This window comes from Bidens hawaiensis, unplaced genomic scaffold, assembly GCF_021521415.1.
Source record: "Bidens hawaiensis isolate Kalapana, Puna unplaced genomic scaffold, B.hawaiensis_p1.1 tig00044621_1, whole genome shotgun sequence".
NCBI lineage: Eukaryota > Viridiplantae > Streptophyta > Magnoliopsida > Asterales > Asteraceae > Bidens > Bidens hawaiensis.
Window position 1 is genome coordinate 1 of NW_027497913.1, and position 72089 is coordinate 72089.

General features: G+C 33.3%; 1 protein-coding gene across 1 annotated transcript; it reads left to right on the top strand.

Annotated features, from left to right (window-relative positions):
- The first annotated feature begins 1003 nt into the window (after positions 1-1003).
- Positions 1004-3373, top strand: LOC143595070 (glycolate oxidase 2-like). Its single transcript, XM_077074208.1, has 6 exons — positions 1004-1133; positions 1630-1821; positions 1899-1961; positions 2509-2578; positions 2661-2866; positions 3008-3373. The coding sequence occupies exons 2-6, from the start codon at positions 1813-1815 to the stop codon at positions 3197-3199; spliced, it is 540 nt and encodes a 179-aa protein (XP_076930323.1). The 5' UTR covers positions 1004-1133; positions 1630-1812; the 3' UTR covers positions 3200-3373.
- The last annotated feature ends 68716 nt before the right edge of the window (positions 3374-72089 follow it).

Consider the following 72089-nt stretch of genomic DNA (forward strand, 5'->3'; position numbering starts at 1 on the left):
GATTTTTAGTTGAAAACAACTATTGTTATTAAAAACTAGATTTTCATCCCGGCGCGTTGCGCCGGGGCAGCTGTCAAAACCCATACGTTGAAACCCGGGCGTTGGTAAAACCTGAACGTTACGACGATGAGTCGACACGAGTTTGGTCAGTACCGGCTGCGCTCGTATAAAAAAACAAAATTTTTAAGATGATGTTTAGTTGGTTGGCAAACCCAGGAGGTGGTAAACCAAAGCGTTGTTGGTCCCGAGCATTGAGGCGGTAACTTACACGAACTTGGTCGGTTTTTGATTACGTACATTACGGTACCGGAACTAAAAAACGAAAAAAATAAAAAATTTGAGGTGGACCAACGGCAAATTTTTTATTTTTTGGGGGGGGGGGGGGGGGGGTCGGTCGGTAGCGTTGTCGGTCATGGGCTTTAAATAAAGCCGCGAGTATGCGCAAACTCGGCCTGTTTCTTTCAGATTTGTTATGGTACCGGAACTAAAAAAATTGACGTTTGATCAGTTTACATTACGTTTATTGTGGTAACTAAACTAAAAAAGTACAAAATTCACCGACCAATACGGTGCCGCCAAGTGACCCATTAAATAAAGCCACGAGTCTGCGCGAACTCGGCCGGTTTCTTTCAGATTTGTTATGGTACCGAAACTAAAAAAATTAATGCTTGATCAGTTTCTATTACGTTTATTGTGGTAACTAAACTAAAAAAAATACAAAATTAACCGACTAATCGGTGCCGCCAAGTGGCCCGATAAGCCACTTGCGGCACCAAACTTTGAAATTATATATAGTTATAATAAGCTGATTTTGGATAAGATTTAAATATTTAATAATATGCTAAGTTGACTGGGCATTTTGGATCGGGCATAACCCGTTCTACAACTTGGTTTGGGCCTGCTTTTGATCAAATAATAAGACGGACATAATATTATTGGGCTCAAGACACATAAAGGCAAGGCTTGGGCCTCGCTGGACCATTTAGGCTACTCTATTTTAAGTTTTACAACTGGGAAGCATACGTGCATGTGCTAATTCTTTGTCCACTTTTTAGACTTTGTCTTCATGGGCAACATCAAGTGTTGAGGAGGTTGCTTCAACTGGACCTGGAATCCGTTTCTTCCAGCTTTATGTGAGTATAAGTATAACTACTATTTCTAGCACAAAAATCAAATAACCGAAAAAATCGAATCAAAATTACTAACAGATTAATAAACTCGTGGTTCAGTTATGATCATTTTGATAATCGACTTTTATGGTTCGGTTTTGAAAAATGACATTAAAACCAAAATTTATATTTTTAACTTTTTTATAAACAATATATGTAGAAAAGGTTTTGTATAATTTTTATAAATGGCATAGTGATTTTCCCTTATTTTTTTTATAAATTAAAAAGATTTACTAATATTTTATGTCACGATATAATATTCGATTTATTAACCGAACCATCTTTTCTAATAACTGAAATAATGTAGCCGTTTTTAACTGAAATAGATCGGTTAGTTAAGTCTATACATATTCGGTTTTATCCCATAAACAAACCAACCAACTCGTTTATGCTCACCCTAAATTTTCACCATTTTTTTAGGTCCTAGTATACAACTTAACTTGGTTGATCCTGATATCAGGTCTACAGGGACAGGAATGTGGTTGCACAACTTGTGCAAAGAGCCGAAAGAGCTGGTTTCAAGGCTATTGCTCTTACTGTTGATACACCTAGGCTCGGGCGCCGTGAAGCTGACATCAAAAACAGGTTCACATTACCACCATTCTTGGCTTTGAAGAACTTTGAGGGTTTGGACCTTGGCAAGATGGATGAAGTAAGTCCAAACTACATATTATGAGACTCTTATATGTTAATCATGTTTCATTCATAATTTGTTACTTTTCAATGCAGGCTAATGATTCTGGGTTAGCTTCTTATGTTGCTGGTCAGATCGACCGCACCTTGAGCTGGAAGGTATATTTTTACGAACGTTTTATTCTTGATCTCACTAGGATGTCCACCAGCCAAGCTGAGCCTGAGATTGCCTAGCTAGGCTTGAGCTCAGCTCGTTTAAACTTATAAGATCTCAAGCTTGACTAGCGAGTAATTTATGAACCTCAGCTTGATTATTTGTTAATTAGTTTTTTTATAAATAAATATAATTATACGAGTAACTTTTATGTATAACATAATACATATATCCTTTAGTAACAATTTAATATACATAATAATAACAATTTAATATATATAAGAATAAGTATTATGTAAATGTGTGTTAATGTATACTCCGTATTTATTAACACACATATTAATTCACTTGAGCTTGAGTTTGATAAGTGAAGCATGTACTTAGACTCAATTAGTAAACGAGCTTATTTTTAGGCTTGAGCTCGGGCTTGTTTAAGCTCAGCTAGATATGAGCTTTTAGTGAGCCGATCTCGAGTGGTATACGCGTGACTTGTCTCGTTTACACCCCTAACGCCTTAAGTTAGTAACTTTTGTAGCTCGTGTGTGCTTGCAGGATGTGAAGTGGCTACAAACCATTACCTCAATGCCAATCCTCGTTAAGGGTGTGATCACTGCTGAGGACAGTAAGAACAATCATAACCCATGTAATTCTGTTTTATATGATATTTCGTTAAACTAATGCTTAGAATGCTGATCAATGTACAGCAAGGCTTGCTATTCAAGCTGGAGCAGCGGGTATTATTGTCTCGAACCATGGAGCCCGCCAGCTGGATTACGTTCCGGCTACGATCAGTGCTTTGGAAGAGGTCGTGAAAGCCGCACAAGGCCGTGTACCGGTGTTCCTGGACGGTGGTGTTCGCCGTGGAACTGATGTTTTCAAGGCGCTTGCTCTTGGAGCTTCTGGCATATTTGTAAGTAACTAAACATATCAAGTATTGTTTTGGCCCTCAAGTAAGCAACTTTAGTCAAATGATATGTCAAAGTGAATATATCTAAAAACTTCTAAATCATCTTGCAATCTTTAGTCTCTAACGATATTGTGCAATTTTCAGATCGGGCGACCTGTGGTGTTTTCACTGGCGGCTGAAGGTGAAGCTGGAGTGAGAAAAGTACTCCAGATGTTACGTGATGAATTCGAGCTAACCATGGCACTAAGCGGTTGCACCTCACTCAGAGAGATTACTCGTGACCACATTGTGACCGAGTGGGACAAGCCCCGAGCTCTCCCTGGACCACGTTTATGAGCAAAAACATGATACCGTTGCAAATAACTCGTCTTTTAATGGCAAAATATAAGGTATAGTCCTTGTGTTACGGTTGCAAAACTCATATTGTTTCCTTGTATAATGTTCGTTTCTGAACCGAATGCTAAGCTGTATGGATGTATAATTCTTAAATATTGTCCATTGCTTTATTTACATATATATGGTTAATTAGATACGTTCTATAGGTATCTAAAAGGTGTCATAAGTGAAGTTACACAAACTTATTCAAAACGCAAGAAATATGGGGATAGCCATTTAGGGTGTCTGCATATGGTAATTGAGAACCTTTCTTAGCCCTGCAAATGTAAATAGGGAGAACCTTTCACCACCCTACTACACGTTAGATGAACTTTATCTAGTCATGCTTAAATCTGAGCGTGACTTGCATTTTATAGCAAGAACCTGGAAAGTTTGCCAATAAGGATTTTGGTAATCTAAATTAGGAGTTTATATGGTTTTTAGACTTGGTTGTCAATCGGTTAGATTCAGAAGCTAGTTAGATGATAGAGCATACCAAATATGTAGTGGAAATGTGTTCGCCATGAAATGGGAACTATGTCATTCAAAGACAAACATTTTAACTAGATCTGAGTTGAAACTTGAGGTTATAGTCTTAGAGACAATAAGCAAAGTTAACTTATGAGTTAACTAAAAAACAAATCATGACAACCTTTCTCGTTGTAAGTTATCTTAATTGACTCAACAGTGTCAAAAACATGTTATGGAACCGATAACATGAGGGTTGATAAGAGATAAAGTCGTGTTTTTGTTATTGAAATTAAAGGCGGTTATTTTATTAAAAGAAAACGACAAGCAAGAAACTAACCGGAAAAAAATTGCAATTACAAATACATTAGAGGGAATTGTAACCACTTGATGCAATTCTGATTAATTTGTTTCCTCCTATTAACAATCCACAAGAAAGAGTAAAAGATAATGTCTTCAAAAAGCATATTCAGTGTTAGGCCTAAACAAAGTCTCACTCATAAACCACCATATCATCGACCAAGTAGTAAACAACACCTTTCTTTTGACTCTTCCTATGAACCCCATCCAACCCATATTAGCTGGAAGGTTTCTTAGAAACTGGAGACAAGATATTTCATCTAGAATCAACCGAAATCTATAGCATATCCGAACCACTTCATGATCACCAAGTAAATGCTCCATAGTCTCCAAATGGATAAATGCTCCATATATAGTCTCCATACATCTTTATTCAAGATTAACTTGAGTAGGTAACCGATACATTGATATCGTACACCCTAGTTTTTCATGCCTGAGCGTGCGACTTTAAATGCAACCGGAATAGTAGGAAAAAACTTAACAGTTGGATTTAAAGTATGATTTCATATTATAGGCAATACCCAAATAGTTTAATTACAAAACAAGATTTAACATCTTGAAAATACATCATGTTTCTTCAAAAACTCGTACAAGGGTTTATTTAAATATCGAGGGTCATGATATGTAGAAGTCTATGTCCATTCAATATATGTCCATTTATTCTTGAGCTTTATGACTCCATCATTCTAACCTTCTATACAATCACCTAAAAAATGCTTTTAAAAGAATGCGTCAGCATAAGTGTTGATGAATACTTATAATGATCATGATTGTTGGTGAATACAAATAATCGACACATTTTCATAATAGTATTTCATATCATATAATAATCAAAAACCTCTTGATCTTTATATGAAAAGTTTACAGATTGAGTAGACATATAATATGTATATACATATATCGAACCGAAAACCCTGAATAGACGCAACTCTCTTATAGTCATATGACATGTCCTGTTATATGTCATTGCATTCTATGATTCTAACCACAATAGCTCTCCTTCACCAAACTCTCTTAACTAAAAGTCCATGTTAAAAAGAAAGATAGCCTCTTCTTGAATGAAAGTATATCTTCAATGCCACCAATGAAACAAATGGGTAACACTATAAGCATTTGTTACACTCCGATCCCCTATGAATAATAAACATATGATTTAAGTTTATAATTACTATTATAATTATACAGTTAAATATAAAATTACAAATAATAACAACATGAACGTCTTTATCTTTCTCTATGAATGTTATCATTCCATCCAATAATATTAATGTGACGTTCTTAACCCTGTAGTGTGAGTGATCATAGATTCTTTACCAACTCTAGTGGTTTTATTCTCCACCTAGCTCATAAACGGTTGTAACATATCCAATATCGTAACAATAAACATGCTATCAAGTTGTTTATTGTAGTAAACGTGTGTATCTAACATATTTATACTTTCATTATATACATATATTCAAATGCCAAAATTAAGCATAGGTTGGGTACTATCAAGCACTAGACGGGTGCCCGCGCGATGCAGCCGGTGTTTGAACTTGTTAATCACGTACAAATATAAGTGTTTATGATTCGGTTAAAACCTTGAAATCGTTTAAATCGGTCATTGGTTTGACTTCTTTTTTTCTTTTTCTTTTTTACTTTCGGTTTGTTGGTTGGTTTCAAAATTTTCAAAACGTAGTGAACGGTTGGTTCGCGGTTTATATCGGCAACCTGCCATATGAAACCAGAAAAGACTGTAAATTAACCTAATTGCAATATGATTCATTTTGTAATCTTTGTTGTTTTTATTTCGCGTCCTAGATCTTCCATTAATATTTACCATTTATGTGGCTAAAATTATCATTTTTTTATTTATGATCATCTCAAGTATCATATTATGTTGGTTTTTAGTTAAAATTGATGGTACATTTAAATTATTAATTATAATAACTCAATTTATTATTAAAGTTTAAACTGTGAAACTAAACTGCAACCAGGCCGTTAGTAACGATTCGGTTTCAACTTTCAATGATTGAGTTTGGTTTTGGACGACAAAAAATCAGTATTAATGGTTGGACTCACAAGTTTAACTTAAAAACCATCAAAACCAACACTGAACACCCCTACTTAACATATGAATTTATTTAAATTGAAAAAAAAAATTACAACAATATCATATCCATATTAAAGATAATAAAATACCCATTTTTATGTTGCAATTTATTTATAAAAATATTAACATATGAAAAGGCTATAGTCGTTTAAAAATCATGGGTGAGAAGTTGGTTTACAAGTTAAATTAAAAACATAATATGGTTAAAGATAAGGGGCCAAACTTGTAAGTTGAATGGATTGTGTTTAAAATACATGTTTACTCTTACTAACACATGTACCTCATGCTTTAAGTGTTGTAAATTACTTAAAAATAAGTGTCTTAATTTGCCCTTGTTTGGTGTATTATATATAGTATAGATAAATACAAATATAAATGGGTTATCTTTGTTGAATTACAAAAACAACATTGCTAGAAAACATATTGAATGCACTATTCAAAAACTTCAAAGACATATATAGTATACTAAATTTGAGAACCTTCGTTGCATATATATAGATAAAAGTTTTATAAGAAACGTAGGAAGATGGAAAACGATATGGTGCTCATACGTTTGTATGGCATTTACATCAATTTGAAGTGAATTTAATAATTAAATATATATAATACATATTTTGAATTTAATGATTAAAACACCTTTACAAATTATATTGTTAGGCCATGAGCAGCGCTGTCAGAGAGCTCGATGATCATCGTGAACCCTGCAAGAGTTATAAAAATAGGTCTAAAAAATTTAACATAATTAATTAATTTGTTAATTATTTATTAAAGAAAGTACAGATAAGTTTGAATAGGTTAGTTTTGATATTGGGCGTGGTTTCACACTTTTATTTAATGAAGTTTAACCCAAAATTTAGCCACTTTTAATAAAAAAATTTGAAAGATAAGTGTAAAAAGGACTCAAGCCTGAGCGCTGCAGCTTTCATACTCACGTCTTACCACTACACCAAGTAGATTTTATATATGTCTTTACTAGTTTGAGGCCCGTGTATTACACGAGTAATTGTTGAAAATTTTAAACTTTGATTATTAAATGAAATACAGTCAACAAATTGATCATATATTGTTAATACAATTACAATTAAATTAAAATTACAGAAATTACATAACTAATATTACACATATATGTTACAAATAGGTAAAAACTTCCTTTTACACTACATTTGTGATTGTATTAGCAAGTATACATTTTTTTTTATCAAAAATCAAAATATTTAGTTTATGTTTGCTTGTAACTATTAATAAAGTAACATATAGATCTGCTTATAACTCTTGATATAACAATATATAGTTGTCCGTATAACAAAAAAAGGTCCTCCAAGTACTTACAACTCTAGATAAATGATAATATATATTCATGATACTAATAAAAAAATATTGATACACATAAAATGGGGAAGGTTCTTGTACATTTTGATCTTAACATGAGTACGTAGGAAATAATGCCAATTTATTTAAAAATACGAACGTAAGAAACAATACCAACTACAATACCAATCTACATAAACAATAACTTATAATAACAAAGAAAAGAACCTAAAAACTACAACAAAAGAATCAAAATCAAGAACAAAATAATAACAGCATATACCAGCAAATACTTATAACAGCAAAAGAAAGCATCTAACAATAACAACAAAATATAAATAAACAAATACTTATAACGTCTCATAATCGAAAATTAGCAAATACGAACAAAAAATAGCAGCAAACACCTATAAAAATAAACCTAATCATAACAACAAATTGGTTCTCACCGTTTTCATGTTAAGAATAAAATGTATTTGATCCTGTTTCCACATAAAATATCATAGCTTTTAATCAATTAATATGGTGTCATTTGAGAACATCTGCTCATGTTTATATAAAAACATGATTATCCCAAAAACAATATACGTGAACTTTGATGATATAATCATCCTTAGTATCTTTACAATTTGAAATTGATTGATTATGATAAATTTGTTGTTGTTATTAATATTCTGTGTATGACAAATTTTTAATTAACTTTATATTTTACAATTAAAAATTGTATAATCAACCAACATAACAACCGAAAATTTAAATATAACAAAATGATTTGTTTATTTCATATGAATGTAATTGCCAGGAAAATGAAAAATACATGTTTTTTAATTGCCAAAAACCATATACCTGAACTTTGATGGTATAATTATCCTTAATATCTTTACAATTTAAAAATGATTGATCATGATAAATTTATTGTCATTAATATTCTGTTTATAACAAATTTTTAATTGAGTTTATATTTTACAATTAAAAATTGTATAATCAAGCAACATAACAACCGAAAACTTAAATATAACAAAATGATTTGTTTATTTTATATGAATGTAATTGCCAGGAAAATAAAAAATACATACTAATATTAAAACCATGTTCAAATAATAGTGATTATTCTGAGTTAGAAGAATATTAGAAGTATTAGAAGATTTAAAGTTACATAAAGTGAAGGTAGTGATTCTTACTTATAATCGTTGAAAGTAGGGCCGTCACTTTTACCTATAACATGAAACCCAACCCAAGAAAAACCCGTGCCTGAACCAATCTAACCCGACCCGAGAAACTCGAACCCAATAAAATACTAACCAGAACATGAACCGAAGTAATTCGGGTTGCTTCTTGGGTCCGAATTCTAGGTTTCGGGTTAACTCGAAAATTTTTAGTTTTAAAATCATATGTATTTTTAGGTATCAAAGGCCTTAGCCACTGACGTTATCAGGATTTAGTCAAAGTCGATTGTTTCCACATATTATGAATCGAATGTTTATTGTTTATTATTTTGAATATAAACCATAATAAGCACTTTAATTAACACTAATCGTCTCTTGTCAATACATATGGAGATTACTTATTATATGTAGTAATGAATTTAGTTGGAATAAACCTAATTTTAATGCCATATATTGAAATGACTTAAAAGATATGAACCATATATGAAAATTGGTTGGAAAAAAAAGATGAAGAAGGCTATGGTATTGATAAGTAGCAAAAATGGTAGTTTTTTATTATAATAGATAGATAACACATACCCGAAAAATAAGTTAAGCAGATTAAAATTAATTTTAGATATTGATTAAAATTAAGTGATGACATTTATAATTTAAAATCACTTAAAAAAAGTATATTGAAAGTCACTTAAAATGATAGAAGGTTTGAATAACAAATAAGTGGGTGGGTAATGACCCATGTAGTATCCATATTTAAAAAAAATGGGTTAAAAAGTATGAGAATGGATGAGAGTGTGACAAGTGGCATATAGTAGTAGTTATGTATTAGAATAGTAAGATGTTGTTTTATAAATATATGTAATATATGCTTTATTGAAAAGATATACATATGAGCCTCTTGAGATTGTGAGCCTTACACGGTGGTCTACCTTGCACATGCTTTGGGTTAGGCTTGATCATGAAGTATACTCTAACCGCTCTTAAATTCACCTCCGTATCACTCATTTTCTCTCTTTTACTCCACAAGTCCAAATCACCCTAAAGAAATTATTTAACTTTCTTAACGCCCACCTCACCCACTTTCTTTAATAATAATATTAGACATTTAATTTAAAAAACAATGATAAATAATAAATAATAATATTAATATTTCATTAATCTCTCACGTTAAATAAAAGTTGATAATAAAATAAAATAAACACATAAAAAGACTTAAAATTTAAAGGAAATACAAATAAAATGCAACAGTGAATAGTATACATTTAATTTAAATTAAAACAAATGGTAAGATAAAAAGAATACAATTGTTTAACCTCCATCATCTCTCGTTAACCCCTTAAACCCATTTGCATTTTTAATGCCTTTTAACATCGTGGAGGAGTGGTCTAAAGTCCACTAACAATGTCCACATCAACTTAAAGTTTTGCAACGTGAAAGCACACCGAACAGCCAGTAACTTTAGCAGTTGAAAAAGTAAAGTAACTCAAGTTCTTAACAAATTTAGATATGAAGAATCAATTTGAATAAATATATCGGCTTAAGAAAGATAAGGAAATTTTACATGATTTGTAACAAACTAACAAATACCAATTAATTAAATAAGATACCAAACTTACAAAAGATGAAAAAAAAAAAAAACATGAGACGTGGCCAATTTAGGAATTAGAATGCCTCGTGTCTAGAATTCGAAGGAATCATCGTTTCTTTAAATAGAAATATGAGTGAACGAATAATAGACACTTCCATCATAGAAATAAACAATAACATTCAATAACTCTATATCTATCTATATCAATCTATAATAATATATATAAACGAAAACATAAAAATTCTACGTGTCGCGATGTGGTCGCTCTCCCCTTTTTTGGAGTCACCAGATTTGCTTGATTTTCAAATGGAGGCTTCTCATGCATTTGACCCGAATTCATGGTATGGGTCTTACCAAACCCAGATATACCTTAAACGAGTTATAACATCTAATTAAATTAAAAATTATTCTCACCAAATTATTGATGTAAAAATCCTATAAAATATGATATACTAAAAATTAATATCTTATTTGTGTTAAAAAAGATATATATATATATATATTATTTAAATTAAAAAACCAATTTTATAGTAAAAAAAATAAATGAGTCTTGGGTCTCATCAAACCATAAGTATATTATTAACTTTCATAAATATTATTTATAATTAAAAAACCAATTTTATAGTAAAAAAATAAAACGGGTCTTGGGTCTCATCAAGACCATATAACTTTTAAACCGGGTTATAACATCTCATTTGTTTGTGAAACAACTTATCATCAAACCATAAGTATATTATTAACTTTCATACAATAAAAAAAATATAAATTCAAAAAATAAATAAATATTATAACAAACAATATAAAACAACCCCCTTAATACGGGGGATAAAAACTAGTAATATATATAAACGAAAACATAAATATCCTATGTGTTGCGATGTAGTCGCTCCCCCTTTTTTGAAGTCACCAGATTTGCTTGATTTTTAAATGGAGGCTTCTCATGCATTTGACCCGAATTCACGGGTATGAGTCTTACCAAACCCAGATATTCCTTAAAAGGGTTATAACATCTCATTAAATTAAAAATTATTCTCACCAAATTATTGATGTGAAAATCCTATAAAATAGGATATACTAAAAATTATTATATGATTTTTTTTAAAATATTATTTATAATTAAGAAACAATTTTATAGTAAAAAAAACTAAGCGGGCCTTGGGTCTCACCAAACCAAGATAACTTTTAAACCGGGTTATAACATCTTAGTTATTTGTGAAACCCTTTTATCATATATTGCATTTCCTTACAATAAATAAAATTAAACTCTAAAAAAATATATAAATATTAAAAACGAATAATGTAAAACAGTCCCCGTAATACGATGGATAAAAACTAGTATTTCATATTTATTCTAATCGCCGGCTTTACTCTTTCAACTTGGTTGTACGTTGATTTCACAAAGAAATTGATGTCATCTGTTCGATAACTAGAGGTTTCATAGTATTAGAAGATATATATTTTTTATTCATCGTTATATCTATAGAAATCGGTGTCACCCGTTCAGTTTTAGAGGTTTCGAATCTAAAAACGTTGGTAATTTCGTACTTCGAGTCATAAGTCGGTGAACTTGAGGGATCAATATTAATAAGTAGTTCATATTTGGTTATGTTTTTAATTAAAATATGTTTCCTAATTGATTTGTAATTATAATCGGTATGTTTTGTTTTTGGAGTCACCAGATTTGCTTGATTTTTAAATGGAGGCTTCTCATGCATTTGACCCAAATTCACGGGCATGGGTCTTATCAAACCTATATATTTCTTAAACGTGTTATAAATCTCATTAAATTAAAAAATAATCTCACCATATATTTGATTTTAAAAATCCTATAAATAAAAATGTTGGTAATTTCGTACTTCGAGTTATAAGTTGGTGAACTTGAGGGATCAATATTAACAAGTAGTTCATAGTTGGTTATGTTTTTAATTAAAATATGTTTCCTAATTGATTTGTAATTATAATAGGTATGTTTTGGCTAGCAAGTTAAACCGAGATAAAGTTAGAAATTATAGAACACATAAAATGCAACCGAGTTAAGGTTTATCAAGAAAAACACGAGTTATGTGTAATAGGATATTTTGAATTAAATTTCCTCTATAATATATTAAGAGTTATTCAATATTTACTTCGTATGTGTTTACGATTTGGTGAGTCAAGTCGTCCTTGACACACATGACACATATTTCATTTATTCACATTCCTACTTTATAAAAACAAAACTAGTAATCGTACCCGCGCGTTGCGGCGAGCCAAGTTGATGCCATTTTAACGGTTTATTAGACACGTCCCTTGTTCTCGGTGTCGTACATACGCGTTTGAAGAAAACGTGACGTCTCGTTTAAAGGCTGGTAAAGGTTGCCAATCCAATGATGCATCCAGCCCTCAACTTTGAATACAACCATTATTTATGAAATCATCAACCTTACACCAAAAGCTTTAAACATCATCCCAAATATACAAATTACAAATTATATAAAAGATATGAATACCAATAGTTATGGGGTTGCGACGGATCAAATCATAGTTAACAAAGATATATAGTTAAATGCCATAATCTAAATTTTGACCAAGAGCCAATATTAATCAGTGAATCAATTTTTTCAATATGATTATCAGTTTACTTTAATAATCAGTTAACAACAAAGATATATAATCGTTTAATAGAATTTTTTCAATGGAATTTCCAGCTTCGTTTATAATTCGAAGTTTTTTAACACATAGAAATAATTAATTTACCCCTAAACATGTGATCAACGCTAAAACTATAAGGGTAAATTAGGTGACTGAATCACCAGATTATCATACAGTTATCAGAATTAACCCCAAACTTCAGGTTACTCCCAATACTAATGTTGACTATGTAAATGTTAAATATAGCCAAATGATCAAACATGCCAAAACCACTACCAGAATGTAACCTTATCTTTTTATTATTATCCTATTTATATGACCTTGCCTCTATTCCACCACCTGTACCACAACAACAGTCACAACTACAACCACAAAGGTAATCAGTTTAAAAATGAAGTTAAAATCCATATTCACAACTACACATAAAAAGAAAGTACCTTTAAATGCCAAGTTGGATGCTTAAATATCATAACTTCAACATGCAGAGTAAATGTATAAACACCTGACATAAGTATATAACAGTTAAGTATGTAACAAATGGTATAAAATGACTAAAATATCACAGATTAATATGTATAGTTCGCTTGACTCAAGTCAAAGTATACAACGAAGGCTTGTGTCCTTTGAACAAAAAATGGTCTAGCTGACTAAATTATCCCTAAAGCATATGTTTTTAGTCAAACTGAAAGTACACAACGTACAGGCCGAGGCTGACTCGTGTTTCATTTAACTAAAAATAGTCAAAAATGACTAAATTACCCTTTATTTGTATATTGTTGAACACGCTCGATTGGGGGCAGACGACTCTGAAGTCTGAATCGATTTCATCTTCAATTCCTTTTTCCCCCCGTCATTTCTCTCTGTGAAGTAAACCGACATCTGGTAGAACAACTGATTTAGGGTTTCAGGATTTGACTTACGTGAGTGCGGGAAATCATACGATCTTTAGTAGAATCTAAATCGATTCAGGTTTCAAAATTGCTATTACCTATGTGACATTCTGATGAAAATCTAGTGGCTTCGTCAACAATTACATAGTATCCACATGTTTTCTATAGCGTGTACAGTGAAAGAAACAGAACGCAAAACATATATGTATAGGTGTATGTATATGTGTGCATTGGAATTTAGTACACAAAGCATTATCACTTGTAAAAAAAATGAATAGTGACACATGTGAGAGCACCGACTTTTGCATTTTAAATATATATATATAATTTCACTCACCCCTTGGAGCTTCAAGATGTTTCGTTGCATACATACCTTAGGTAAACCCCACATAATTATGGACAAACTCAAAAGGAATGCCTACCTTTAATATCATCAACACATTTGTTATAGAGTACAACTCTAAATGGAAGTGTTTAAATTAGAGTAATCCATAATTAGTGTCATCTGAAAATTCCTTACATCAACAAGTAAATATGTGATCTCACTTGGTTTATTCCAACGATATATAACACCGGCCTTAATTAAATAGAAATATGACTTATATGATGAGCCAACAAGTAATAATTGAATTGAGTACGCAATATAGATATCCTACGGCTCATATTTGAAGCTTAGATGCCATAATTAAATAGAAATATGACTTATATGATGAGTAGCCTCTAATATGCTAAATATTGATTTTGAAGATCAAGTGAGCACATTCGCTAGATTTCATTTCTGATATGCCCCACCTCCTAAATCCTAACTTAAAAGCAAGTCTACACTATCAATTCTTTATTCTATCTCAAAACTATTTTTTTAACAAAGTCATACACCCTTTAAGTTTAAACTTTAAACCTTATCACTTGGGATTAACATTTTCCCACATGCTTAATTTGATAGCGTTGTACTACAAGCACTTCGATCCCAAAACCAATTGATTTTGAAGTTAGGCATGTTTTTCGATGGAATCAATATCTAAGACTAAAATAAGTAAAAAGCAAACACTACCACCACCCTCCCTTCAAACTTTATTGTTTTACTTTCTAATACTCCACTTAGTAAAAGAAATCATTTTCTATATATGAGTAAACATGTTACATCAAAATACGGATATATGGTCACGAAATATTAAACTCTATTCATGTGTTTTTTTTAAGTATTGAGTATAGCCTTCTTTAATACCGGCAAAAGCTACAAGGCATGTCAACTTATTTCGTGCATCAACTTTAGATTCGCGAGATATAGAAGACGTATTATATAGATATGAAATTATAAAGATGCAAACATTTAAGTGTCTTAACTTATGATGAAATATATGGTATATAATGCTTGATAGTTCCCATTTCAAAGTTATGTTTTGTAGTTTTCATATTTTAACATTGTATCGTTTTATAGTGTTGGGTTTCTATGGATAATTTATACCTAGTTAACCATTTAACTAGTCACAATTAAGGCGGAAGCGTGATATTTACAAAATAAACATATCTATCCATATATATATATATATATTACAAGATTATATGATATGTGTTCATGAACAACCTAGTTTATTCATGTCATAAGATTACCAATAATCTATATATTAGAAACCCGAGGCAAGGATCAAGTAATACGGAAAAACTAAACTATCAAAGCTTGTAAAACTTACATTCTTAAACCTTTAAGAGATGTAGTTGATGGTTGAAGAAGATGATGATGTTGATGCTAGACTTTCAAAGGAAAATCCTCAAACGGAATATACCCCGAGCCTCCAACACACACCGAGCTATGTTAGGGAGCTTGAACACCAAAAACCGAGACCCGAGCCTCTTCCTTTGTCTTGGCCGAAAACAAGAAGAAAGGAAAAGAGTTGTTTGGTTTTTTTTTTTTTTTTTGGTTACTTGAAAGTATTTGATGATCTTTATCTTTATATCAACATTCAATCACATCCAACATGGTGTTAGGTGTTTTGGTCAAGTAACCCATTACCAAACCATACCAAATCCATGACAAGATATTGACCAAAATCATGGGGTGTGGGGCCCACCCAAAACCGGCCCCAAATATATTTATATATATTTTTTTTTATTTTTATTTATTTTATACTTTATACTTTATAAAATATATAAACACCCCATCTTTTATAAACCATTTTATAAAAGAACACATAGTTAAATAATCATTCCAATAATAATTATTTGAATAAATAAATTAACCAATTAATTTATTTAACACTTTCAAGTAAGTATTCAGAAACCTGATTTTCTGAATGTATCGTGTTCTGTATTTGTCTCATAGATCTTATCTTAACAAATACATAATTGGTGTGTGTCTAACTCGTTATTGGGTATGACCCGACTTGGATCAAACACAACTAGCCACATTAACCTAATTATGTGTCTCGGGCATATGGTATTCCAACAATCTCCCACTTGCACGTGACTCATAAGAAGTTAATGCTAATGGTGAATACCGCCTAACAACAGGTCACCACCCCTAGTGTGTTTGACTAAGTGCCATTCAATAACATCATCCCCTTCAAGTCCATACTTGATATGATATAGGTAAGTCTTATCATTATATCCCTTTGTTACTAGATGTCCTGTTAAATCGAAGAGACACAGAGTGATCATTCTCTCAATGATTTAACTTAACAGGCCTTAGACATCTAAACTCTCAACACATAAGAGGAACAAATTCCATCTTGACCGCATACATCCTCGTTGACATCTCATATGATATCTGAGCTCTTTCTTACACGTCATCGTGTTACTGAAATAACAAAGAAGAGAGTCAAGATATCAGACTTGATGAAAAACCAGATCCGATATGCATCTCAGGTCAAAGGACACAATGATACTCGCCTTTACTCAAGGATTACTTATGATCAGTTGCACTAACTCCATGCAGTGATCCTTGAGAGCGGATCATGTCCAATATTTGTATCCCACAAATATCTATGAACCTTGGTGGCAAACCTATGCCCTATATTCATCACATGAATATCAACCAATCCGGGTTCATAATAGTCTTACCTTCATACTTGTTCCCACAAGTATGATCGACTACGGACGTTTAGAACAACATAAGTCATTCATGGATTAAACATGCAAATATAGAACATAACTCATTGAATAATTAAAACATAATTAATTTTCATGAGATACCCATTACATTCGTTCTTATACAAACACTAAATACAGATTAAATCCACTCACTAGAATACCGAAGTCCTAATGCACAAACATGACCCTCATGCTTTGGCCTATCGAGGAGCTTCTTGAGTGGGTCCGCAATATTTTGATCGGTATGAACTTTATGAATACATATCTTTCTCTTTTCAACTTCATCCCTTATGTAGTTGAATCTGCGCTCAATGTGCCTCGTTTTCTGATGAGCACGAGGCTCCTTGATCTGTGCAATAGCACCTTCATTGTCACAGAATATTTCTAGGGGCTCCTGAATGGTAGAGATAATCCCTAGATCCATGATGAACTTTTTCATCCATGCAGCCTCTTGGGCTGCCATTGAAGCGGCGATGTACTCAGATTCTGTAGTGGATAACGCGACAACATCCTGCTTCGAACTCTTCCAAGAGACAGCGCCTCCATTCAAAATGAAGACATATCCCGACTGTGACCGAGAATCATCTCGGTCAGTTTGGAAACTCGCATCCACGTAACCCTTTACGACGAGTTCTTCCTCACCAGACCCATATATTAAAAACATATCCTTAGTCCTTCTAAGGTATTTTAATATATTCTTGACAGCCATCCAATGACTGTCACCTGGGTTGTGCTGGTATCTACTCGTTATGCTTAAAGCATACGAGACGTCCGGTCTAGTGCACATCATTGCATACATAATAGATCCTATTGCCGAAGCATAAGGAACATGCTTCATCCTATCCTGCTCTTCCTTAGAGCTAGGACTTTGGGATGAGCTTAACACGGTTCCTCTAGGAATAGGTACCAAACCTTTCTTAGAGTTTTCCATCCTGAACCTTTTCAGGATTTTATCAATGTATGCACTTTGATTGAGTCCGATCAATTTCCTTTGTCTATCCCTATAGACCTTTATTCCCAAGATATATGTCGCTTCTCCAAGATCCTTAATTGAGAAACGACTACTTAACCACGCTTTAACGTTTTCCATACTTGGTATATCATTTCCAAATAAAAGTATATCATCGACATACAAAATAAGGAACATGACTATACTCCCACTAGCCCATTTATACACACACGCCTCATCACCGTTTTGGACGAAACCAAACGCTTTGATTTCTTCATTAAAACGATGATTCCACATCCGTGATGCTTGTTTCAACCCGTAGATTGATTTCCTTAACTTACATACTTTGTCAGGATTAGATGGATCGACAAAACCTTCAGGCTGAACCATATGGACATCTTCCTCAAGATATCCATTAAGAAAAGCGGTCTTGACATCCATCTGCCATATCTCATAATCAAAATGAGCTGCAATGGCAAATAATATCCTGATCGACTTAAGCATCGCGACCGGCGAGAAGGTTTCATCATAATCAATCCCTTGAGTTTGTGTGAAACCTTTTGCTACAAGTCGTGCTTTGTAAGTATCTAGATTTCCATGCATATCGGTCTTCTTCTTGAAGACCCACTTACATCCAACCAGTTTGGAGTTAAGTGGACGATCAACCAATTCCCAAACTTGGTTATCGTGCATGGATTGCATCTCGGCGCTCATGGCTTCAAGCCACTTGTCACAATCAGGTTGTGACATAGCATCTTTGTAGGAGATCGGTTCATCCGAATCGACCAAGTAGCAATCATCCACGAGAAATCCATATTTCTTGGGAGGTCGACTAATCCTACTAGATCTGCGAGCAACGTGTGTATGATCAACCATTTGATCACCTTCAACATCCTCGTGTTGAAAACTAGTATCGACCAACTGTGTATCATCCAGTGATTCTTGAACCTCTTCAAGTTCCACTCTCTTTTCACTAGGTCCTTCCATAAGGAACTTAGTTTCTAAGAAGTATCCTTTGCGTGAAACAAACACCTTTTGTTCACTAGGATCATAGAATATATATCCTATATTATCCTTTGGGTATCCTATGAAGATACACCTGATGGATCGAGCCTCAAGCTTATTTGGGGTGTCACGTTTAACATAAACTATGCATCCCCATACCCTTAAATATGAAAAGGATGGAACCTTTCCATGCCACACTTCATAGGGTATTCGATCCACCTTTTTGGTCGGGGCCATATTCAAAATACGAGCCGCTGTAAGTAGCGCATATCCCCAAAATGATGGTGGTAGTGAGCTTCTTGCCATCATTGATCGAACCATGTCCAACAGTGTTCGATTCCTCCTCTCGGATACTCCGTTATGTTGAGGAGTACCAGGAGGAGTGAGCTGTGAAATAATTCCACAATCTCTAAGATGACTTTGAAAAGCATCACTTAGGTATTCGCCTCCTCTATCGGAGCGGAGTACCTTGATTGTTCGGTCGAGCTGATTTTGTACTTCATTTTGAAATTCCTTGAACATTTCAAAGGCTTCATGTTTGTGTTTCATTAGATACACATACCCATATCGACTAAAATCGTCGGTAAAGGTAATGAAGTACCTTTCACTATTCCTACTAGTGGGCTTGAGAGGTCCGCATACATCCGTATGTATGATACCTAACAAGTCCTTAGCCCTTTCATTTGTACCTTTAAAAGGTTCTTTGGTCATCTTGCCTTGAATACAAGATTCACACTCATCAAACGAACCTAACTCATTTGTTTTCAAAAGACCATTCTTTTGGAGAGTATTTACACGATTCTTGTTTATGTGTCCAAGACGACAATGCCAAATGTAGGAATCACTCAAATCCTTTTTGAGTCTTTTAGTGGAAGTTTGATATAATGAGCTATTTAAGGTATTGTCATGAACCAATTCATAAATACCGTTGTTTGGTACAGCTTTAAAATAAAAGATACCATTAGATGATACATGCATTTCTGATTTTACAAATTTAAAGTCAAAGTTACATTGTCTAAGAAGGTGCACAGAAATAATGTTCCTAGTCAAACTAGGAGCATACAAAACATTTCTCAAAACAACTTCCAAACCACTTGGAAGCGATAAAGTGAAGTCTCCTCTAGCGACCACGTGCACCCTTGCACCGTTGCCCATGAAAAGACTCACTTCGCCCTTCTTTAAGTCTTCATTCCTTTTGAACCCCTGCAACCAATTGCAAATATGAGTTCCACATCTGGTATCCAATACCCATGTGTTAGAAGAAATAAGATTTAGCTCAATATTAATCATAAAGACATTACCCGAGGCATGCCCCGCATTCCTCTTGTCTCTTAGCTCTTTTAGGTAGACCGGGCAATTGCGTTTCCAGTGTCCGGTCTCCCCACAACCAAAACAAGGATCATCCTTATGACCCCTCGGTTCCACAACCTTTTGTTTCTTTGCCATAACCGGTGATTTGCCCTTACCCTTAAGATGCACAGGAGGATCCTTTCTTTTTGCTACCTTAGCCTTAGGATTGGGTTGAGATCGATTCTTGGATCTACCTTCATTGATCGCAAACACGGGTAAAACTCTTTTACCCATGCTCGCCTCGGCTATTTTAAGCATTGAGTGAAGTTCTCCAATGTTTTTGTCCCACCCGTTCATGTTATAATTTAACACGAAAGTGTCGAACCTTTTCGACAAAGAGTTAAGGATCAAATCCGTTGCTAACTCTTTTGAGATGGGACAATTGAGCTTGGCGAGGCGATCAATGTAACTTTTCATTTTAAGTACATAAGTTGAAACTGGTTGATTATCATCCATTCTACATGCATGCAAGGCTCGAACCGTTTCGAACCTTTCAACTCTTGATTGCTTAAGGAACATTTCCTTAAGTTGAGTAATCATGTCGTACGCATTATGGTTTTCGAAATCCTTTTGGATTTCGGGAACCATAGTCGCCAACATGAGGCATGACACTTGAATGGAATCTTCCGTGTGTTGGACCCAATTCATATATTCGACCTCACTTCCCTCTTCCGGTTCATTGGGGATAGGTGTTTCCAAAACATGATATAATTTTTCTTGTTTTAGAACAATCCTTAAATTTCGGAACCAATCCGAAAAGTTATTGTGGTTAAGACGGTCTTTAGCGAGAATAGATCGGAGAGATACATTTTGGACGTTAGGGATTATGTTGTCGTCGACGTGTGCGGCCATCTGCAGAATTTTAATTAAGTTCATTTTAGTGTTTTACCTTTTTAATTATTAATACCCTTTTATATATACCAAATATAATTAATAATTAAAATCTAGAATCCAACGATAAACCCGACTCCGGTTAGGTGACCTTTTTCCCATTGTCGGTTTATCAAGGTAGTTATTCATAACAATTGCAAACCCTTTTGCAACTTCTAGAGTTTATGGGACCGGTTCGAAATCATATTTCGTGTCGGCATGTTTATCCCATCAACACCTATTAGACCCCATGCTTGGGTGACCCTCTTCACATGGTTCTAATTTAAGTCGTCCTACTTGTATCAACTTGTAATATTAACATACAAACGGTTAGGTGACCTTTTTCCCATTTATATGCCAATATTACCTCAACATATTAATTTACTCTAAGCGGTTAGGTGACCTTTTTCCCACTAAGAGCTTACTAATATGTTAAGCGTTAATACAAAAGGATGGTGTTTAACTTGTTTTCCTTAATTTTAAAAGGGATTTTTAGTTTTAATAATTCTAGTTATAAAACTTTAAATCATGTTCTAACATGCATTTAGTAACATGATTATTTTGAAACCATTTTCAAAATTCTAATTTATAATAAAACCATTTTATTATGGGCGTGAGACGGCTAGTTAATAAATCCATTTTATTAAACTACGTGTCACGTAATTACCGATAATTATGAGAACCCGTTTTATGCTTTGTTAATTAATTCTATGTGACGAAGTTGATATCCTAATATCTAGCAACCACATAATCAAACAATCAATTAACAAGCATACACAATTATACTAGACACGAGCCACTAAGTTAGACCACACTTGTTAGCCGAAACAAGTGTGTGTCTTAGGTCCGATCCTAAGGGACACATGACACATGGATGTTGTAGCTCCCACTCGATCCCGCATCCAAATGCGTCAAGCATCTTCTTCAACCCCGTTGTGATCCATAGGGCTTGAACTTGGGCCTTAGCTTCCATAAGCTTCCATTTGGGCTTAATTGGTGGGCTTAGGTCCTTTTGGGCTTGAATCCCCTTAATGGGCTTGTGAGACCCATTATCACCATACCCGGCCCAATAAGGCCCAAACTTCCAATTTTGCAATCTTCTTTAAATTTACATAACAAATGTCCTAATACATTTTTCTATAAAATAAAGATATTACAAATAAACTATTTATTACACACCCATATGAATAAATAATTACAAAATTGCCCTTAATTAATTATTACAAACCGAAACTTTGAATAATTAATAACAATCACAACAAACATCCATTTGGTCTACGGCTCGGTCTAGTTTTAACAAACATAACCCGTTATGTCTTAGGAACCCGTTCCAAAACCCCTTGACCTTATCGGGCCTAGCCCAACCCATTTGGGCTTGACCCAATAACTTGATTATGGGCTTCGGCCCACATGTGCAAAACACATGGGCTTCGGCCCAATAAAAGTCTAATGGGCTTCGGCCCATTTAACCAAAATGGGCTTCGGCCCATTTAACTTTCTTCCCTCCTTTATTTTTCTTCTCGGTTAACCCATTAACCTAATGAAGTGGGCTTCGGCCCAATCACATCCGAATTGGGCTTCGGCCCATGAACTCGGTTTTATATATTTTTTTTTTTTTTTTGAACAAAGCCAAAAATAATAACAAGATTAAATACAAAAAAATCATGCATGTTTATTTTTGTATAAAATCTTTCAAAGGGAAAAATATAAAACCGAAAACCCGAAGCTTAGTTTCCCGTATCCCGGCTCTGATACCATTTGTTGGGTTTCTATGGATAATTTATACCTAGTTAACCATTTAACTAGTCACAATTAAGGCGGAAGCGTGATATTTACAAAATAAACATATCTATCCATATATATATATATATATATATATATATATATATATATTACAAGATTATATGATATGTGTTCATGAACAACCTAGTTTATTCATGTCATAAGATTACCAATAATCTATATATTAGAAACCCGAGGCAAGGATCAAGTAATACGGAAAAACTAAACTATCAAAGCTTGTAAAACTTACATTCTTAAACCTTTAAGAGATGTAGTTGATGGTTGAAGAAGATGATGATGTTGATGCTAGACTTTCAAAGGAAAATCCTCAAACGGAATATACCCCGAGCCTCCAACACACACCGAGCTATGTTAGGGAGCTTGAACACCAAAAACCGAGACCCGAGCCTCTTCCTTTGTCTTGGCCGAAAACAAGAAGAAAGGAAAAGAGTTGTTTGGTTTTTTTTTTTTTTTTTGGTTACTTGAAAGTATTTGATGATCTTTATCTTTATATCATCATTCAATCACATCCAACATGGTGTTAGGTGTTTTGGTCAAGTAACCCATTACCAAACCATACCAAATCCATGACAAGATATTGACCAAAATCATGGGGTGTGGGGCCCACCCAAAACCGGCCCCAAATATATTTATATATATATATATATATATATTTTTTATTTTTATTTATTTTATACTTTATACTTTATAAAATATATAAACACCCCATCTTTTATAAACCATTTTATAAAAGAACACATAGTTAAATAATCATTCCAATAATAATTATTTGAATAAATAAATTAACCAATTAATTTATTTAACACTTTCAAGTAAGTATTCAGAAACCTGATTTTCTGAATGTATCGTGTTCTGTATTTGTCTCATAGATCTTATCTTAACAAATACATAATTGGTGTGTGTCTAACTCGTTATTGGGTATGACCCGACTTGGATCAAACACAACTAGCCACATTAACCTAATTATGTGTCTCGGGCATATGGTATTCCAACATATAGTTCTCATATCCTAGCTTCAACATTATATCAAACCTATCGTCAACATTATATTGCTTTCTTCCAACTTCCATGTTTAACCATTATTATATTATGTAAAAGTAAAATTTCTATATCCACATTGTTGCGATATTTTAAGCACAAACAATATAACTTTTTTTTAATGTATTTCAATAAAAAAATATACGCAAGTCAAAGTTAATACACGAGTGTGGTGTCCATAATGTGATGCATGCAGTGGCGGACCCAGGATTTTTTGACAACAAGGTCCTATTTTTTTCGGTGTTCAAACTTTTCGGGTCGGGTCGGGTCAGGTCGGGTCGAGACGAGAAACATAATAAAAAACAATATCATAATAAAACACACATAATATACAACATCATTCAAAACGATAAAAAAACATTACAAATTCTTAAAGTTGTTTCAAAACGAGGTCTCAAACTTTCTTTTTAATGATTCTTGCATAATTAGCCCTAAATTACAAGTTTTTAAGAAAACCAAGTCACAATCTAACAACAATATACAACATACAATAACCAATATGAGTATAATTATATAAAAACTCAATCAACTAATTAGCCCTAAAATTACCTTTAGTATGAGACAAAATCAGAGGAAACAAAGACATATAAGACCAGAGAGGGGTGAACTGTGGCTGGAGAGAGGCGGAGGTTGGCGGAGATGGGCGGTGGCCAGAAAATCTGAGAGGGTCGTGAGTTAGGGTTGAGCAGTGGGTTTGAGGTGTGTGGTGGAATATGCTAATTCTTAATTTTGTTATGTCGCTGTATGTTTTTGAATGTCTGATAAAGTTGGGATAAGTTAACACCCAAATGCCAAAAGTCCAAAACTAATACTGAGTTTATCAAAAAAAAAAGCGAAAAACATAAAAAACGAAGCAGCCAAGTCTCGAACTCGCGTTTTCTGCATGTAAAAGCAAGAGAGTTTCCATCAGGCTAGAAGAGTAATGTCGATATGGGGTCCAACTACTAATTCTTATGGGGTCCTTAAAAAATTTATGATATCGCTTATAATAAATTTTTAAAAAACATTGGTGTCCCGGGACACCGATGGTTACTACGTGGGTCCGCCCCTGGATGCATGCACTCTCATACATAAGCTATGGGCCAGAGGTATATCACATCTATAAATTAACTTTTTTATAAGGCCGTACGTAATGGTTGGTATCTCTTAACGGGCATTTTCCGATAAATCATCATCACGATTTTTAGTAAAAACACATGTAATGGATAATATCTCTTAATGCTTTTCAATAATTGACTTATCATTGGCCAAAGTTATTTCCTTGGTGGTTTTAACTAATTGTTTTGTTAAAATACCATTTAGACGCCATGTAGGCAACGATGAATTCAGTAAAATTCATTTTAATTCAAGTGTAGTGGTTTTAACTATTTATATTTATTATTCAATCATGTTTTAATTTTATCAATATATTATTATACAATTACATAATTATTAAACAACACAATAAAATACTAAAACATTTTAATGAAATAAAAATTACTGGCACATAGGAATAGAAAAGTGATACTTGAAATAATAAAAAGAAAACTAAAGAACGGTTGTAAATAGTAATACACACACTAAGTATAGCCTTTGCTTTATCTTAACTGATCGGACGGACATGTTTAATCGGGTGTCATCAATATACAGTTGGGTGTTTCTTTTTGTTGTGGTGAAAATGGGTAAAATTATTGGTTTATTTAGTGTATATTCAAAAAATGCCTTAACGGTTTTTTTTTCTTTGGTATTTTAAAAAAAACTCCAATGTATTTCCGAAATGAGCCTACTGTCGTTGTGGGCTTAGCAGAAAACATACATGTAGGCCTGTCAGTTTTCACCCGAACCCGAGAACCGAACCCGACCCGAATAGACTCGACCCGAAGACACATCCAAACCGCATAACCCGAACCCGAGATACCACGTAACCCGAACCCGATTGCAATAGTTCAGGTCGGGTTTTGGATAGGACCTCCTCAATTTGGGTTAACCCGAAAAACCCGAGAAAGTAGCGATTTAAAATGCCGAAATTTTCAAGGTATGAATCTTTACCTATTATACCTATAATACAATTCAAAAGAGAATAATAATATATGCATACGACACACTCTGTTTCTTCATCAGGCAATACAACTTCGAAGTTCCAATCAAAGAGTTTGCAAAAGGTATGCTCGATCAATGTTTAATTGAAATTAGTTGATTATATTTGAACGAATGCAGTTTATCTAAATTCTAACTCAACAGTATGGTTATTTCTTGTTGAATTGAATCCATTAAAACTAAAGCATTCATGCATTTCTTGTTGGTATACTATTTAATTAACATCAATTGAAATTAGTTAAAGAAGTAACAAAGATTCTGTTCCTTTTATATTGAAGTACACATATACGCCACCATCAATTATTCTTTTAAGTATTAATTTATGATGAAGTTTAAATATAATTTATTAAATATTAGTTTTATTTATTTATTTATTTATTTTGCACAGCATAGACATAGGCATAGTGTTTCAAAGTAAACATGATGTTGTAGTTTAAATATATTTATTTGTTAAATGCTAATATGTTCATATACGAGGAGGTGTATAATAATACTATTTCAGTGTCATTGTACACTATGATGACCAAAAAAACCCACCTTTTTGTAAATCATTTTAACCCTTTCACAACCTTCACTTAACCCGAAACCCGAATCAAACCGAACCGATCTAACCCGACCCAATAAACCCGAAAACCATAAAACCCGAAACTAGAATGGTTTGGTTTTCGGGTTATATTTCCACTCATAAAAACCCGAAAAACCCGAAACCCGACAAAAAACCCGAAGAACACCCCTACATACATGGCGCTTCAATTGGATGAGGCGTACAAGGCTGTAATGAAAATTGGGCTGCCACGTCAGAATCTTTAGCGCTGTCTATGTTGCCACTATGTGCAGTCTAATTGGAGAATGGGAATAAACTATAAGGTAACCCCTGCATAAGTTAAAGTGACATGTCACTTTAAAGATAGATTAAACTACTCACCGCTTGCGTTAAGTGTGTTAAAATGGCTCATTAGTTATGTTTCTAACGGGTTAAAAGGAACAATATGTATTAATTACTAATTGATTTGTTATATTAATTATGTGTTAAATGAGTTAAACTATTTCCTTTGAATGACATAGAGTGAAAGAGAAAAAATTAGTGATGTGGAGCTTATGTAAAATTAAGATGTGTTAGAGTATACCCCGTGGCCTAACTGCTAATTACAAGGAAATAATTTATTTCAAATATAGGTCTATTATTCAATCACCACCACTTCAATATAGGTATCGGATCATTTCAGAAGTTTTTTTACAACGAGAAGTGCGAGAAGTGAAGGTGTAACTTCATTAATCCCTAAATCACTCCATTTCTTATGTGTAGGTGCGTTGTGTAGGTGCATATGTATGTGTGTAGGTACGTATGTTTGCATATGTGTACGTATGTTTGTATATGTGTATGTATGTTTGTATGTGTGTAGGTACATATGTTTGAATGTGGCTCGGTACATTTATATGTTTGTAGGTAGGTTTGAATGTGTAATTAAGACATAAATACAATCAACCTACATATATGTATGTAACATTATATGAAAGGGAGTGAAATTAGGGATTAATGGAGTTATATCTTCACTTCTCGCTGTAATATCACTTCTCGCAAGATCCACCCCCCTTCAAGATATACATGAGATTTATTAAATGCATCTGGTGTGAATTATTTCAACCGCCTCCCATTAAATTTTGACACTGCCTCCCATTATCAGACCTATTAGAGGTTCTATGGGAAAAGAAAAGAAAAGAAAAACTTATAAGTGTTAGTATTTTCTGGTTGGATAATGTTTACTGCAAAGCTTTGAAAATGATGTTAAAGGTGAAAGACAATGAAGAACGAGAAGATGAACAAGAAAGTGAAATACGTAATTTACTGACATAACTTTTAGTAACTTTAATTAATAATAATTGTAATTTACTAGTTTAGTACACTATTTTTTTTGTACACTATAGATTTATAAAGTATTTTCTAGTTTATATAGTTTGTATTTTACATCCAATAGAATTATAACATTTAAAACTTATGATTCTTGACTTTTGACTTTATATATTTACCGCATGATAATATTATTCAATAACCATAATTTGATTTTTGTTTGAGTTATATCTTACTTAATTTATTTGTTACTTTATTTAGTACAATTATTATAGTTTATATAGTTAGATGTTATAAATTTCCGATTCATTTTCATTATGTCATATGAAAAAATTTCTCTTGGAAAAACTATATTTCATCGATTATTATACACTTTAATCTTTTTATAAATTAAGTTAAAAAATTATTAAACCATTTAAACAAATAAATATTTAATCTATGTGTGTTCGTGTATATTTTTTAATTAATAGAGTATTCTAATATTTGTATTTGTTATATTTTAATGAATATGTTCTAAAATATAAAACTTACAAAGAATAATGTATCAACATTATATTTCTATGATTGATATGTAATGATGAGTGATATAGTTTTATTATGCGCTTGTAATTTAATTTAGTATTATTCTTTTATTATGCGACCCAGTCCGAGCCAATCCGACCGGAGATTTGCTTACCATTTAGCGATAAACAATCGACACTTAAAAATTTCCGCCTCCATCAAAAAAATTTACGGGTTTACTCTGTGCATAACATGCAACTAATTACAGATCTTCTTAAGCTTAAACCCTTCCTTGTGAAGGACATGGTTGAGAACATTGTGTTTGCTAGTACCCTTGTCCTGCAATGCTCACACAAGTACACCACCTAAAGATTTTTATATTCTTTTTCAAATATATATATTTAATTAATAAAAAGGTAAAAACAAGACGTTATTCAAAAAGTTTCACATCAATTGAATTTTGTTGGGAGAAATGGACAACAACACTAACAATGTGGTTCCCCTCCTTGATGCTGAGAGACGAAAAATTCAGCTAATTGAGAAGAACCAAAAGCGGAATGAGCAAAAATGGTCTGTTCATTCTGCTATTTATAGGCTGAATCTCGGATTCTTGGTTTGGGGTTGGTGGCGGTCTGCTACTGCCTAAAAATGATTCGTCATTAGACGTGTCGATTTTCATTGTTATGTGTCGAATTTTGGCTCGGCTAGCCACGAGGAAAAAGAGCTACGGTCTGCTTTCAATTGATTCAATATTATCATATGTCGCTAAACAACATTTTCGAATTTCGCTAATGTTCATTGGTAATTATGATGTTAATCGACATTATTGAACTTTGCAAATCCAAATAATCGATTATTGCAAATCAACAGCATCAATAAATAGTAAAAACACTAATGAACTTTAGTGCTTTACATTACATATAAATTACAAATCAATAGCATCAATAAATAGTAAAAACGCCAATGAATTTTAGTGCTTTACATTACATATAAATTACAAATCAACAACATCAATAAATAGTAAAACGCTAATGAATTTTAGTGCTTTACATTACATATAAATTACAAATCAACAACATCAATAAATAATAAAAACGCCAATGAACTTTAGTGCTTTACATTACATGTAAATAACGCCTTATGTGACTGATAGCATTAATCTATTTCAATATTAAATTTCAAGATTTGTCCACGCACCAAATCTTAGAGAAACTTCCCTTTATTCATTGACTTTTGTCAAGATGCGTTATGTGATCAAGATTATGTCAAAAACTCGTAACAACAATTTTTAGTGAGTTTATAGAACTAATCATATTTAACAATAACTTAAGACTATGTGTCGTAAAAAAGGTTAGTTAATCAAAGAAGTGATTCCATATCACTGCCACATAGGCAATGTGACATTAACTAACCAATTCAAAAAAAAAACAATTGTAGTGGAGAGTTGGTTAGCTAATAAGTTAATAATAATTGTGATGGTGATGGTTGGACTAATAAAAGACATTCAAATAAATGTGATGACGGTGATGTGGGGGTGAGGTAGGCGCCACTAGAGTGGCGAGAGGAAGGAGTAGCGCTCTCTTTCAAGCTTGTGTTTTGGTTTTGATGGTTAAATGGGACGATGGCTGGGAGTGACACTCCACCACCTCTTCACAACACTTAGTCTCTCAGAATGATATAATTACTTTTAACTTGAATTGTAAAATATCATACGAACTACCAAATATATGTCATAAAAGAATGGTACGTCAACAAACAATAAAAACATGACACAAATACAATGTCTACCCCCATTTAAATTAAAAATATTACACTTGAATGGTTCCATCATGTTTTCACGATATTCCGTCAAAGTTAGTCAATTTTTTTGATGACTTTAATTACCATCCTTGAATTTCAAATCTATGTTCTGTACACAACACACACACGTAGGCATACTAAGTTTCAAATCTTACATTGTAAGTCGACAAAACTTGAGGAATGAGGTGTTATATGTATTGATCATCTTCAATGATAATAGTCGTTATTATATCACTACTTGCTATCTTGATATTAATGTTAGGGTTTCAAGAGACTTTTTTAATTCTAGCTTTTCTATCGATTAAATAAGAGGTCCAAATCATTACAATTATAGTCGATTAACAAGTCTCATAATAACAGTAAAAGTTAATGAAATCACTCACTTAACGCTCTTCATATTTAGGTTGTTCGTAACTTGTAAGTATTTATTTGATTGATTTTAATGCTTAATTATCCTTCAATTATATGAATATGTAAGTATCGATCCATGATTATTCAAATCTTCTTCAATTTGTTCGTGTTTATCAGTTGATAATCTTCGTTTACTATTTGATTGAATGAATGTACGTAGTCTAGTGTTTCGGTTTTAATTTCTTCGTATGGAATCACACAGCGATGTTCAGTTTTAGGTCTAACTTGTACGATTGATATCAAATGTTGAGTTCTCCTTCAATTTAGGTCCAGTTACTACTAATACCGCTTCAATTTCATCGATGATTATACTCAATTCTTTAATCTCCTTCAATTTGTACGTGTTTATAAGTTGATAATCTTCGTTTACTATTTGATTTAATGAATGTACGTAGTCTAGTGTTTCAGTTTTAATTTCTTCATATGGAATTCTGTTTTAGGTCTAACTTGTACGATTGATATCAAATGTTGAATTCTCCTTCAATTTAGGTCTAGTTACTACTAATATCGCTTCAATTTCATCGATGACTATACTCAATTCTCAAATCTCCTTTAATTTGTACGTGCTTTATAACTTCATAATGTTCATTTACTCTTCGTAACGTGTAGGTGTATTGATATTTCTGTTCAATTGCAAACTATCGGTTCAGCTTGAGTGAAAAGCTAAGATCGATGATGATGATGATGATAGATGATTACATTCATATCGCGTTTGTACATGTTTAGTTCTTAATCCTCGTTTAGATAGTTGTCCCTGTTTCAATTTTTGTTGGTCATGTTAGTAGCAATCTAGTGTTTTCAATTGTTTGTTGTTTATGTTAGTAACACAGTTTTAAGTTGTTGTTCATGGTAACCATCTAGTGGAATTGTTTGTTGTTTATGTTAGTAATTACTGTTGTTTGTTGTTCCTTTTTTTCCTTATGTAACATTGTTTACTTTTGTGGAATAACTAGTATTATACCCCACCGCGTTGCGGTGGAGGCAAAAACCAATTAAAAAAGTAACTTTGAAACATTTATCGAACCCGTGTGTTGATGGGCCGGGGGCATTGTACCCGTGCTTTGTGGTGTAATTGTTAAACCGAACGAAAAGTAGACCTAAGCACGTCCAATCATGGCCATTTGTTGTGGCGTGTTAACACGTGAAAAATAGACCGAAAAATAAAACACAAAAAATAATAAGTCGTCTTATGACCGAAAAGTTGAATGGGGAAGATAGACGTAAGAATGTTGTACAACACATGCGTGTTGCAACGTGTAAATTTGCAAAATTTAGACTAAAACGTTAAATGAAAATTTTGTAAATGGTTAAAAGTATTAGAGAACAAAGTTGAAAGTAGAAAATTGTTGAGACTAAAACTGAAACGTACTTTGTGACAAACTTATAAAAAAATAAAGATATAAGAACTAAAGATAAAATATTAAAAGTATAGAAAAAAAAAATAAAAGATAAAATTGAAAAAAAATACATAACAACTCATTATGCACTAAAACCTTTACAATTGTTATATATATATAATAGGTAAATAATTGGGTTGAGAAAGTGATTGATATGGGGATGATCTTCACTGTGATTGCACTCACTGGGATTTGTGCTGATGAGGTGTATAATCACAAAACCAAAGGCCAGATGAAAATTTTCGCATTGGTGGCATTTATATCTTTTTTAGCTGCCAAGTATAAGCTAGGCAGGCTTGCAGATTCCATACTTGTGGTTAATGGTTTCTTTGCTACCACTGTGGTAGTGATTATAACCATGCTTCCTAAACACTACAAAGCCTACTATCTAGAGATTGGAATTATTTGTGTCGGCTTTCCTGGAAGCAGGCCTGGACGTGCATGACTGTGACACTATTTACTGTGATCGGGGTCCGTCAAGTTGAATCGGAGACATGCGTTTCCATCCTCACCGTATGCGGAGGTGTTGGGTATGTACTCCTTCTAGAGGTACTGTTTGTTGATAGTGTAAACTGGATAGCCAACGGTGTGGCATCGTTCGGGCGGTTTATGCAAGTTCCCATTGCACTTGTAGCTTTGCTTGGTGACAAATATCTAGACAAGGACATAACTGGTTGGATCATAGGTGGGTCAAGTTTGATCAGGGCTTGGATGACTGCAGTTAAGTTAGATTGGCTAAGCATTGAGCGTCTTCAAACATTGGGAGCAACAATATTCGGCTTGTTCAAGGGTCTATGTGAGGGTCAAATGGCATAACTGGATCATGGTAATCGGCTTCCAGATGATGACATCATTGGCTGAATCATATTGCGAGAAGATAACATCACTGACTGGATCATAACTGGAATGTGTACGTTAGGTGCTTGGAAAACCACTGTAAAGTTGGAGTAGCTCAATATTGAGCATCTTCAAAAATTGGGAGTAGTAGTAACGGGCTTTTTTAAGGGTCAACTGATAGGTGTGAGGAATTGGTTTGAGTTTCATGTGATATGTATTTACTGAATTAATGGAACAATTATATGTTTTGATCCATTCTAATATCAATATATAAGAATATATATAAAGGTAACTATGTCAAGTACATGGTTTGCTAATGAACCAATGCGTGCTTACGTAATTGCACATTTACCTTGAGAGTTTCCAACATATTCCAGATAGTTAACAAGTCGAACCCACACCCTCTTCCTTATGTTTAAACAACCAAATTTTGATTAGGTCGAATTGAACATATTCCCATCGAATTCCTACTGTATGCTCGATAAGTGACATGTCGTGCCCACACCTTCTTTCCCATGTAGACACGGGTGTAAACCGAATACAATGTCATTTCACCATGTTATGTTCAAGGTGTTCCAAACTCGCCTTCCACTTCGTTGAACTTAAACCGTTAATCAATGTGACTATTATGGGAAAACAATTAGGATTCACCTGGGCTATTTCAATCATCAGTTCTTCAAACGCTGTCAATCTTCAGCTGGCTCTAAACTTTCAAGTTTGTTCCCCAAAAGATTTGAGTCATTTCCCTCTACATCATTATCATCAACCAAAATCAATGCACTCATTTTTTTTTCTTTTATAGCAACAGATTAATAAACATTGGCATGATAATTGATTCAATTTCATATGGCATTTGCACAACTTCATAGACTTCAGCTTTGCAAATTTCTTATGAGTCTTCAACACACGAAACCATACATCCAACTATAGGCGTTACGTTAAGAAACTCGATGACAATATTCATTTACAGGGCCGACTTTGAGCATGTGCAGGGTGCGCCATCGCACAGGGCCCGATCTCCGATCCAATTTAGAGAACAATAAGAGATCTATATATAACTTCACCATTTTTCGTTTGATCCTCAAAAGTCATGGTTGGTAGAAATTAATATGAGATGACGAGAGTGAATGTGTGTATTGGTATTTGTTTTTCCGGCTGACTTGAGTTGTTGCGGTGGTATGAAGAAGAACATGATTCTTCGTAGGGGTAATAAAATAGTGTGTTATTATTGAGTGGGTGTTGTTGGTTAGTTGGTATATGCCTTTGGTGAGTTTGACAATACTCTAGAAAAGTAATTTTGTGGTTGAGTTTTTTTTATCTTTTTTGTTTTTTACTTATAATTAAAATTGTATACTTTATATTATTTACCATTCAAAGAGATTATAAAAATTAATGTCTAGTCCTTTAATTTCATTTTATTATTTGCGTGTTTGGTGCGGTACGGATATCAGTTAGGTATTTTGGTACGGTACCTGTCTTTGTACAACCTTACTTTTTTTATTTTCAAATTTTCAACGATCTTGAAACCAGTACCTATACGAGTAACAAACAACCTGAATTAGTTTGGGTACCTACACTGGTCGTCGATTTAATGTTAAGATAGTATTAAAGAACTTAATCTGGTCGCCAAGTTTAAGTGATATGTTTATTTGTTCGACTTTTGGATGTTATATGTAACAACTCGAGATTTTAACTTATTATTTTTAATAACCGTTACCCGACTCGTTTCCATGTTCGGGAAATTTTTATCACGTTTATCGAGAAACTAATATTTTATTTAATTGTTTATTATATTTAATATATATATATATATATACATAGAAAAAGGTTAAAATAAAAATACATAGTTTTGTAGGAAGAGTATGAATAACACAAAATTTAGAGTTAAGAAACTATGTAGCATAAATCCTTAATCTTAGGAAACTATTTGGTAGTTTAAAAACTACCAATCTCAACCATTAGATCATCAATCCAATGGCCTAAATTGATTCTTACTCTTTCTAAAAAACTATTTCTTTTTATTATAACTCACCCGGGGAAGGCTCATGTACATTTTAATCTTAACATGAGAACGTAGGAAATAATATCAATTTATAAATAAATGAGAACGTAAGAAACAATAACAACTACAATACCAATATACATAAACAATGATTTGTAATAACAAAGAAAAAAACCTAAAAATTACAATAAAAGAATCAAAATCAAGAACAAAATAATAACAACATATACCAACAAATACTTATAACAGCAAAAGAAAAAAGTTAATAATAACAACAAAATATAAATCAACAAATACTTATAACGTCTCATACTCGAAAATTAGCAAATATGAACAAAAAATAACAGCAAACACCTATAAAAATAAACCTAATAATAACAACAAATTCGTTCTCACTGTTTTTATGTTAAGAATAAAATGTATTTGATCCTGTTTCTAACTCACCCCTATATACGTACATACATACATACATATATATATATATATATATATATATATATATATATATATATATATATATAATATAAATACTTTGAAACATATACCATTTTTACCCTAAACTAAACTTTTAACCATATTTGATACCATCTTTGATCTGCAAGGACCTAACCGCAAATTTCTGATTTTTAAACCCATATAACCCGTTTACCCTTTAACCCTACCCGTATCCATGATCCAAATACCAAACCCTTGACCCGTTTAAGTTCCTTGGACTGCAATTCTCGTATTCAAAATGGTAATTGAATCAAGGGCTGTTTTATACATTCCGAAATTTGACAAACCGTCGTTCCAATTAAGTCAATTCAATTACATTTGATTCGTTATTCCTTTATGAGCAACCGACACTATATTGATCCCGTAATACATATAAACGACATTCATAATTCAATTAAACTTACAGCCTCAATCCTCTAACCCTCGCTAACCTTAACCCTATACTTAATTTGTTCTTAGTCGTTGTTTGGTAGTTCGTTCGTCAAACGTTATAGCCGACCCCGTTCTGTCCGATTACCCTATCTCCATTCATCCTACAAGGTAATTGAATACATGTTTAGGGTCGCGAATTCATGCTTACCAAAGCCCTAAGGTTTAATCGAGTAAAAATAACGAATTTAATCAATTGTGAATTGTTAGGGTTTGTTCTTAAATCCTGTTTAAACGGGTTCTAGCTATAAGTACTCAAACCTGACCCTTGTTGCATATAACTGATTAGCTCGGCTAGTTAAGACTTGGGTTTAGGGGAAGGCAGGTTGCGGGTTCGAACCTCTGCCATCCCGTTTTTCGGTTATTTTTGGTAAACATTAATTAAAATAATTTTTATTAATATATTAATAATAATAATAATAACCAAATAAGATTAATTTAATAAAAACCGACTTTTTAATACTCGTTTAACTCTCGTTTTCGTTTTCGTGTATATACGTATAAGGAAATATGTATATAATTTATAATGTATAATATATAAAACTAATATTTGTATAAATATAAAAATCAAGTAATATATATATATATATATATATATATATATATTTATAGGAGAAGATCATGAGAGAACCTTTTTGAAATTGGGAACTTTGAGAACCATTTTGGACCACAAAAAATCTAAAAATAAAAAAAAATCATAATATAAAAAAAACACAAAAATGAAAAAAGTAAAAAAACCAAAATTCTTATTTTAACATCCCGGTTTCATAAAAAAATAAAAAAATATATAAAAAAACTCGGTTTAGCTAAATTATATACACATATGTATAATATATACATATATGTACATTTACATGTTTTTTATACACATGTGTATAGTTTAAGATAAATGATACTGTACATATGACGTAACTAAAGATTAAATAAAATTATACATATGTGTATAATACAATTTTTTTTATTTTTTTTATTTTTTTAATGAAATATAAGAATTTTGACTTTTTTACTTTTTTAAAATTTTTGTTATTTTTTGTTTTATGATTTTTTAAATAATTTTTTTAAAGGTGTTTTTAGTGGTCTAAAATGGTTCTCAAAGTTCTCAATTTGTAAAGGGTTCTCTTAGGATCCTTACCCTACACACACACACACACACACACACACACACACACACTTAGGCCCTGTTTGTTTTTGCATCTTTTATCTGAATAGAGGAAAACGTCTGATTCGGCCAGACGTAATCAGACGTGGGGCTGTTTTTTTTTCTGGCATTAAGAGGTTCAGCGTCATAATAGCATCTGAACCAATAAGAGCTTTTAGTGGGTCTGAAAACCTCTTAACCCAAAAAAAACATACGTTTGTCTCCTGCCTCCATTAACTTCTAACCCGGAGACTAGGCTCCATCTCCGACGACTAGAGGTTCGTCTCTAGCCTCCACCTCTTAATGATTCAAATTTTAGACATTTGAACCACCTCTTAACATTTAGATGTGGTATTCATATTCAGACTTAAATCTCTAAAAAAAACAAACGGGGCCTTATGTTTATTAAAAGTAATATTTTCCAAAATATATGTTTTTTTAACCAAAATAGTTATTTTATCTTATATATGATAATATATTATTATAATATTAACTTAATAATGTTTATCTAGTCGTCGTAGTAAATCTTGTACTTTATTTAAGCATATTTGTTACTCTCGTTTCTTTTAGGCTTTAACATTCGCGTGAGACTTTTTCCGTCTTCTCATTATCTTAATCATCTTTTGTTCGTCTTTGAGGTGAGTACCACATTCCTCTATTTTACTCGTTTTCTCACGTTTTTGGGACATATGCGTAAATTATATTTCTTATATATACTTATACTAAAAAATTGCAACTTTGTCTTATGTGTTAACAACTTATACCTTACTTGTTTATGTGCTTAATTGCTTTTATGCTTTCCCATTCGGAGAGGTCCAACATAATCTCAGTCTAGTATGATCATACGCCAGTCGTTAGCCTTTGTGCTTCTCGACATCTCAGTTATACTTGCTCATTTGGTTAATTTGTTATTCTCATATGACTTGTTGCAGCTACGTATTTTGTTATATATACTATATATACAACTAAACTAGTGTGTTGCTCACTCAACATGTGTTGTTGACAAAATTCTATTTTATACGCATATGCAGGTTATCGTAGAAATTTAATGCATGTTGGTGAAGATTTAGTGAAGAATTTAAGTTAGGAATGATACAATCGAGAATTTAATTTGTAATTTGTTGTTGTTTAGTAAGTTGTATTTTGTACTTGAATTACTTGAATTATTAAATCGAATTAAATAGATATTGTCATTTAAATAATGTTGCATGATAGTAACATTTGAAAAGCTGTGAGCAATCAGTTCGCCCCTGCATTTCCATCGTAGGTTGGGATGTGACATTATATTATTTAACACTGAATGAGCATTTTATACTTGTTCAATAATAATATGTAGAGAATTTTATATTATACATTAAATATGAAGAATCCCAATTAGACCCCTACATATTCCAATATATACAAAATACCAAATGTACTCATGTCTTTAATTACCTAATTGTACACAGGGGCGGACCTACGATGTAGTTAGGGGGGTCGGCCGACCCTTGTGAAAAAAAAATATCTAGTGTTATATATACGATAAGTTCTTGATCGACCCTTGTGAAATTTTGACAACGACCTATGTAAGTTATTGGAAAATAAATAAGGAAAAAAGGTTGATATAAAAAAGATCATCGGAGTTTCTTCCGGCGATAGTCACGGCTGCAGGTTGCAGCAAAAAGTGAGGATGATGGAGGGAAGATGTTTCACTGTTTTGTTTTTAATTATCTAGTTAAAATAATATATAAAAGTACTATGCGTAGCAATTTTTCTCACTCTTTAGTAATTTAATAGTCTAACTATTTAAAAATGAGAAAACAACAACATATTGTATATTTAATAATAATTGAAAAAGTAAGTAATTGTTTTCGTTTACTTAATTTCTTTTTCTTAGTAATTATAGAAGGTATTAATTTTTTTTAATTTATTATGTTTTTAATAATTTTAAAATTAGTTAAAAGTTGATGGATATATAAAAATATATATTATGATTGTATACTACTATACAGTTTTATATATATATACTAGCTTATAGCTCGCGTGTCACGCGAGTTACTTTTAGTTTTTTTTATAATTATTTTTTTAATTATTATTTCTGTATATTTTTCATGTAGGATGTGTTTAGACATTAAGTATGTGTTTGGGATTGCTTATTTAAGTGAACAAGGACTTTTTGTTAAAAGATATTATTAACTTATGAATTTTTTAAAAGAAGTTTTTTAAAATATGTTTGGATTAGCTTATGTGTTGGGAAAAATCAAAAAAACTAAAAAAGACACTCTTAAAATGAGTATAATGAGTTTTCAGGGTTAGAGGAGTATAATAGGTAAATCAAACCCATTAAATTAATAAGTTATATATTCCTAACTTTTCAAAACCCATTTATTTTGCCTTCTTCATAAGTAAAAACCTATAAGGATTTATGGGTTTGGCAAACACCTTATACACCTTATTAACTTTTAAAAAAGTTTATAAGTTATAAGTTGATGAAAATAAGGAATCCCAAATACCCCCTAAACTTAAAGGCTAAACTTATAAAATATGTTACATTTATTAGCTGTGGTTAAAGTATAGTTTGTTTTGTTTTTTGTTTGTATCTCAAATGGGTCTCATTGGTCTAATAGTTAACGTGACCCAACATTTTGTTATTTAAGATGAGAATTTTCGTCTTTATATACATGAATGCATATAGAAATTTATATAGTGTATTTCCGTTTGTATTGAGTTGTTACGGTTCGTTGGTGATGTAGAACGTATATGTTGTTTAGTGGATCACCAAAAATGGGTTCTCATGTGTCTGTCAAATAATGTAGCCCAACATTTTGTTTTTTTTTTTGTTTAAAATATGTATTTTGTGTTTGATAGTGAATTAAGCTTTTAATAAATTGATGTATTTAAATTTCTATAGGCCAATTCTAGTTCCATGTATATCTAAAATGGGTACGTCATGTGTTATCATTTCATTTTTGGGTGAATTATTAATTTATTATATTTTTTCTAGTATGATGTTTGGTTTGTGATTTTATTATTATTTTGTATGTATTTGTTGCATTTATAGATTTTGTAGTCTAGTTGTTGTGTATTAAAATAATATTTTGTTTGTTAATTAGTTTTTATTCTTATAAAATATAATAGAAGTTATATTAGTTTATGAATTGTATTAGCAAAAAATTTATGATCATATGTAGAACTAAGTTTTTAAAAATTTATTTTTATTAATAATGTATATATTTTTTATATTTTATACATAAAATTTTACATTATGAATTTTTGTAGATTTATTTCTTTTTTATATTTTAAAATGGGTAATTAATGTATATAAAACTATACATCTTTTTAGCATCAGATAATTTCTAAAAACTGCAACTTCTATCAAATAATAGCTCAAATAGCTACTTATCTTATTAAAATGTATTTTTAGGTAAACCCAAACCTTAAACGAAGAAACAAGTGAAAAGCCATATAAAAATAAAAGAAAAAAAAACACATGAACACGCCCCCATGCCTTCCTGGACACGCCCCCATGCTTTTCTATGAAAGAAAAGACAAAAATCTGCAAGAAAAGACAAAATATTAGACACTCAGGCACAAGACCGTGTCTCAGGAACCAACGTTTGTTTTTTAGGTTTGTTAGTTATTGCATCTTTGGCTACGTGACAATGACGTGATGGTACATGCTTTTTGTTAAAAAACATCTATCCATAACACTTATTCTAATGGATGTATGTTAGAACTTAATTTAATCGTAGTCACATGTGATTTGGTGTAATTCAATCATACGCAAGAAAGAAATTTGATGTAATTTATTAGCGAGCACTATTAGAGATTTACTATTAAAACATTTGATATGGGTGACTAAACCATTTTGTGGATCCAAAGCATAGTAAAACATTTAGGCCCTTTCTGAATTTTTGTTATTCGTGGTTGATCGGTTCAATAATAATACATCTTGATGTACTTTAAACCCACCCCCCACCCCACCAAAAAAAAGATGATATGAAAAAGAAATAAAGAAAAATGGTAAATTTAATAAACTCACATTTAATACAACACATCTTTATATACTAAATTTCACATAGAGTAAACTACGGTTTTCGTTTTTCTGGTTTGTTCAAATATACGGTTTTAGTCCAAATAGTTTTAAATTTGTGATTTTCGTCCATGTGGTTTTATTTCATTTGCAATTAAACCTGAATTCATTAACCCAGTTAAGTCTGGTCATTAAACCCATCAGCGTGTCCCTCACGTGTGGGACAATTTTGTCATTTTTCTCCACAAATAAACCTCAATTCTAATTCGCAAGCCCTTCCTCACGTGAGGGGCTAAGGTATATTAGGGGAAAAAAGGCAAAATTGTCCCTCACGTGAAGGGCAGATGGACTTAACGACCATACTTAACAAGATTAGTGAATTCGAGTTTAATTGCAAGTGAGATAAAACTATAGGATGAAAATCGCAAATTTAAAACTATTGGTCTAAAACCGTATATTTGGACAAACCATATAGACGAAAACCGCAATTCACTCTTTCACATAATTTAATCATCTCCTTACCTATTACAAAATTATCTATTATTAATTGGTTTAAATTTTAAGAATTTCGGCATTTTCAAAATTATATGTCATCTAATTGGCTTTTAATATTCACATGATCAAATGAATTTTTTATAATATGAGTTTGTGAGGCACACCATGATATAATAAAAGAAACCTCATGAATGAATTTCATAATGGTGAATAGCATATCATACTTGGTGTTTTCTTTATAACGGTAAATCAAGATTTGTCCACGCACCAAAATCTTGGAGAAACTTCCCTCTATTCATTGACTTTTTGCCAAGATGCGTTAAGTGATCAAGATTATGTTAAAAACTAGTAACAACAATTTTTAGTGAGTTAATAGAACTAATCATATTAACAATGCCTTAAGACTATGCTTTGTAGAAAGGGTTAGTTAATCAAAGAAGTGATTCCATATCATTGCCACATAGGCAATGGGACATTAACTAACCAATTAAAAAATATAATTGTAATGAAGAGTGAGTTAGCTTATAAGTTAATAATAATTGTGATGGTGATGGTTGGACTAATAAAACACATTCAAATAAATGTGATGATGGTGATGTTGGGATGAGGTAGGCGCCACTAGAGTGGCGAGAGGAAGGAGCAACGCTCTCTTTCAATCTTGTATTTTGGTTTTGATGGTTAAATGGGACGAACAGGCTGGGAGTGACGCTCCACCAACTCTTCACAACACTTAGTCACATAATGATATAATTACTTTTAACTCTAATTGTAAAATATCATACGAACTACCATATATATGTCATAAAAGAATGATACGTAAACAAACAATAAAAACGGGACAAAAATACAATATCTACCTCCATTCAAATAAAAATATTACACTTGAATGGTTCCATCATGTTTTCACGATATTCCATCAAGTTTAGTCAATTTTTTGATGACTTTAATACCATCCTTGAATTTCAAATCTATATATATATATATATATATATATATATATATATATATATATATATATATATATATATATATATATGAGGTAAAGTTAGAATATAAAGGGAGACAAAAATAAGAAATTTGAGAAGTATTTTTAACTAAAAAAAAACCCTTAAAAATAAACTCAAAAAAAATATATATATAAAAATCATAACTCAAAATATAAATAAAAAACGGAAAAAATAAAAAAAAAATTAAATGTTTCCGCCATCATTCTCGTTCAAAAAAATAAATAAATAAAATTGACGAAAAGACACAATGGTGTGATCAAAGACATAATGACGAAAATGAACAAACGAAACAATTATAACTAAAAAAACACAATAGATCGCAAAATATAACACAATGCCGAACAAAATATAACACAATATAAGGAAAAAAGACACAATGACAAGGAAAAAAAAACACAATCAATGACAAACATAAGTATAAAACACAATGTTAAACAAAAAGACACAACGACTTTTTTCACTTACCGTTGTGTTTTTTATGAGAACGAGAAAGACGGTGGAAACATTTTTGTGTTTTTACTTTTTTCGTTTTTTATTATATTTTGAGTTGTGGTTTAGTTATTTATTTATTTTTATTTTTTCGGGGTTTTTTTGTGTGACTAGAAATCCTTCTCATCCTTATCATTTTTGTTCTCATTTGTAAAATAACTTCACCCTATATATACGTATGCATACTAATTTTCAAATTTTACAGTGTAAGTCGACAAAACTTGCGGAATGAGGTGTTATATGTATCGATCATCTTCAATGATAATAGTCATTATTGTATCACTACTTGTTATCTTGATTTTAATGTTGGGGGTTTCAAGTGACTTTTTTAATTCTGGCTTTTCTATCGTTTAAATAAGAGGTCCAAACCGAGGTTGGTTAGCTGAAGCCTATAAAACATAACCACACTACCTTTAGAGCTCTATCTTGTACTTGTTGCTTGTATACAGGGTTGAAACACTCAGAAGATGACATGTCGGTTGCTACAACATATTCGGTTCAGGCACGTGTCATGATATTAATAATGAACACAAACAACAAATATAACTCAACGATGGGCCCGCCGATAATATTAATAACACACACTAAACTACAAGAAAACATGTTAATAACATGATTTGAACAATGAGCAAAAAGGAAAAGCGGACACGTTTAACGTCTGTAAGCCAAATGATTTGATAAAACGATCATGTGTGGTTAGGCGTGAATATAGTTTGTCTAAACTTTTGGTAAAATGCAGAAACATAGCCAACAACGCCACCTTTTAATATGTTATACAATATGCCAGTTTTTATCGTTGTTTATTTTATATGTTAAATCAATACATATTTACATTGTATTAATCAAATGTTAATATGTCAATTGTGATTGGTTGAAATTTGTGAACCTAAACTATATATGATTTTATGTGTGTGAAAGACGTTCCTTGTACCCAGTCTATCTAAGCGAACAGATGGGTAGACTGCAAATGAGTTAAACATGTTATAAATGAGCAGTGGCGGATCTAGGAATTTTTCCCAGTGGGTTCACTGTTTTTAATGCTCTAATTTCATAGAACTGGACACACAAATTTTCGGGTCGGTTCGACGGTTCGGGTCGGGTAATGTTCATTTTAATTGTGCATGAGCAAATTGGTTAGGAACTTAGGATAGATGAAACTTGCAGATGTTCTAACTTCTTTTAAGGAAATGTTCAAACTGTTTATTAATCATACATACCAAGTGAAACATGTTAGTCAATGTGCTTATGGAATTGTCCATCATGGTGGAGTCATTGTAGTTTTGTGACATTAAGTCACAATTGTTTTTCACTTTACCAATAACCGTTTCCCTCTCATACTCTCCCTTGTCTATACTTTAATTGAATTCAACAAGAACTAGATAAACTACACTATAGTTTTGTTTCATTTGTCTAAACCAATTTGTTCACGGAATATGCAAACCCAAAAGACACCATAATACTAATACTTACTTTGATACGAAGATTACAGTGCAAATGATGTGTTGAGCAAATTGGCCGATGATGGAATTCAAAAGAAAAAAAGAGTTTTAGATAAAGGTTCTAAAAGAACACGGTGCAAAAGAAAACAAAAGAGTTTTTAGTAAGGGCATGTTTGGGATTGCTTCTTTAAAATGTTTTTTGCTTTTCGGAGAGGCAAAATGTTCAAAATGCCCCTCCAAAAGCACCAAATTGATACTTTTAGGTGCTTTTGGATAGGCAAATGTTCTAAAAACAGCAACGCAGAAGGAAAAAAAGAGATTTAAATAAAAGTTGTAAATTAACACCATGGAATACTACACAGTTTCGAACCCGGGTTGCTTGCATGAAACAATGAAACATTAAGATTCTTGCACTGGAACACTTATTCAACTTGATAATAGGTTCACTTGGTAACATATATATGGGTTCACTCCAGAGTTGTTATATAAAATATCTATTAAAAATTCGAAACTCGGTGGGTTCCCGTGAACCGTAAGAATGTATGTAGGTCCGCCCATGTAAATGAGTCAAGCTGGTTGTAAAGAAGTAACAGTTAGGCTAGGCAAAGAGTGAGAGAACAAATGATAAATGATAACATAGGAAAAACATATATTTTTCTTAATGAAACAAGTCAATTAGCATGCCCCTGTTTACAAGGGAAATCTAAATTTGACAAGCATAGCCGAAACTAAGGACATTGAAACGAGTAGCCTAAAGTCGGAACTCGGAAGTATATGACTAAATACACCCACGAATAAATAACATCCACAATTCACTCCTTCCTCTAAAGGAAATGAAAATGAATATATATATATATATATATATATATATATATATATATATATATATATATATATATATACAGGGGAAGGTTCATGTACATTTTGATCTTAACATGAGTACGTAGGAAATAATGCCAATTTATTTAAAATTGCGAGCGTAAGAAACAATACCAACTATAATACCAATCTACATAAACAATGACTTATAATAACAAAGAAAAGAACCTAAAAACTACAACAAAAGAATCAAAATCAAGAACAAAATAATAACAGCATATACCAGCAAATACTTATAACAGCAAAAGAAAACATCTAATAATAACAACAAAATATAAATAAGCAAATACTTATAACGTCTCATAATCGAAAAATAGCAAATATGAACAAAAAATAGCAGCAAACACCTATAAAAATAAACCTAATCATAACAACAAATTGGTTCTCACCATTTTCATGTTAAGAATAAAATGTATTTGATCCTGTTTCTATATATATATAGGATGAATATCATTTAGGAACTAGTAAGTTTTGTGAGAACTTTAAGAACCAATCTCAACCATTTGTTGATTTAATCAATGGCTAAAATGCATAATGACAATTTTGTAAATACATAAAAGATTGTTGAGATTAAATAAAAGATTCGTGGGTATTATTGGAAGTCAAACACACTCAATTTTGTAACCGTCTATTTTATTCACCCATCCCCTAAATACGTGGAAACCTCCATATTTCTCTCAAATAATTAGTTTGAATGAAAATGTAAAATTTACATTTCAAAGATGGAGTAATACATTAATTTGGTAAATTCACGTTCACTGATCGGACCAACAATCAAATGTTTGTTCAATGATAAAACATTCAAGATTCTATATAATTACATATATGTAAATAGTTTATTTACATGTTATGTTTACATATATGTAAATACTTAACTGACGTACATGTAAGAAAATGTTACACGTATATAAAACTATGTTAATGCTACAATTTAAATAAATTTAGATAATAAAAGAAGAAACAATTAATAAATTACATACATGTATATTAAAAATATATATATAATTGAAATTTTACACATATGCATTTTACTTTATGTTAAAGAAATTCATCTTTTTAATATGTATTTTGATGAACTATAAATGAAATTTAATAGATTGTAAGTAAGTATTTGTTTTAAATTATGCACATGTGAATTTAATTTAAAAACAAATCAACTATCCATATTAAGTTGTTTTGAAACCAACGTCAAATAAAAATAATTATAAGAGAGAATTAAGGAAATTCAAATAATTGAGAACTACCAATATTAAACGGTTATTTACTTGACAAATATACCCTTATTAAAAAGTAAAACAAATATGTAACTCCCAACTTATTAGATCGTTTCATCTATATGCAAATCTATCAACTCTTGAATTACCTTACTATCAAAATCAAGCATGTCACGAATGAATTGGATTTATAAATTAAATATATTCTATTTTAAGGTGAATAGAGCTATGCATGTGTGTGTATATTGGATTCATTCCTTTTTAAACCTTACATTTTTCTAATTCTATAGCACTTTTGATTGCTTGTTTAAGTATATGTATGTAAGTATTAGCACCTAAAGACTATGGGTGAAGTGAACTGATATTCACTCAGCAAGCAATAGTCCAATTAGAGCAAAACCGGATATGTTTATATTGATATAGATAGGTCGATTACACTGCAAACCAATGAAAAATTACAAAAGAAGGAGATGGGAAAATCATACACTATAGAGTAATAGGAGATGGGAGAAGAAGATACACAAACTCATTCATCATATTCGTCATCCTTTTTCTCCCCCAACACCTGTTTATATCATCATTTCCAAATAACAATTTATTTTCTTGGGCCAATGGGCTAGGCTGGAATGTTGGGCCTCAGGGGTCTAGTCCGTTCATAACAATAGGTATGACACCGGCCAAACTTGTCATAGAGCGTGACATATGCTAGACTTACACAGTTATCTCACATAACACAAAGAATTACATTTCAAACTCCAACTATTTGAATGCCACATTTCATTATCTTTAAGTTCATAATGTCATATGCATTTCTGCAAAAAGTTGGTTATCTTAGCTAGTGAGAGGCATTTATAACTTTCTATACTTAGCCATATCATAGAAACTTACTTTATTGTGACTTGTTATGTTATGCCCTAGGCTAGGGAACACTTATGATTTACAAGAAGCCCATTAACTAACAATACATAGTCATTTAATCTCTAATAATAAGAACTCTTAACACATATATTATACAAACCATAGCATGATCTGGCATAGGTGATTTGTTGATAAACATGCAATTTCAATCATGTTACTCAATTCAAATTTATTGTATTATTAACCATTTTAAGGCCATAGCTGTTTAGTTATCTCTCAAAACAGTCCGTCCTTGTGCTTTTAACTCATTTACTCAAAACAGTTGTACGCTAGTTTACATTTGGTTAAGTTCGTTAGGCTTTTCTGAAGCTCGAGTTCAGCTCGTTTCAAGCTCGATATCGTGCGCGATATCTTAAAGGAGCCAAAAGCTCGGCTCGAGCTTAATTGGACACTAATTAATTAATTAATTAATTAATACATAGAAGTCCAAAACGAATAAAGAAGACTCGAGCTCGGGATCCAAAACTAAGTGAACTTAATTTGAGGTTCGAGCTCGATAAGACTCGGGGCGATTGATGGTGGGTTACCCCATGTCCTCCAATGCTCACGCACATACACCACCTAAGATTTTTATATTCTTTTTCAAATATATATATTTAATTAATGAAAAGGTAAAACCAAGACGTTATTCAAAATGTTGCACATTCAATTGAATATTGGTGGGAGAAATGGACAACAACACGAACAATGAGGTTCACGTTCCTCTCCTTGTTGCTGCTGAGATACCGTAGATTCAGGTAATTCAACATCATATAATAGTTGAATTAGCTCTTCATGTTACAATTTACTTCGAATTGAGTTTTGTATACTAAGATCATTAACTGTTTGATTCAATGCATGACGTAAACGTATTTTGATATCTCTATTCAATTGCAACTATCGATTCAACTTGAGTTAAAAGCTGACATCGATGATGATGATGATGATGATGATGATGATTGAATTCATATCTCCTTTGTACATGTTTTGTTTGTAATCTTCGTTTAGATAGCTTTTACTGATTCAATTTCTACCGATTTCATGCTTTAATTTCGTAGCCTTCAAATTTAGGTCGTAACATGTATTATGTTGATTTTGTTCCTAATGTCGAAACAAAATCTCGGTGTTAGTTCAATTTAGGTGCAGCTCCTTCTATTGTGTTTAGTTGATATTGTTGGTTTACATAACTCTCAGTTTCTATTGATTTAAAGTTAAATTGATGTTATGCACAATTTAGGTAGGTCATGTTTCTTTGTGTTTAGTTGATAATGATAATGTTGGTGTTTAGGTTGTTGTTAAGTATCTCAATTTCTCTTCATTCAAAGTTTAATTGATATTAGTGTTTCAATTTCTATTCATTCAAAGTTCAATTGGTTCTAAGGGTGCAAACGAGCCGAGCCGTTCGTGAACTACATGAGATCGGCTCGTTAAAAAGCTCGATCGAGCCGACTTTAATAGAGCCCGAGCTCAAGCCTGAAAGTAAGCCCGTTCAGTAAATGAGCCCAAGCCTGAGCTTCACTCATCGAGTTCGAGCCAGCTCGCAAGCCTAAATGAGAGCATGCCATTTATATAAATTTTTAATGTATATATTTAATAACTATTAGCCAGGTTGCGAAAGTCGTTAGGCGGACCCTAGGCGGTCGACTTGGGAGTTGGGTGTACTCGGAATACTCGGGGAGTACACATAGAGTACTCAGACATGGTAAATATAAAGGAAAATTAATTTTTGGATATTGTATATAGGTCAAATATCATAATTTTAATAATATTTATAACAAAATAGCTGAATATCAGCATAAATAAGAGAAATACATTCTTAAATACTAAATAATCCTAAAATTCGCAAATCAATAATTAAAAAAAAGTGATATTCGTTCTTTAATATTATAGAAAATAAGAATTATGTTTTACTTTTTAAGTTAACATTTAGCCAAAGTTGACCGACTAGATGTAGTTTTGGTTGAGGTTAACTACCTTTGATCGATTTTTAGTAACTAGGCGGAGTTATAGAAACTCCCCTCGACGTCATACCTTGTAGCGAGTACTCGGAGAGTAGGCCTTGTAGACCTACTTTACAACGTTGACTATTAATTAACATATATAATGTTATGAAAAATAATTAAATATTATATATAGAATTGATTTATTTTGAGAACCACTTTGAGTTTTAAGAATTCGATAGAACTCAACGTAACAATTTTTTTTTGAATTTTTTTATACATATGTAATATGCAAGTGTAAGTAACGTAAAAAAATTACCATTTTTTACACAACGAATCGACTTTTTACACATGTGTAACCAACATTTAAACTTGTGTAATCATAAAAAGTCTTTATTCTCTCTCATGATTCATTTTTTTAATCAAATTTAATCTCAACCAGATATCCTATACTCATTTAATTAAATGTGTGATCCATATTAAGTTCTTAAAGTTCTTACAACTCATCAAGTTCTCAAAATATATTTCCTCATAATATATATTATAACACATAAAAATAATTATAAATATATATAATAAATAATTAATAAATAGTAAGCGTGCCGAGCCCGAGCCAAGCTCGAGCTTGAAAATCTACTCATGAGCTGAGTTCCGTCTAAGTTACACGAGCCGAGCTCGAGCCTAGTCGAGCGCGGGCTTGGCTTGGCTTGTTTGCACCCCTACTATGCATGTAGTGTTTCAATGGCTGTTGTTCTTTGTATTTAGTTGCTGGTTAGATTGCTTTAGGCGTTTCAACATTTCTTTTGATCCAAAGTTCATTTGTTTCGTAGTGTTTCAATTGTTGTCGTTCATGTTAGTAATAATCTAGTGTTTTCAGTTGTTAAATCAAATCACGTTATATTGTTGTTGTGTTCATTTATTTTCTTTTTGTGCATGATAATCATTTGTTTGTGCGTATAATATTTCCAAAGCGTACCACTTTGATTCCTAACAGTAGTTTCTTGTATTTATGGTTGAGAAGTTTGTTTCCTGTATCATGATTAGAGATACAGTTTGGTTACTTGTTTAACTCTAACTATTAGTATTCGTCTTCCACACATGAATTTTATGCATTATGACGAGTGGTTTAATATATATATATATATATATATATATATATATATATATATTGTGACATGGTTTAGTTGTTTTATTGTCGACTTGTTAAAGTATATCCAATTACTAACTGCACCTTAGTTTGGAAAAGACAATTTGTAAGAATTTACATATCTTGTGTCCGAAGTTAACATATCATACTATATAGTCTACTTACCTATTAGCTTTTGAACCTGTATAATACACGAGATTTATTAAATGTTAAAAATAAATAAGATGAAATATATGAAAGAAAGGACAAAATTAAAGGTAAAAAATACAATGAAACAAACTAATTACCAATCAAACAGTTATTAGTCATTATTAAAAAAAAGTTATATATGTTTAGCAAATGAATCAAACTTGCATTGTTCTTGATAAACTTGTAATTCTCTAAAATTTGTTATAAAAAATAATAGAAACATCATTTGAATGATTTGGATTGAAGGTTTCATGATTAAAAAAAAGTGTACAACGAAAGTATTTAGGAAAAATAATTCAAATATATAATTAGAAAAATCACTGAATTATATTTAGGAAAAAGTATTATAGTTCACATATATATTTTAAAAATAATACAAATTTATTTGTATATATTATTTAATTTTGGTATCCATAATATTAAGGATCGGAGATTCAAAATCAGGGGATTATATTTAGTGGGTTGAGTTATTCTATAAAGGCCAACAAAAATGAGAAGTGTGAAAAATCATAATTAATTGACATGTGTCAAGTGGTTAACAACGAAAAAATGGTATAAAAGTAATTGTACACATTTTCTCTCTTTACATGCAAGTCACATGTTAATTCTCTCATCATTTTAAAACGTCTATAACTTTTTCATATGATATTTAAAAAAAAAGTTCACCATAATAACAAACGTTTTTTATTTTTAATATGAGTATGATTTTGTTATATAAAAAAATTACGTCATTGTGTCTTTTTTACTTACCGTTGTGTCTTTTTTCTTGATTGTTTCTTTCTGTTTGTTATTGTGTTTTTTTCGTCATTGTGTCTTTCAACTCATCATTATGTTTTTTTAAAATACTAATAACATTGTTATATAATAATAATATGTAAATATAATGAAAAATACTAACGAATTATGTAATACATAAAACACAATGATGAATACATATTACACAAATAATCTGAAACGTAAAACACAATAATGAATACATATAACACAATGGCCTGAAACGTAAGACACAATGACCTGAAACGTAAAACACAATGAAAACTACATATTACATAATGACTTGAACGTAATACACAATGAACATAATACTATTTTTCTCAAATTAGGTGAATGTTAAGCACAACGACTAAAATAGAATGATAAGTAGAAAGACAAATGTTGAGCACAAAGACATAATGACTATCAAAAAGAAACGACGTGATCTTTGTTTTAAGTTTTATCTTTAATATGAGTACCAACTGAAAAACACAATGACCAAAATTTATAACACAATGCATAGAAAATCCAATTAAAAAACACAATAGATAACTAAATAGCACAGTATAAAAAAACACATTATTCTTTTTATATAACGATATGATATTCATATTAAAGATAAAAAAACCTCTTGTTATTATGGTAAAAAAAAATTCAAAAAAACGTCGTATGAAAAAGTTATAAACGTTTTATAATGATTGAGGAATTGACGTGTGCCTTGCATGTGAATAGAAAAAGTAATAATAAGTAGGATATTACCTTAATGTCATTCTCATCAATTTTTATTCTTAAATTAATATCAACCATTAAAAACTAAGATCAATAGATTAGATTTCTTCTCACAATTCTCATTTTTGTTGTACTATGTATTTTAAACTTACCCTACAAAAATATATTAACTATTAGTTATTAATTTCAAATTCATAATTTTGGTATTTTAATAGTATATTTTATTTGATCAATAGATTTACATAGAATGAATGAGACAAAAAATTAAGATTTATGAAGATAAAAATAGGTTAAAAAAGAATATGGGCTTGAAACATCATTACAAATATTTTATTTCATTAGAAAAGTATGATATGATGATATATGTAATTAATCAAATATTTATATCAACCATCGAGATAACTACTTGTAATTCCACTTAGTTTAATGATTAATTTATTCAAGAATTTAAATAGATATTAATAGTATGTATGTGACGAAAATTTGTTGATTCCTGCTCAACATATGGTTTATAGCACGCTACCCTAGAATCCTAGATAGTTTAATTAAAAATTGGAAGATTAGTGTGTAAGTACATGAATCACGCTCTAAGTTAGTGTTAGGATCAATATAAGTTATGTTAATGTACCCTGTTAAACACAACACATTTATCACTGAGTAAATCTAGCAACCAAGTAATCAAACCCAAAACTAGAAGTGAATGCTCGAATCTTGTCTTCATAATGAGTTCTAACTCTCATGTGTTTGTCGGTGTTTCATGCTTCTTAATTTCATTGCAAAATAGTATAACTTAGTTTACTTCAACAAAACTCAAAAGAGATTTTTGAAATACAATATATAATACTAATCATATGCTCTTCATATGCCTACTTACTCTAGCTACTTCATGTGAAACGATCCTAAAATGTTTATACACTGATAAAATACATGATTGACTGCTAAGTAATGCCATTGTCAAACCGATATTTATAATGAAATATTAAGAGTTTGTATATATGTATCATAGTACACTCAATATATTATAAGTTAACGCATATGAATAAATATTAAATGAGATTAGATCTATATATCTTAATTCCATTTTATAAAATATTATCACTGAGGAAGATTAAAGTTTTTTAAATTTTTTTAAGCAACTTACTCTTGGTAAACCATTATCTTTGGAAATTGTATTTATATTCAAAGTATTTGAAAATAGTTTAGGTACCCAAACTAAGGGACAAGTTATTTTACAAAGGGAAACAAAAATGAGAATGATGAATAGGATTTATAGTCACACAAAAAAACTCATTGAAAAAAATTTAAAAAAATCATAACTCAAAATTTAATAAAAAAAAGGAAAATGGAAAAAACACAAAAATGTTTCCACCGCCTATCTCATTCTCATAAAAAAATAAATAAATAAAAACACAATGGTAAGTGAAAAAAGTCATTGTGTCTTTTTGTTTATCATTGTGTTTTGTATTTATTTTCATCATTGATTGTGTCTTTTTTCCTTCACATTGTGTCTTTTTTTCTTTATATTGTGTTATATTACTCAATATTGTGTTATATTTTGTTAGTATTGTGTTATATTTTGCAATATATTGTGTCTTTTTTTAGTTTTAATTGTGTATTTTGTTCATTTTCGTCAATGTGTCTTTGACATTGTGACTTTTTTTCTTTATATTGTGTTATATTACTCAACATTGTGTTATATTTTGCTAGGCATTGTGTTATATTTTGCGATATATTGTGTCTTTTTTAGTCATAATTGTGTATTTTGTTCATTTTCGTCAATGTGTCTTTGATTTCGTCATTGTGTCTTTTCGTCATTTTTTTTGTATTTTTTATATATTTTTTTGAACGGGAATGATAGCGGAAACATTTTAGTTTTTTAAATTTTTTTCATTTTTTATTTATATTTTGAGTTATGATTTTTTTTTAATTTATTTTTAAGGGGTGTTTTATGTTGTCATAAATCCTTCTCACACTTCTCATTTTTGTCTGTATTTTAACTTTACCCCCAATCTAATGCATGTTGTTTGTTACTCGTACTGATTTCAAAATCATTGGAGATTTGAAAATAAAAAAGTAAAGTTGTACAAAAACAGGTACTGTACCAAAACACCTAACTGTTACTCGTACAATACCAAACATGTAAATAATAAAATGAAAGTAAAGACCTGGACAATATTTTTATAATCTCTGTGAATGGTAAATAAAATAAAGTATGCACAAACAAAAGACAAAAACTCTACCATAAATTTACTTTTGCAGAGTGTGGTCAAACTCAACAAAGGAAAGTACCAATAGAAAATCGAAAATACCGAACTGAAACCGAATTAACCGAAAAAATCAAAATGGAAAAACCGAACCGAATCATAAACCAACGTTTTTTTTTTTTGAAAAACCAAAATTTCGGTTTCGGTTCGGTTAACCATTTCAAAAATACCAAAAAAACCTGAACCAAACCGATTAACTTGGTATATTAAAATAAATAATTTAAATGATTGTTAAATATATTTATACTAAGCCATATGCGACAACAACCGAAAAAATTAGGAGTTTGTTGGTTCAATAGATTTGTAAGAAAAATTAGAGTTTCTGAAAGGAATAGTAAATGTTAATATTTATTTTTGTACATAGGAACTAGTTGCATAAAACAATTAATAGAACAAAAAAAAACAAAACAAAAATAAAAAAACCGAATATAACCGAACTGAAACCGAAAACCGGAAAACAGAAATCGATCGGTTTGTATATATGAAAAAACCGAATTTTTGGTTTCGGTTTCACCTAAAAACCGAACCGAACTGAACCGTGCTCAGCCCTAATACCAACTCAATAATAAAACACTATTTTATTACCCCTAAGAAGAATCATGTTCTTCTTCATACCACCACTACAACTCAAGCCTACCGAAAAAACAAATACCAATACACACATTCACTATCTTCATCTCATATTTCTACCAACCATGACTTTTGAGGATCAAACGAAAAATGGCGAAGTTATATACAAATCTCCATTTTTTTCTAAATTGGGCCAGAGATTGAGCATGTGCGATGACGCACCCTACACATGCTCAGAGCCGGCCCTGCAAATGAATATTGCCATCGAGTTTCTTAGCGCAACGCCCATAGTTGGAGTATGGTTTCGTGTGTGAAGACTCGTAAAAAATTTGCAAAGGCTGAAGTCCATGAACTTGTGCAAATGCCATATGAAATTGAATCATTTCTCACGCCAATGTTTATTAATTTGTTGCTGAAAGAAAAAACGAGTGCAATGGTTATGGTTGAAGATGATGATGTAGAGGGAGATGACTCAAATATTTTGGGGAATGAACTTGAAAGTTTAGACCCAACTGAAGATATAGCAACCTTTAAAGAATAGATGATTGAAATAGTCCAAGAAAATCCTAATTGTTCTCCTATAATAGTCACATCGATTAACAGTTCAACGAAGAGAAATGCGAGTTTGGAAGACCTTGAACAAAACATGGTGAAATGGCCTTGTATTCGGTTTATACCCGTGTCTACACGGGAAAGAAGCGGGGGCACGACATGTCACTTATCGAGCATACACTAGGAATTCGATGGGAAAATGTTCTGTTTGACATAATCAAAATTTGGTTGTTTAAACACAAGGAAGAGGGTGTGGGCTCGACTTGTTAATTATTGGGCATATGTTAGAAACTCTCCAGGTAAATGCGCAATTACGCAAGAACGCGTTGGTTCATTAGCAAGTTATTTATCACATGAACTTGACCCATTTACCTTTCAGTATATTCTATATATTGATATTAGAATGGATCAAAACATATAATTTTTCCATCAATTCAGTAGATACATATCACATAAAACTCAAACCAATTCCTTACACTTGTCAGTTAACCCTCGAACAAGCCGGCTCGAGCTCGATAAGTGAAGCTCGGGCACATTTACTAGAACGAGCTTACTTTGAGGATCGAGCTCAGGCTCAATTAAACTCGGCTTGATCGAGCTTTTTAACGAGCCAATCTCGTGTAGCTTACGAGTGGCTCGATTCGTTTGCACCCATAGCATCAATTGAACTTTTAATGAATAGAAATTGAAACACTAACGTCAATTGAACTTTGAATGAACATAAATTAAGACACTTAACGACAATCTAAATACCAATATTATCATTATCAACTAAACACGAAGGAACATGTCCTACCTAAACTGTGCATAACAATAATTTAACTTTGAATAAATAGAAACTAAGAGCTATCAAAACCAACAATATGATCTAAACACAATGGAAGGACCTAAATTGAACTAACAATGAGATTTTGTTTTGACATCAGGAACAAAATCAACACAATACATGTTACGACCTAAATTTGAAGTCTACGGAATTGAAGCACGAAATCGGTAGAAATTGAATCAACAACACTATATAACGAAGATTACAAACCAAGCACGTACAAAGGAGATATGAATTCAATCATCATCTATCATCATCATCGATCTCAGCTTTTAATTCAAGTTGAATTGATAGTTGCAGTTGGACAAAGATAGCAAAATTCGTTTACGTCATGCATTGAATCAAACATTTAACGAACACGAATTATCAACTAAACATGTAAGGCCTCGTTACCGGTTCCCTACTTTGGACGTTGGATTTACTCATAAACACAGTTTTAAATATCAGAGTTAATTAAAACTTTACGCGGAATATAAAACTTCAACCTTAACATTTTACATAACCTTTCATTCTTGTCTTATAAAACATTCATAGTCATTTAAAAACAAAACATAATCTTTAAAACATCACAATGTTTCCTCGAGATGCCAGTATCTTCGATTCCATGCCATGTGTCTTCAGTCATACGAGCTGCCTCAACCTATTTGCCTGCGTGCATACTAAAAGTCAGTTACGCTGAGTGAGTTCTAGTTAATCAGGCAACATATTAGGGGTGTTCTTCGGGTTCGTTTTTCGGGTTTCGGTTTTTTCGGGTCGTGTTATTCGGGTTTCAAGTTTTAAATATTGACCCGAAACCCAACCCAAATTTGTCATGGGTTTTTCGTGTTCTGGTAATTCGGGTTCGGGTTTTTTCGGGTTGGGTTAATCGGGTTTCGAGTATCCTAGAAAAAAAAACACAAAACCAAATTTTTTAAAAAACTATAATACTAAAATTAAAATAACATATTCTTCTTTGCTTATAACACATATAATCAAATAATAAACTAACCTGACTTGATAAAACAATTCAAAAGACGAGTAAAACTAACTCGAACCATAATCGTATTCAACCGGGGATGATTTGGTTGTTCGATTACGGTTGATATAAGTAAAAAACGGAATTCATAAATTAACAATAAACAATCGGTCCATAATAGTTAGAATGACAACAGTCGATCAGATGCAGATTCTGATAACTTTAGTGTCTAAGACTTAGCCTATTATACATAAAAATATATTTAATTTCAAAACTAAAAGATTATTCGGGTTTTTCGGGTTGGCCCAAATATTCTAAATCAAACCCGAGAACCAACCCGAATTACTTCGGTCGGGTTCGGGTTAGTCTTTTCTCGGGTTTGGGTTCTTCGAGTCGGGTTAGTTCGGGTACGTGTTTTTTTGGGTTAGGTTTCGGGTTTCGAGTAAAAGTGACAACACTACAACATACAATACATTTACATATTTACTTATATACGTATACAGAGATACATATTGCATACTTAATCTGTTCGTTGTTCTTCCATACACATACTTTCATTCTTTAGTACTTTCTTTATTTAACATGCACAATACATACGTAACTAACCTTACATTATAAAGAGCTTTTCGCCCTACATACCTCGGATATTGTTAGGGTCCGGTACCCTCCATCCTCGGATATTATTAGGGTCCGGTCACCCTTCATCCTCGGATATTATTAGGGTCCGGTCACCCTCCATCCTCGGATATTATTAGGGTTCGGTCTCCCTTTCTTCCATACAACAATACATTATCGTACATTCATACATATATACGTACATACGTTAATCGTGCATACTTTATCTCATATATTCATTCATATTTACTACATAATACCTTCCTTAACAATATGCGCAATACCCGAAGGTCGTTCACTTACTGTGAAGTATTAATTCATAACATAAACATCACTTTCATCAATAAAGCATGCACTTACCATTCAAGGTAAGTGTATTAACATTCACATTGAGTATGCACACAGCCTCGAAAATATAACAAGGAAATGGGGATAGAAACTCACCTGAAGTCGGTTACGTTCACCGTTTATGGTTATCCCCCTCTTGAGCTGTGCACGATAACTGTATAACCATTACATATTAAATATGGCTCTAGCTCTTCTTGTTGTTTACTTAATTTATCTTAAGTGTCTAGGCCGGCTTTACTTCATTGAACCTTTACCGGGTAGTTAATCGTTACTCGTTAACCTTTAAAGGTATCTATCATAAATCATTAAAGTCCAAGGGCTGCTATGTAATTATATCATTCTTCTTTAAGTCCAGGGACCATCCTGTAATTCTTTCAAAGTCTATGTCGTTATTCTGCTCTATAACGAATTGGGTTATCATAACAAACTGGTCCTTATAACGAACTGGTCATTTGACGAATCAGTTCATGTAGCGAATTGGACCTCCTAATTCGTTATCTCTTTTAACGATTGGTCATAGCGAATATGGGGTAATTCGTTATCCTGTACCATATTGAACTAGGACACGAACTACGGCTAGTTTGTTAAGATCTTAGTAACGAATCACTTGACGAATCACCCCTAGTTCGTTAACTACCCGTTAACGAATTAGGGTTAGGTGAGAGAATGTCAGACATTCTTTGACGCATCATTAATCTCGTACATCGTTTTCCGGCGCCGCCTTCGCCGGAAAAACGAGATCTGTTGTTTTCCACCGTTTTTCGTCCCATTTGATCCAGATCTGAGCTAGGGTGACCCCTAGGCTCATCTTAGGTTCGGTTTATACCCGATTCCACCCGGATCTCTTGACTTTAACGGTTTAACGGTGCCGGCTCGTTGTAAGGCCCCGTTACCGGTAACCCTACTGTCGTGTCGGATTTACTCATAAACACAGTTCTTCAAATCAGAGTTTATTAAAACTTTTCGCGGAATATAAAACGTCAATCATTTGTTACAAAACATTAAATCTTTTCCTTGATACCATAACACCAAAACTTTATATTTAAAACATCTTTACTTCTTTCTTCAGATGCCAGCCGTTCAATCCATGCCATGTGCCATCCTCATGCTAACTCTATAATCAGCTCACCTGCGTGCATACTAAAAGTCAGCTACGCTGAGTGAGTTCTAGTTAATCACATAATCATACAATACATTCTTGCATTTCATACTTTCTTACCTTCATACTTTTATACATTCATATATTCATACTTTTATTCATTCATACTTCTATACATTCATGTATTCATGCTTTTATTCTTTCATACTTCTATACATTCATGTATTCATGCTTTTATTCTTTCATACTTCTATACATTCATGTATTCATACTTTTATTCTTTCATACTTCTATACATTCATGTATTCATACGTTTTAAAGAGCCTTTCGCCCTATAACCTCACAGATATTATAAGGGTCTGGTCCCTAACATCACAGATATTATAAGGGTCTGGTCCCTAACGTCACAGATATTATAAGGGTCTGGTCCCTAACGTCACAGATATTATAAGGGTCTGGTCCCTAACATCACAGATATTATAAGGGTCTGGTCCCTAACATCACAGATATTATAAGGGTCTGGTCCCTTGTTTTCGAATATTAGAAGGGTTCGATTCCCTCTTCGTCACCATACAACCATACATCATACCTCGAGTATTAGTAGGGCTCGGTACCCTTTTCGTAACCATACATTATCATTTCTTTCTTCTATTATCTCTGTCATGTTCATACACATAAACATACATATCATACTTACCTTACACATAGTGTTACAACCTGACAGTACGTGCAATATCCGAAGATCGTTCACGTACCATCAAGCAATCATTCCTATATATCATATCATTCACATAAAGCATACACTTATCTCTTAGGATAAGCGTATTAACAAACATATCGAGTATGCACACAGCCCCGAAAACATAACACATAAATGGGGCTAGAAACTCACCTGGATCCTGTTACGCTCGCCGTTGATCGTAATTCCTTTCTTTAACTGGGCTCGGCTAACTGTAATATTTACATATATCAATTAACTACTACTACTCGTTTTGTATTTCTATCTATATATGACCCACAACGAACGGGGGTCCGGGGGCAGCGCCCCTGGCAGCGGGGTTCTAGGGGCGGCAGCCCCTAGCGGGGTCCAAGGGGCAGAGCCCCTGGCTGGGGTTAAGCTGCCAGGTCAGCTTGGAAAAATTTTATTTACATTAACTGCCTTAACACATTTTCCATTAGGTTTTTAATTTATTTTCTAAGCGAACTTCACTTTAGGCGAAGTTAAACCTCAGGCGAACTTGGCTTTTAGGCGAAGTTAAACCTCAGGCGAACTTGGCTTTTAGGCGAAGTTAAACCTTAGGCGAACTTGGCTTTTAGGCGAAGTTAAACCTTAGGCGAACTTGGCTTTTAGGCGAAGTTAAACCTCAGGCGAACTTGGCTTTTAGGCGAAGTTACCATTTAGGCGAACTTAGCTTTTCAGCGAAGTTGCCATCAGGCGAACTTGGCTTCAGGCGAACTTATCATCAGGCGAACTTGGCTTGCAGGCGAAGTTCATCAGGCGAACTTAGCTTGCAGGCGAAGTTCATCGCTTGAAGGCGAAGTTGCCCAGATGAAGGCGAAGTTGTCGCGCTGCAGATCTGTTTGCCCATAACTCCTTCGTTTCTTAGCCAAATAACTCGATTTTGGTACCCACGGAATCGTATGATCGGCGCCTACAAATCCCAACCATCAAATCGGCCTAAAATCGACGTTTTAGGGGTCCGATTTGGGCAGTTGGGTTTCGGGTCCGGTTAACCCATCCAATCCTAACCATTTTCAGTAATATTAGCTTTGTTGGATTAGTTCTTACCTTATCAACTCAGATCTATTCAACAGAATCTCGGGTCTCGGCTTCGAATCTCGGTCGGTTATGTGTGTGTTTTTGAGGAGTGTAAAAGAGAAAGATGGAAATAAATGATATTTTGGGCTTGGGATGGGTATTTATCTCTCTCAAGCCCACGGACCCAAGGCCCATTCTCATTTAACCCATCTTACGCAATCTAAGTCCAAGACCCACATACATTTCCCAACACTAGCCCGACCCATACCAACTCCTATTCTATTATTTATTTCCTGATAACCCGAGTAATCTTTCCCTCTATTGTTAAGTAATATAATTAATATTATCTCGAAATTTCGGGATGTTACACTCGTCGTTTCATGACTAAATCTAACGGATTTCAGCTCATACAACATCTTACTTTCATTACCTTGGATCGGGATCGGTTTTCTATCTTGGTTCGGCTAGAGAAAGGAGAGAAATTAGAGAGAGAGAGAGATAGAGCTTAAGTGTGTGTTTTGGTGGTGTATGGAATATGTGCGAAATAAATGATTAAATGGGTAATTATGACTTATATAATTATGGGTCATGGACTTAAGCCCATGGTCTTTCCTTCTTTCCTTTATAACCCAAGTCTATAACGCACATCCATTTACCCAACACTAGCCCGACTCATAATAACTCACATTTTCATTTTATTAACCGAAACTAGAAAACGGGATGTTACAAGTCTTCCCTCCTTAAAGAGTTTTCGTCCCTGAAACCTAACTATTACATAAACAAATCTGGACAAAACTTGCGCATCTCTTCTTCAACTTCCCATGTAGCATCTGATCCTTTATGGTGCTTCCAAACCTCCTTTACTAAGGGTATCACCTTGCGACGAAGTTTCTTTTCGTTGCGGTCAACTATCTCGATCGGTTGTTCAATGTAGTTCAACTGTTCATCAACCTCAATGTCCATTAATGGCACGTGAGACGTGTCATCAGCTAGACACTTCCTTAGGTGAGAAACATGGAAGGTTGAGTGAATTCATTCTAACTCTTTGGGCAAATCCAGCTTATAAGCCACTTCACCCGCACGATTTATAATCTTAAACAGTCCAATGTACCTTGGACTTAACTTTCCTCTCTTTCTGAAGCGAATAATTCCTTTCCAAGGCGAGACTTTGAGCATCACATTGTCACCAACGTTGAACACGATTGGTCGTTGTCGCTTATCAGCATATGACTTCTGTCGGTCTTGAGCAGATTTTATTCTTGCTTTGATTTGTTCAAACTTCGAAGAATTTCTTGCAAAACCTCGAGGTTTCCCACCTCTTTCTGACCAATCTCTCCCCAACATACCGGGGTTCTACATCGTCTACCGTAAAGCATCTCAAATGGGGGCATACCAATTCTCGAATGGTAGTTGTTGTTATAGGAGAACTCTGTTAGGTGCAGATGATCATCCCAACTCCCTCCAAAGTCTAAAAACACCAGCACGTAGCATATCCTCAAGGGTTTGGATCGTCCTTTCAGACTGTCCATCTGTTTGAGGATGATACGCCGTACTGATATTCAACCTCGTTCCCATAGCTTCATGGAACTTCTTCCAGAATCTCGAAGTAAAACGAGTATCTCTATCGGACACGATCGATAACGGTACTCCATGTTTAGACACAACCTCTTTAATGAAAAGCTTGCTGTTTCTGACGAGATAGCCTCTCGTATAGGCAGAAAGTGAACACTCTTGGTCAAACGGTCCACAATCACCCAGATGGTATCATGATGCTTAGTTGTACGAAGTAGCTTAGTTATGAAATCTATAATGATGTTTTCCCATTTCCATTCGGGTATCTCAAGCGTTGCATCTTTCCATATGGCTTATGATGTTCGGTTTTGACTTGTAAACATGTTAAGCACTTATTGACATAATCTACTAGATCATTCTTCATTCCTGGCCACCAGTAGTCTCATTTTAAATCTTGGTACATCTTTGTAGTTCCTGGATGAATCAAATATCTTGACTTATGAGTTTCGTCTAAGATTCGACCTCTAAGATCTCCATGGCGTGGGATCCATACACGGTCAAACCTAGTCTTAACACCATGAGTGTTTTCCATCAACTCGTCTTGCTGACCAAAAATCCTTTCTTTCTTCGCTAATCCTTCATCTATCAGCACTTCTGACTGCACCTTTATGATTTCTTCAAATAGACTTGAATTCATAATCAGCTGGTATGACTTCACTGTTGCAATAACCTCCTCATTCTTACGACTTAGCGCATCAACGACCACATTAGCTTTACCAGGGTAGTACTTAATCTCACAGTCGTAATCATTTATCAACTCTAGCCACCTTCTTTGCCTCATGTTCAAATTCTTTCTGCCGGAAGAAGTACTTTAAACTTTTATGATTCGTGTAGATAGTACACTTAGTACCTGTAACACCCCGGCTAAAGCGGAATACGCCCGGGTGTGACGTACAAATTGCCCAAAACACATGTGACACTATTAAGTGACAATAATATCATTAATTCATTCAAATCCCAAGTACACAAGTTGTTCAATGAGATAAGTATATAGAAAAAACAATAAAACACATCTTCTTGTTTATTCTTTAAATAGCCTAGCTTCTAGTGTCTTTAACCATATCATCCTCTAATGTAAGTACCTGTAGCATATATATAAAATAAATTCAACTAATTGAATAGTTGGTGAGTTCACACAAGTTTGATACAAGTACATAAAAACCATACAATTCTATGAAACTTGGTGTAGTAATAGCGCAAGCAATGTCTTTTCCATTTGGTAACAACCAAATTTACTCGGATCGGGGGTCTCTATTCCACTCATAACATCGAGGTCCTGAGTGCATAGGGGGGCGTATGATCATACTTTTTGAGGAAACCATGAGCAAGTAGTCTTTGAGCAAGTAAGCAAATAAGCACACAAGTCCATGTAACGAATTGTAGTTTGTAATAATAAATAAACGAAATTGAATTTGTTGACAGAATATATATGCTACCACCAAAATAGTAAAAAGGGTAAAAAGGGGGTGTGAGAAACTCACATTTGAGATTGGATGATAACTTGAAAGTAATATAATAAGCGCGTTATATGAAACCGAACGATCGAATTTCACGAGCTAAAATAATAAAAACACGAGAATTACTAACTAATTATTGGAATAATATATCGGTTCTAAAGTTCATATATTATTGTTTGTATATATACCTTTAAACTTGTTAACGTATTTTAGTAATTATGTTTAACGGATTTTAACAAGTTATTAATATAATATTACTTATAAGATGAATAATGAATATAATAATGTTTACGGAATTTTTAGCGTTACCGGTATATTTATTAGTATCAATGTTTGTCGGGTTAAGGTTAAAGTTACAACGACATTAGATTTTATATATATACATATTTATATAGTGATTTTACGAGTTGTAACGAGTATTGCCGGGTTTGTAAAAGTTGATTCTTGAACAAAATTGCTAACGGAAATTAAAACAACTTTTATTTAACAATAAAAATAATTTTATTGATTTTGACATCATTTATATATATATATATATATATATATATATATATATATATATATATGATTTATTATAATTAATAAAAACGGTTTTAAAAAATATAACATGGGTTTGTTGTGACCCGGGTTCGAACCCGGGTCCCCATGCCCACACAACACATACACAACCACTGGAGCACTTTAATATTTCTGTTAAAAGACGCAAACCAATTAAATATAAACAGAAAAGTAAACTTCATCATCTTCACCTTAAACCCTAGAAATTTCAATTCTCCATAACCATTACATGTTTGTTAGATTTAGGTTAGGGGTTTTGTTTGTCGAGTCAAAATAATGAAAACCCACCTATCAATTACCTCTAATGATGCCGGAATGGGGTTGAAGGATAAGTTGGCCGGAACCGAGTTTTTAAGACTGATTATGTGATATTAACGAGTGTGTTTTTGAGATGTTATGTATTTAGCATGTTTAGGAAGAGACTATAGTGCTATTTATAGCCTCAATTGATCCGTTGGATGATTAATTTGAGTTATTACGATTTTAATAATATTTGGCGGAAACGTTGTAGTGTATTATTACGCGTAATGGGTCTTGATTAAACGTTAATATGGTGGAGAAACGAGTTTATATCATTAAAATTGGATTAAAACTTGCGTTTTGGAGAGTTTTTAATGTCGCTGGAAGTTTTCTGCCGTCGCCGAAAGTTGGGTCTGCCGGAAAAACGTGGAAACAAGGGTTGGGGGCGGCTAGGGTTGGATATTATTATAATAATATATTTTAAATTCAAATGTTACATTTTAAGCCCCTCGTCTTTGAATCAGTTTATATATTGTTTTTAAACTTATAAATCTTTAACCCTTTAACTTTATAATTATACATAATTGATTAAAACTTGTTATATTTATAATATCCTTAGATTGTTTATGTTTTGTACCCGAATAGTTTTAAACCTTGATTATTTGATAGACTTTTATAACTCGGAGATTCTTTATTTGAACTAAACGGATAGATAATGAACGAATATAACTATAAATCATCGTAATTAACATTAAATGATAAACGACAAACACGAATTTATTGAAACGACACAACGGGTTGGTTTAACGAAAACAAATAAAAATTGACAAATGTCACAGTACCATGCAGATAATGTCTCCATATCTTGAGAGCATGCACTACTGCTGCTAGATCTAAATCATGCGTCGGATAAGTGCTCTCGTAAACCTTCAATTGTCTGGACGCATATGCTATAACCTTTCCTCGTTGCATCAACACTCAACCTAGCCCTTGATGCGAGGCATCAGCACAAACAACTAAATCCTCATCACCATCGGCCAGAGCAAGGATTGGAGCTTGCGTGAGTCTTTTCTTTAATTCCTCAAAAGCTTCTTCTTGAAACTTTCCCCAACTGAATACTATTGACTTTCGGGTCATACCGGTCAACGGTGCGGCTATCTTGGAGAAATCTTCGATGAATCTCCTATAGTAGCCAGCTAACCCTAAGAAACTTCGCATATTAGTCGGGTTTTGCGGAATCGTCCAATTTGTTATCGCCTCAATCTTAGCTGGGTCCACGGTAATCCCTTCAGGATTTATCATGTGACCTAGAAATTGCACTTCTCGCAACCAGAACGTGAATTTCGAAAACTTAGCGTACAACTTCTTTTTCTTCAGAGTCTCCAATGCTTCTATCATATGCTCGACATGATCAGACTCGCTTTTTGAATAAATCAAGATATCATCGATGAAGACGATAACTGAAACATCAGCCAACACACCATGTTCATCATGTCCATAAATGATGCGGGAGAATTCGTTAGACCGAATGACATCACGAGGAACTCGTAGTGTCCATACCGCGTCTGAAACGCCGTTTTAGGGATGTCCGCCTCTTTCAACTTCAGCTGATGATAGCCTGATCTGAGATCTATCCATGAGAACCAACTTGAACCATGAAGTTGGTCAAACAGATCATCAATCCTTGGCAAAGGATATCTATTCTTCACCGTAAGCTTGTTCAACTCACGATAGTTTGTGCACATTCTCATACTTCCATCCTCCTTCTTCACGAATAACACTGGTGCGCCCCACGGGGAAACACTTGGTCTTATAAAACCCTTGTCGAGGAGTTCTTGCAGTTGGGACATCAATTCTTTCATATTAGATGGCGCTAGACGGTAAGGTGCTTTCACGACAGGTTGGGCTCCTGGAACTAAATCTATCTGGAATTCTATATCTCGCTCCGGTGGCAACCCCGGAAGATCCTCAGGGAATACTTCTGGATAGTCACATACGATAGGAACATCTTTCATTTCTTTTATCTCGGCCGTAGCGTTGACAACATACGCCAGGTAGGCACCACACCCTCGTCTTAACAATCCTTCAGCTTTTATCATCGAAATTACATTAAGCCCTGAACTTTCTCTATCGCCATAAACCTTCACCGTACCACCATCCAAGGATTTTAACCTTATTATCCTACTCTTACATACTATCTGAGCCTCGAATTCGATAGCCAATCCATACCCAAAACCACATCAAACCCTCCTAAGGTCATAACATACAAAGTAACCGGGAACTCATGTCCCTCTAACTCTATCTTACAATCCTTAACCATTCTCAATATTTACTAAATGGTGTAGCTACGAAACTTTTATTTGCACTCGAATCAAATAATACTGAAGCAGAATTACCATTTACTAAAAACTTACAAGTCACAACCTCAGGAATCTGTCGGGCTTGTTCCTGGGTCAACATGTAGGCTCTGGTCCTTGGCCTAGCCTGTTCAGCATCTTTCTTTCCGCTACCTCCAGCCCCACCATCAGTACACTCCCTTGCCATATGACTCGTCTTACCACATTTGTAGCATGCGGGTTTTGCATCACATTCATTAGCATAGTGCCCCACCTTCACACACTTATAACAAGCATTTGTCCCAAGCCTGCACTCTCCACCATGAGTCTTTCCTCATTTGTGACACACATCCGAACCAGTACCGCACTTGCACTCTCCACCGTGCACCTTCCCTCACGTCTTGCATGTTTTACTCTCCCACACCTTCTGCTTCTTGTCCTTAACGTTCCACAACTGAATACCTGGTCGCTTGACAGGAGCGACCCATTTCTTATCCTTCTTCTCCTCTGCTACCACATCATCAGCTGACAAGTCGTCGTAAACCATTTCTTCAAGCCCTACAGCAGAATCAAAGGTAGCAGGTCTACTAGCCTTGACTAAGACGCGAACATTCTGTGGAAATCCCCTGATGTAACACTTAATTCGCTTGGCCTCAGTGTTCACCATGTCTGGCACCATCCTAGACAGGCCGTTGAAACAGTGGTATATTCGCGGTGTGTCATCTTTCCCGCCTTCAGACTCAAAAACTTCATTTCAACCCTTTCCACCTCCGCATCAGCATAAAACCTCTTCATTACCAACTCCTTCATATCATCCCACCTCATCGCCTTTATCTCCTCCTGACTCTTTCTCCGCTCAACCGACTCCCACCAATACATTGCCTTATCCCCGAATGATTGAGTGGCATAGCCCACGGCTTGGTCGGGACGACACTCGCTAATACGGATAACCTTGTCCATAGTGGTTATCCATTGGAGAGTAACGATTGCGTCTCCCAACCCAGATAACTTCGGCGGGTAGCAACCTTTGAAAGACTTATAGTTACACCCACCCCGACCTCGCTTCCCATCATTACCCTTCACCGACTTAACCTCACTCGAGTCCTCTTTCTCTCTTTCATCACCTTTCTTACCATCCCCTCCCTCTCCTTCTGCAGTTCTTTCACGGCTTCCAACAGACCCTCCAGGGGTCATATTTTTCACAGCAGTGGCTACAGCTTGAACAATAGCATCTTGAATTGCGGGGTCCAGTTGTACCCCCTCATCGTTGTTCAGATTTCCTCCAGCTGCGCTTCCTTCATCTCCGGTGTTAGAAGCTGTTTCCACCAAAGGTCGTTGGACACGACGAGGCCTGCCACGACGCCCAGTGCGACCACCAGCTCTCACAATTCCTCTAGCTTCCGCATTACCTCCCGTTGCAGCCATTGTATTCTAAAAGGGAAAACACAAACGTCATCACTCAAGGAACTATTTAGGACAAGGATAGTAAGGCTAGCAGGTAATAACAGTGGCCAGTTGTGATTAGCTGATCACGTTACTTTTCGTGTCCTATACACTTCCCTTATGAGTCTATTTGTGCTAGGCTCTACTCTTAGACAATTAACAAATCAAACAAGCAATTAATCCTATCCCTAACATTCACATATCCTTTCTTTAGCATTTAAGCTTACGTTAACATTCATTATTTAACCATACACTTTACCGTTACACATGGCATTCTTGAACTGGTATCTTCTTTCTTTTCTTACTTAAATCCCATCCTTTGTTCGAGTCTAAGCATGTAGGATGCTTAAATCTCTCGAACTCTGCTCTGATACCAACTTGTAAGGCCCCGTTACCGTTTCCTTACTTTGGACTTTGGATTTACTCATAAACACAGTTCTAAATATCAGAGTTAATTAAAACTTTACGTGGAATATAAAACTTCAACCATAACATTTTACATAACCTTCCATTCTTGTCTTATAAAACATTCATAGTCATTTAAAAACAAAACATAGTCTTTAAAACATCACAATGTTTCCTCGAGATGCCAGTATCTTCGATTCCAAGCCATGTGTCTTCAGTCACGCGAGCTGCCTCAACCTATTTGCCTGCGTGCATACTAAAAGTCAGCTACGCTGAGTGAGTTCTAGTGAATCAGGCAACATACAATACATTCACATATTTACTTATATACATATCCGGAGATACATATTACATACTTAACCTGTTTGTCGTTCTTCCATACACATACTTTCATTCTTTCGTACTTTCTTTCTTTAACATACACAATACATACGTAACTAACCTTACATTATAAAGAGCTTTTCGCCCTACATACCTCGGATATTGTTAGGGTCCGGTACCCTCCATCCTCGGATATTATTAGGGTCCGGTCACCCTCCATCCTCGGATATTATTAGGGTCCGGTCAGCCTTCATCCTCGGATATCATTAGGGTCTGGTCACCCTCCATCCTCGGATATTATTAGGGTCCGGTCTCCCTTTCTTCCATACAACTATACATTACCTTACATTCATACATATATACATACATATCATACATACGTTAATCGTGCATACTTTATCTTATATACTTATTCATATTTACTACATAATACCTTCCTTAACAATATGTGCAATACCCGAAGGTTGTTCACGTACTCTCAAGTATTAATTCATAAAATAAATCACTTTCATCAATAAGGCATACACTTACCATTCAAGGTAAGTGTATTAACATTCACATTGAGTATGCACACACCCTCGAAAATATAACAAGGAAATGGGGTTAGAAACTCACCTGAAGTCGGTTACGTTCACTGTTTATGGTTATCCCCCTCTTGAGCTGTGCACGACTAACTGTATAACCATTACATATATTAAATGTGGCTCTAGATCTTATTGTCGTTTACTTAATTTATCTTAAGTTTCTAGGCCGGTTTTACTTCATTGAACCTTTACCGGGTAGTTAATTGTTACTCGTTAACCTTTAAAGGTATCTATCATAAATCATTAAAGTCCAGGGGCTGCTATGTAATTATATCATTCTTCTTTAAGTCCAGGGACCATCCTGTAATTCTTTCAAAGTCTACGTCATTATTCTGCTCTATAACGAATTGGGTTATCATAACGAACTGGTCCTTATAACGAACTGGTCATTTGACGAATCAGTTCATGTAGCGAATTGGACCTCTTAATTCGTTATCTCTTTTAATGATTGGTCATAGCGTATCTGGGGTAATTCGTTATCCTGTACCATAGTGAACTGGGACACGAACTATGGCTAGTTCGTTAAGATCTTAGTAACAAATCACTTGACGAATCACCCCTAGTTCGTTAATTCCCCGTTAACGAATTAGGGTTAGGTCAGAGAATGTCAAACATTCTCTGACGCATCATTAACCTCGTACGTTGTTTTCCGGTGCAGCCTTCACCGGAAAAACGAGATCTGACTCGTTTTCCACCCTTTTTCGTCCTGTTCGATCCAGATCTGAGCTAGGGTGACCCTAGGCTCATCTTAGGTTCGGTTTATACCCGATTCCACCCGGATTTTGTGACTTTAACGGTTTAACGGTGCCGGCTCGTCGTTTCGTGACTAAATCTAACAGGTTTCAGTTCATACAACATCATACTATCATTACCTTGGATCGGGATCGGTTTTCTATCTTGGTTCGGCTAGAGAAAGGAGAGAAATTAGAGAGAGAGCTTAAGTGTGTGTTTTGGTGGTGTATGGAATATGTGTGAAATAATTGATTAAATGGGTAATTATGACTTATATAATTAAGGGTCATGGACTTAAGCCCATGATCTTTCCTTCTTTCCTTTATAACCCAAGTCCATAACCCACATCCATTTACTCAACACTAGCCCAACTCATAATAACTCATATTTTCATTTTATTAAGCGAAACTAGAAAATAGGATGTTACAAAACACAACTTAGTATATTATCGATCTTGTGACATTCGTCAAATTTGAGTCTCGAGTATATATTCGTTTTGTCAACTTTTATTTTATAAAACCGACTCAACATTTTTGTTTCCTTATCAATTTATTATATAATATTATTATATATCTCGATTGCCAATAAACCGATGTTTATCTTATTATAGTGACGCTAAGAAAAACATAAGGAATTCAAAATGATTATCGAAAAGTCATTATGAGTTTTACAAACCTTTAGACTCACATTTCAACTTGATTTAAACTTAAGGGGGTGTTTCTGTAAATATAAAATACATATATATATTCAAAAAAACCCTAACCCTATCTTTATCATTATCATCACCAGCCCCCCACCATCTCTTTCCCTTCTCTCCGGCGCCAATTTCCGGCCGCCGCCGCCGCCACCCCTGCCGGCCACCATCTCCGACTCACCGCAAACCACCTTACTCCCTCCCTATATCTCTAACCCTAACAACTATAACCCCAGCCGCTCCCTTCTTCCTCTGCCGATTTTCCGCCGCCGATTTCCGTTTTTCCGGCGAGAATCCGGCGACCTCACCACCTCTCCGCCACCCTCTGGTCCGTAACACCTCCCCCATAAACTCCGGCCGTCTTCCCCCTGTTCCGGCAACCCCTTTTCTCCTTCAGGTCGTTTTTCCGGTGACCGGAAAACCGGCCGCCGGTGCTCCCGCCTGCTCTCTCTCTCGTCGCACATTGTCTCTCTCTCTCCGCCTCTCTCTCGCGCCGACTCTCTCACTGCTCTCTCTCCCTCTCCGGCTGTCGTCTTCAAATCTCTGGCAGTTTCGACTCAATTCCTTCCTGAAACAGAACCACGACTCGTGAACATATAATAGGTAAAGTTAATTGAAGTTTTGGTATTGTTATTTTCGTATAGAGATTGTCAGATTTAAACCGTTAAAAATCGGTTTTATTGTTGGTTATATTATTTGAAATGGGTTGATTTGGGTATTGAGTTGTTTTGATTTGGGTAAAAGACGAACGATTGGGTAATAGATATATCAAGTTTCTTATGGGTTTTATTAAC

Excerpts from the sequence above, each read along its gene's own strand:
- LOC143595070 (XM_077074208.1), top strand. Across the intron at positions 1,962-2,508 it reads ACCGCACCTTGAGCTGGAAG|GATGTGAAGTGGCTACAAAC; the intron begins GTATATTTTTAC and ends GTGTGCTTGCAG. Across the intron at positions 2,579-2,660 it reads TGTGATCACTGCTGAGGACA|CAAGGCTTGCTATTCAAGCT; the intron begins GTAAGAACAATC and ends ATCAATGTACAG.